Raw genomic sequence first — 59,369 nt, 5'->3', positions numbered from 1 at the left:
ATAAGTATTAGTAGGGAAAGTGTTAGGGAAATTGATGGGATTGAAGGCCAATAAATCCCCAGGGCCTAATAATCTACATCCCAGAGTACTTAAGGAAATGGCCCTAGAAATAATGGATGCATTGGTGGTCATCCTGAGATTCTATAGACTCAAACAGTTCCTACAGATTGGAGGGTAGCTAATGTAACCCCACTATTTAAAAAAAGGAGGGGGAGGGAAAACAGGGACTTAGTCAGTAGTGAGGAAAATTCTAGAGTCCATTATAAAAGATTCAGTAGCTGAGCATGTGGAAAACAGAGGCAGAATCAGCATGGATTTATGAAAGGGAACTCATGCTTGGCAAATCTACTGGAATTTTGAGGCTGTAACTAGTAGAGTTGTTGAGGGGCAATCAGTGGGTGTGGTTTATTTGTACTTTCAGAAGGTTTTTTGACAAAGTCCCACATAAGAGATTGGCATGTAAAATTAAGCCACATGGGATTGGGGATAGTGTATTGAGATGGATAGAAAACTGATTGACAGACAGGAAACAGAATAGGAACAAAAGTCTTTTTTCTGAATGGCAGGAAGTGACTATTGGGGTACTGCAGGGGTCAGTGCTGGGACCCCAGCTATTCACAATATATATTAATGATTTAGATGAGGGAACTAAATGTAATATCTCCAAATTTGCAGATGACAAAGCTGGGTGGGAGGATGAGCTGTGAGGAGGATGCAGAGATGATTGTGTGATTTGGACAAGCTGAGTGGGCAAATGCAGTATAATGTGGATAAATGTGAGGTTATTCACTGGTAGCAAAAACAGGAAGGCAGATCATCTGAATGGCTATAAATTCAGACAGCAGAATGTGCACAAGACCTGGGTGTCCTTGTACACCAGTCACTGAAGGTAAGCATGTAGGTGCATCAGGCAGTAAAGGTGGCAAATGGTATGTTGGCCTTCATAGCCAAAGTATAGGAACAGGGATGTCTTGCTGCAATTGTACAGTGCCTTGGTGAGACCACACCTGGAATATTGTGCACAGTTTTGGCCTCCTTATCTGAGGAAGGATGTACTTGCTATAGAGGGAGTGCAGTGAAGGTTTACCTGACTGATTCCTGGGATGGCAGGACTGACATAAGGAGAGAGATTGAGTCGATTAGGATTATATCTGCTGGAGTTCAAAAGAATGAGGGGGGGGGTGGATCTCAAACCTATAAAATTCTAACAGGACTAGACAGGGTCAATGCAGGAAGGATGTTCCCAATGGTGGGAGAGTCCAGAACCAGGGGTCACAGTCTGAGGAAATGGGGCAGACCATTTAGGGCTGGGATGAGAAGAAATTTCTTCACTGAGGTGAGCCTGTGGAATTTGTTACCACAGAAAGTAGTGAGACCAAAACATTGCATGCTTTTAAGGAGTTAGATATAGCTCTTGGGGTGAAAGGGATCAAATGTATGGGGAGAAAGCAGGAGCAGGATAGAGTTGGATGATCAGCCATGATCATAATAAATGGTGGATCAGGCTTGAAGTGCCAAATGGCCTGCTCTTAGTTTCTAGGTTTCTAACTAGGTGCAAATAGGTTCTGACAACAAATGATCAGGTTTGCAAGGCACTGGTGGGTTAGGAACAAAGAAAACTTGGGAGCAGGGGTAAGCCAGGAAGATTTAGCCAGAGTACTCAGGACACTAAGCCCATTTAAGTACAGGACCCACCTGACTAAACTGTCAGGTCAGCATGAATTAAGTAAAATCCTGCTCAAGCCAGGCACATTTTAAGGAAAGCTTTGGCCACCCACCTTTCAGTTTGTTGGTCAAAAGAACATGCTTTGTGCAACTGATGCACATCCCAATTAGGGTCCCATACTACAACTTTACAGTGTAAATAAATCTGTAAAAAAGTGAAGATTAAATACATCATTGTATTAACACAGGTTGCATCATGTACAGCATGGCTCCAGATAGAACTCAATTACAATGAAATTATGATTTAGCTTACAGGATCAGACTTCAAATAAGTACCATTAATGAATAATGGATATAGATCACCAAAAATTGGTCACAATAGAAGTCAAACCTAGTTTAATCAAGGCAGATAGCAATTAATATTGTACCAAAATAGTACAATCTAACAAGTCAGTCTATTTCACCAAATAAGCAGTGATGAGACAATAGGATCAAGGGATTTTTTTTTTTTTTAAAAAGGTGAGGGGCCAAATAGTTTAAGCCTATTGTTCCTAAACCATTTAGTAATGAAGCAAATATCAGGTTTACATTTTATCCTATAATACAGTCAATCATTTAAGTGAATGAAATGATTGACTCTGCTCCAAGTATTTGCTTGTACTGGAATCTAATTTGATGCATCATTTCATCAAGACATTAACTCATTGTAATTTCCATAGACTTACATCAGCATCCTCCAGACTGATGAATTTAAATGCCTGCACAAAAAATTGAAGGTGTGACTCATCACTTCTGGGCAAGTACTTTGAATTTCCAGTTTTCCCATCAACAAGACATCTATAGGAACAGGGAAAGGAGTTTAACCCACTATCAAGTACAGTTTCTTAATATTCTCCTTTCAGTCTCATACCCATAGTTGGTTATGATGGAATAATTCTCTGGAGAATTGGCCAATGAGCTGGTTGGGGTGGCGATACATTCTTCCATGTATAGGTGGAGGTCTTGATGATATGTAGCAATGACAGATGCTTCCAAGTTAATGGAAGATCCCAGGAAAAACATAAAATCTGGCCTCTCAGCAGTCCAATCATCTGCAGCAGAAAGTTACATACATTAACTTCCAACAGCATTTGTGTTTAACTTTGTTTTGACAAGTAACAGAAATATGATGCTGCTTGTGGTTTACATTTATGTGACTTCCAAAATGCATTTGAGGAATTGTCACGACTTGAGCAAAGTTGGAACTCATGGAATAAAAAGGATAGTAGCAACAACATCAATCAAAAGTTGGCCATGTGGTTATTTTTCCAGTTTGGAAAAGATTTGTGGTAGGGTCCCTAAAGGCTGGGGTCATAACCCATTCTCTTTCAGATACATTAATGACCTAAATTTGTGTATTTCAAAATTTGCCAATGACAAAACACTGCCCTGACTTAACTTCAGAAAGGAAGTACAGGTTGTTTGAAAACTAGACATGTGGAAATTTACAGAAGTATTAAGTGACTAATTTTAGTAGCAAGAATACACAGAATTATACACTATTACATTTTTTAAGTGGGGAGGGGGATAAGAGCAGAGGGACCTGGGGTTCCACACAGATCATTGAAGGTGGCAGGAAAAGTTGAGCAGTTAGAGCAGAGGGAGTACAAAAAGCAAGAAAAGGAACAATTAACTTTTATAAAATACTAATTGCCTCAGTTGGAGGATTGCATCAAGTTCTAGGTACTTGGCAAATTAACCAAACAGTATGGAAAAAAGTGACCCCACCAGGACCAAAGTGGGCATCCACAAGGCCCAGATCTTCAGCACATTGCTACTTAGCACTACCAAGAGACAAGTTAGAGCCTTTTATCTGTCTTCACATGGAAATACATCATAGCAAGGTCAAAAATGCTAGTGCTAATCAAGCAAGTGGCTTCAGTCTGGATGATAGCCATATCCAAGGACATGCTACACAGGGAGGTAGCCTGTGACAAGAGACTAACAGGGCACCCAAAGCTCTGATTCAAGGATGCTATCTGGACATAAATGGGAAACTAGCTGACAATGAAATGGTGACACCAGCAATGGCTAGGAATTTGCCACCATGACAATGCATGGTTTCAGAAGCTCCAAGTTTAAGTGGAGATGATCTCCACACTGATCTTCCTGCACTGCCAGGAAGTGCAAACTGTGGCAGAACTTGCTTTTCCAGAATTGGCTTGTTCAGCAATCAAGAGTGCAGATGATCTCATCTGACATCAAGTGAGGCTGCATTCCCATAATCTTTTGGGAATTGAAGGATGCCAATCATCTCAGCACCACACTAAGTGAAGGCATTAGGGTGCAGGAAGATTCACAAGAATGAAGTTCCAGGGATTAGGAACTTCAATGTGGATAGGGGAGAAGCTGGGGCACTTAAAAAAAAAAAAATCATGAGGGGTCTGGACACCTTGGTGGGAAATTCAAGAACCAGAGAACACCAACTTGGTAGGTTTTCCAAAGCCACATGGTGGTAGAAGGGTCTTTTTTAATGCAGCAAGTGATTAAGATTTGGAATGTACTACATGTTCCATGTGCTCAAGCAATCATGGCTTTGGGGGTACAAAGGTAGTGGGAGTGGCAGACATGACAAGCCAAATGGCTTCCTGTGCAATAACCATGTTGATGTTTAGTCAGTAGTGAGCTTATCCTTATATTTTAGGATAACATTCTGACACCTAGTCAGAATTGGTCTGACTATCAGTAGGCCAACTAGTTACATGGTGTACTTAGAACACATCTTTTGAAATCAAGTTAGTCTATGCTACAGATATGACTAGACTTGGTAGTCATGAATGAAGCCAATGAATTTAAGTCAACACATCTATTCTTAGACAAGTTATCAAAGGCTGAGTATTAATGTCATGAACTGAAGGTCAGTGTGGAAAGTTTCAGGCACATCCAAATCCTAGTATATTAAGGTAAGGTGTGATCTTTACTGCGAAGCAATAAAGACCATTAAGATGAATTGTCAGAAAGGAATTTTACACTGCATGGCTTACAATGAATTTAAGTACTGTGGCAGTGTGCTGAGAGATTCATAGAAAAAGGGATAAGAACATATTGCTACATACAGCTTTCTCGTCAAAAGTAGTTGATGGTGCAAGTGGTGCTGCCAGTTACAAACAACTCAAATCAGCTATTGAAACAGCAATATAACTATTGCCAAGAGACAATTCTGATTGGATATATTCCCGTTTGTATCATCACATGAACTCCAATCACACCAGCGCTCTATGCTCACTGATTAAGAAAGCAAATAGATTTCTGATTGGATTATTTTGGGCAAGGCAAATAGTCAACCAAAAATAAGAGACAAAAGTTGATTTAAATACATTTAACATGCCATTTCTCCTGGGCTTGGTAACGTATCCCTGAGAGGAGGTACCCCTATAAAGGGGGAAATTCAAATGGATTGGACATGAGTTTATATCACGTCATCTGCCATTCAGTATTAAAATGGAGATCAAGCCATTTTTAAAAATTAAAAACATTAACTTGCAGTGACTTGTGTAGAGGTGGGGTTTGAATAGAAAATTGGTCTCATTATCCAATACACATGGAACAGGTAAACTGCATTCTGATGTTACTGCACAAGTGTTCTTCCCTCAACTCATTAGTGAGGGAATATCTTACCAGTCATTATTTTCATGGAAAAGACCAAGCTACCATCTCCATCCAGAAAACCAATTAGAGGAAATGTTGTGGAAGATACCGGTACTCCATCCCTAGAGAAGGAACAGGAGAATTAGGCTTACTGTAGAGTTTGTATCCTGTGTTCAAGCCGCATTTGGACACGGAAAGAGGTAATTATTTTAATTTGGGATTTTTTTTAGCTAATCTGGGGTCAGGTGGTGACAGTAGCCATGGAGCAAGTGGCCAAATACAGCGATTAAGATTGTTACTCTTGCTGGGATTTTTCGGGCCCAGTCCCATCAATTTAACTTCAGCTCAGGGATGAGTTAAGTGACCATTATTTCTATATCCACAAAATTCTGTAACCGAGGCGAGGGCCACCACTTGGCCAGCAGAGCGAATGATATGGATTTAAAACTGCATCCAGTGAGAATGTTAAGGCTTGGGTCAGATTCTTACACTGGATAGCGACATTCCAGGCGGGTATTGAGCTGTGGGTCTTCCATTCCTGGGACGGGACTAGCTTCATATTTCAGGTAATTCCAGTAAACTCTCTCTCTATCGGTCACCTGAGAGAGAGAGAGAGAGAGAGAGAGAGAAAGAACAGCAAATTAGGGTTAGAGTTAGGGCAGCCTAGAGAGTGAGCGGCTGATAGAGTGGCACCCACCAGTCTTCCAGCCCCACAGTTCAGTAATCCATACTGGAAAGTAAGGAGCCGCGACGAACTGAAGCTTGGAGAACAGTTTCCAAGTTGGAAAGCTGAAGCATCAAAACGACTGAAGAAATCCAACGATACATGTACAGTCAGGGTAGAATTACCGCAGGAGTGAACAATTCCATGTTGAAGAGCTGAAATATAGAGAAAATTAAAACTAGGGAAGGAGGGGAAGCACATCAATTCAGGGCTACAAACTATTTTTTTTAAAAAAAAAAACACAAAGGACCTGTTTCGTGTTCTACCAGCGCAGTGACCGCCACAAGTATCGCTAAACTCCAGAGCGAAATCATCTTTGAAGAAAGCTGATCCATTAACGCCGTGTAGGTAGCCGAGAGCAGTTTTATAACAAGCCCAGTAAGTCTTTGACTACAGCTCATTCAGGGTCATTTAAACTCTCGAGCTAAACCATCACTCCAACACTTGATCCAATTTACCGGCCCATTAAAAATCTCGTGAATTTGTGGTTAAGTAACAAGGGGCCGGGGTGAGTACTCAGGGATAGCGAGGGAAGGAGAAATACATGCCGATCCACCTTCAATTTTATTATATTGTGAGAAAAACTAAATTTAGAAAACAGCCCCTAACTATTCAACCTGAGATTTACAGAAATTTGCAAAGCCATAATTGTCACAATTCTGGGTGGTCAGGTAACCTTGAAATGAGACCATCTAGTGTCCACTGGTTTGTTCAAAGGGCACTCACTGATGGGCACTGACATAATAATGAGAACAATATTAACATTTAATTCATGCATGCAATATTGATGTCTGGTCCTTCTGTGCCCAGTGGGCACCGTGGGGACTGGGGTGTTTTGTTGACCCCTTTAATCTCATTTTGGTTTGAAGTTTGTAAGGTTCCTTTAAACTTTGTTCTTGGTTTTACAGCTGACCTGAATTAGGGGCTGTGCCTGATTTATCCCAATTTTGTTGATTTGGTTTAACTGGTTTAACCTGAAAGATTATTGATGTCTGGGCTGGGGCAGCACCAATCCTGATGACATAGAGCACACCCAATGTATGTGCTCAGGTAAAAATAGTACATAGGAGCATAGGAAATAGGAGCAGGAGTAGGCCATTCAGCCCATCAAACAGATCACAACTGATCATCTACATTTATGCCATTTCCCCCTACTATCCTCATACCCCTTGATGTCATTAGTATCCAGCAATCTATTGCTGCCTACTCAATGATTGAGCTTCCACAGCCCTCTGGGTTCTCTAACCTCTGAGTGAAGAAATTCCTCCTTATCTCAGTCTTAAATGATCTACCCCTTATTCTGAGACTTTATCCCCTGGTTCTAGATTCACCAGCCAGGGGGAACATCCTATCCACATCTACCCTGTCACACCCTGTAAGAATTTTGTATGTTTCAATGAGATCACGTCTCATTTTTCCAAACTAAAGAGAATATGGGCCGAGTTTCCTCAATCTCTCCTCATAAAATAATCCTGCCATCCCAGGGATTAGTCTGGTGAAACTCCATTGCACTCCCTCAATGGCAAGTATATCCTTCTTTAGGTAAGAAGACCAAAACTGTATGCAATACTCCAGGTGCAGTGTTACCAAGGATCTATACAATTGCAGCAAGGCATCTTTACTCCTGTACTCAACTCCTCTTGCAATGAAGACAAACATATCATTTGCCTTCCTAATTGCTTGCTGCACCTGCCTGCTAGTTTTTATTGACTCATGAACAAGGACACCCAGGTCCCTTTGGACATCAACACAACCTCCAACCATTTAAGAAGTACTCTGCCTTTCTAGTTTTTCTACCAAAGTGGTCAACTTTATACTTATACTCATTATATTACATCTGCCATGCCCTTGCCCATTCAGTTAGTCTGTCCAAATTCCCTGGAAACCTCCTTGCATCCTCCTCACAACTCACATTCCCACCTACTTTTGTGTCATTAGCAAATTTGGAAATATTACAATTGGTCCCCACACCCAAACCATTTTTATAGATTGTGAGCAGCTCTGGTCCCAGCACTGATCCTTATTGTATGCAAATAGTAACAGCCTGCCATCCTGAGAATTACCCATTTATTCCAACTCTCTGTTTTCTGTCTGTTAACCAATTCTAAATCCATGCCTGTATATTACCCCCAAACCCATAAGCTGTAATTTTGTTTGATACCTTACAAAAGCCTTCTGAAAATATAATTACCCCATAACCACTGGTTCTCCTTTATCAACCTCCTCAAAAAACTCTCAACAGGTTTGTAAAACATGATTTCCCTTTCATAAATCCATGTTGATTCCGCCCAATCATAGCATTATTTTCCAAGTGTCTAGTTATCACATCCTTTATAATAGATTCTAACATTTTCCCTACTGCTGACATCAAACTCTCATTTTCTCTCACCCTCCCTTCTTCAATAGTAAGGTTACATTTGTTACTTTCCAGTCTGCAGGAACCTTTCCAGAATCTGTAGAACTTTGAAAGATAACCACAATGCACCCATTATCTCTACCGCCACCTCCTTCAACACGCTGGGATGTAGATCATTAAGTCCAGGGGATTTATCAACCTTCAACCCAATTAATTTTATGAGCACTACCTCTTTATTAATACTAATTTCTTTCAGTTCCTCATTTTCACAAGTCCCTTGATTCCCTAGTAATTCTAGGAGATTTTCTGTATCTTCTTCTGTGAAAACAGATACAAAGTAATTGTTTAGTTTCCCTGCCATTTCCCTATTCTCTATTATAATTTCTCCCATCTCTGCCTGTAATGGACCCACATTTGTCCTTGCTAATCTTTTCCTTTTCACTTACCTTAGGAAGCTTTTGCAGTCTGCCTTTATGTTTTTCACTAGCTTGCATTCATATTTTCTTTTAACTTTATTATTTCTTGGATTCTGAATTGCTCCCAATCCTTAGGTTTACCACTTTTTCTGGCAACCTTATAAGCCTCTTCCTTTGATCTAATGCAATCTTTAGCTTCTTTTGTTAGTCACAGTTGATTCGGCTTTCCTGTTGGTTTTTTGTGTCTTAGAGGAATATATATTTGTTGTAGGCCATGTAATACTTTTTAAAATACTAGACATTGCCTGTCTATCATCAAATCTTTTAATGTATTGTCCAAAACCACCATAGCCAATTTGCCTTTCATAGCTTCATAATTTCCTTTGTTCAGATTAACCCTAGTTTCAGAATGAGCTGCATCACTTTCAAACTTTGTGTAAAACTCTAACATATTATGCTCACTATTTCCTAATGGCTCCTTTACAGCATGGTTATTAATTAGCCCTTTCTCATTAGATAATATAAATCTGAATTAGCCTGATCCCTCATTGGTTTCTTAACATACTGCTCCAAAAACCCATCTCGTACACACTCCAGGAATTCATCCTCCACACCATTAGTGCTAAAAAGGTTTATCCTGTCTATATGTAATTTGAAGTCACCCATTATTACTGCATTACCCATGTTACATACAGCTGTAATTTCCTGATTTATACCGTGCCCACTATTACATTGTAACGTGGGGGATCATCAAGTGTGCTAAATCCTGTGATGTGAAATTCTTTGCAGAAGGTCTTCCTCATTGGGTTGTTTTCACCCCTGCCTCAAGCTGCTTTTATATTGAATTTAGTCAGGTGCTGGGGGAAACTGGCTCCAGCACATGGAACACACACAGCTGATGGCAACCCCAAAATAAACTTGCTGCATTAGCTGAGATCAGAGGCTGGGATGAACTGGTAAATTCCAAAGTCAATGTAAAAGAAACCTTAACCTCTAATTATCAGGTTATTTATCACGGCCTGAGTACTTTGTTTGTTGATAAAAACAAAAAAACTGCGGATGCTGGAAATCCAAAACAAAAACAGAATTACCTGGAAAAACTCAGCAGGTCTGGCAGCATCGGCGGAGAAGAAAAGAGTTGACGTTTCGAGTCCTCATGACCCTTCGACAGAACTTCTGTCGAAGGGTCATGAGGACTCGAAACGTCACCACTTTGTTTGTTGGTTGCACACAATTAGCATGCTATAAGATCTTTAGAGCCATTGGCGTATCTATTTACTTCTCAGTGCCATCTGTACCTTGTACAGTGAGGTGGCAACTATTATGTAACCAACGGGACACAGCTACCTGTTCTAACAATTAATAAATGCAGAGTAATTAACATCCCACCTTTTTTCTGAAAGGATTTGTATATCATAATTAAATTGGGGTAATTTTATTAAACCTTATCCCTTTTGAGACTGCTGATTTTTTTTTTGCCTTGTGTTTTAGTTTATTTTTGTGGTGTTCATTCCTTTTTAAATCTGTCTGTAACATACGGCATTCATAGGTTAATGATTCAGTAAACATCCTGCTCACGAACATTCCCTTTGGCATGGGATGTCAGAACACTATCATGCACTGCCATGCACCAGGTCATTGTCTAGTTTACAATAATCAATTATTTTATCTTATCAATTCCACTTCCTCCCACCATTACTGGGCTGATACAATGATAAGGTTAATGCTAGAGAGCCAATTGTGTCTGCTCATGTACCGTGTAGTACCTGGAGCTCATGGAGTTAGAGTGCAGATGGGAAGTGGTGTCTGCTACAGGTTTTGAATGAATAACAATGCCAATGCATAGTTTGTTATTTACAATTGTAATAGATTGCAATATGAGTGATTTTAGTCCATCAGTTCTATGTTAAAGAATAACACTCCTTTGGCATTAGGAGTAAGAAAAAAACAGGAAACATATTGTCATGACAATGTAAAAGGCATTTCCTCAGAATGGTCCATAAGCTAAGAATTTGTGTGTGCGTGTATGTATGTAGCCCCCTTTTAGTTGTGAATGGTTCAATTTAAAAATGACCCAGTAGTAAAGCTTTAGTCTTAAACCAGAAAAGGTTAGTTTTTTTTTACAAAACACTGCATTAAGTTACTTAAGTAAAAGTAATAAATTTATTAAATACATACAAAGATTAATGGAGATAAGGATAAAAGATACTTATAAAGGTGAAATTTCATCTGTCCTTTAAGATATCATTGCAGGCCCGTAGCTTGCAGTTGGTTGTCTGGATTGAAGGGGTGAAGTTGATGAGTTGTGTTCAGCTGCTGCAATGGCTTCTATAGTTGAATAATGGGAGTTTTCCGTTGTAGGTGGACTCAGTAGGTAGAACAGCTTTGGGGAGCAAGTGAATGTCCTCTTCCTTTACTGGCTCTGCTGGCATGATGCTTGACAACTACCTGGATTCCTTTTTCAGCAGAACACTGCTGATTTTATGGACACCTCCTTTGTGAATACCAGTGGCAGAGACAAATCCAACTCTCACATGCTGTTCATAGTTAGCAGAGAGCTATGGGCCGGAACTGTCTTCTGGACGTCCACTGGGTTCTCTGTGCACAAATGGCTGTTCTCAGCCAAACTTTATACAGTTCAAAACTCAAAATGGCTGCTATCTCAAACTGTAGAATCATGCTTCTCTATTAGGCATTGGGTTAGCCTAGGTGTGAAGGCATAGTCCCATCAGTTTTCTTTTAGACGAGGTAATTAACCTTTTAAATGTCTCAGCCATTAACTTGAATGGCTCTCATTCTTCCAGGTTTGGTGAGATAGGAAAGAGCTATTCACACCTCCAGGGAAGCCATTGTTAGTGAGTTCCTGTTTACCCTTGTGGAAATGTGCATGGAATTTCAAATATCTTCACATGTCTAGAAAAACTCAGCAGGTCTGGCAGCATCGGCGGAGAAGAAAAGAGTTGACGTTTCGAGTCCTCATGACCCTTCGAAGGGTCATGAGGACTCGAAACGTCAACTCTTTTCTTCTCCGCCGATGCTGCCAGACCTGCTGAGTTTTTCCAGGTAATTCTGTTTTTGTTTTGGATTTCCAGCATCCGCAGTTTTTTTGTTTTTATCTTCACATGTCTGCCTTTGCAATCCACTTGGAGCCTTCCAGAAGCTCGACAAACATTGCAGTTGTAAAAGGTCAGGTGATCTTTGGCAGCCATTTTCAAGGCTCCTTATGTTCAATTAAAAGAAAAAGTAGCTTTTTACAAAGCTTTTTATAATATTACAACTACACATTTGTGACACATATTCTTCCAGCATTCATCCCAAGGAACTGGGCTTCAATTGATCAGTTCACACTGAAAAGAAAGTATTTGCATTTATTTACTACCTTTCATATTGTCATAGTTCTCCACAGGCAACAAAGTAGTTTCAAATTGCAGTCTTGACTGTAACGTAGGTAAGCAGGAAGACAGTCTCCTTGGGCTGTGGAGAGTCCTCAGTAAAATGAGATTGCACAATCTCTACTCATTCATTCAGGGACATGAATCCACCGCATATAACTGCCAATAATTGGTCACAGAATCACACTGAATTAGCAATGCCGTTGAAGGCAGAAAGGAAGATGGTGCATAGATGTAGAAGGGGGAATTTATCTTACAATTGAACCGGGTATATCCTTTAGAGGAAATCTTTCGCTGTTGTCTACTGTCTGGAAATGCTTGATTCTAATACTGGGTGAAGAACCTTTCCATTCCCCAGTAGCATCATCACTTGATCAGTAGAGTCTGAATAAAGAAAAATCTTTTTTAAAAATTGCATGGACCAGAAATTATGATTCTTCCCTTTTTGTTATCAGCAATACTCCTTTAGATGAAGCTATGTGATATGAAAACTGTTGCACCTATGACTTAAGTTAGTGATGTTAGAATCAAATCATCGTGCCTACCTGACCTGAATGTGACGACTTCCTATTCTCTCATTGTTTTTATGATCTTTTTTCTCACTATTCTGCATGTGTTGTGTGCATGTTTCCAGATCCTGATTTGTGATTCCTTCCATACTGCATATTTTGTTTCCTGCATTTTTCTTCATGTATATCAGGGTGAACTCATTGTGCAAATTATTGAAACAATGATACTTTTGAGATCATTTTATCTAAGTCACAAAGATTTGATAAATAATGAGGAAGTATTTCCTTTGGTGGGATGATCTGTAACCAAAGGAAAGAGGTTTAAGATAATTGATAAATGTACCAGAGAGGGTGTGCAAAGAACTTTTTTTCACACATCATGTTAGGATCTGGAATGAACTACCTGAAAGGGTGGTGGAAACAGATTCAATAGTAATGTCCAAAAAGGAACTGGATATATACTTGAAAAGGAAAAAGAGGAAGGTGGTCAGATTAATTGGATATCTTTCAAAGAGCTGGCATATGCACAGTGGGCCAGGTGATTGCGGAGAGGAGTGGGACGAACTGAATAACTCAAATAGCCAGCACAAACACAGCAGGCTGTATACTTTCATATTCTAAGTTTACTGCATTTGTATTTTATTACATCTTTAAGATTGTTTACAGTTTGCAAGTACCAAGCCTAGCTATTCAAGCATGACCATCCGGTTCAGTCCTTTTGGGGGACTGTCGAGTGTTGTTCTGGAACTTGTGATCAGCCACAGGAGGCTGATTCTGTCAGCTTTTCCTCTCCTTTGGCTATTAAGATTTAATAGACACAAGCTTATGAAAACAGAAATGAACTCTTGTGTCTTTACCAGGTACACAACCCTCAGCTCAAGCAGTCTGAATTTAAAACACAAGCAGCCTCAGTGACACAGGTGGCGGAGCTGGGGGCATGAATGCTCCCAAAGGAATCTCTAAAGATCCTGACAACCTGTAGGTGGATTATTTTTTGAACGATTGAAGTCCTCATGTTGAGAGATTGCTACGCTGGGAGATGGAACATTTTTCCAGTATTTTCACCCATTGTTTTCATCAAGCACTGTGTTCTAATACTGTGCCATCACTCCCAGTTCAAAGCGCGTTGCTGGTCCCACTAGAAAGGCTTCCTCATTTCCCACATTAGCCACACGGTTTGAATGGGGTTGTTAGATTAGCTCCAATCAGTGCTAGTTTAGAGACAGCTTTTCCTTTGGAACTTGCGTCCACTAAATCATTGATTAATTGAGGAGGTTTTAGAGAAGACTGAAAATGTTAGATGCAGCAATTAAAATGTTAATATGTCAATGAGATGCACATAGAACTAAATATGTTCTCATTGCAGTAGGAAAACTGCAAGAGGCTGTATCTTTAAAAATTACAGACAGTACTTCTTTCATGTTTTTGATCTCATTATTAAAATGGTTGTGTTTGCTCTCTATTAATAGGTGAATAAGTTGGCAGCGGAGGGCTTGTTCCAGTGCCCCCCAACATAAAATGCATTCTCCGAATGCACCCCCACCCAGGAAAGAAAGGCATTGCTTATAAAATGCTGAAAGAAAAGCTAAAGGGGCAGAATCATCGCAGGAATCGGCAAAGTCCGATATCGGGCGGGGAACGTGACTTTTGATCTGTTGACAGCAATGGCAGCATTTTCCACCGTATCGTGCGGCACTTTGTTTAAAAAAATTGAGAGGCACGGGTTTCAGGTTGGATCGCTGATGGGGCGGACTCTGATTCGCCTGCCCCGACATCGCCTCAGGCCTTCAGTGACTAGGGCGCCCTGCACAGCGCTAGCGCTCTCCAAGGATCAAAAGCCGCTGGAAAGTCATGGCTGCTAAAGGGAGGAAATATGCTGCCCTCAAATTTAGGAACACCTTCAGCAGTGGAGGCCTGCCACAAAGTTCTCTACCCCCCCCCCCCCTCCCCCCCGCTCTGAGTGAAGACCGGCAAGCAAGGTCACCAATCCAGCATGGGAGGCAGTGGTCAGCGCCAACATCTTGCAAAAGAGGACAGTGCCCAAAGAGGATGAGTGATCTCCTTCGTTCCATCAGGGTAAGTCACCCTTCTCTTCACCCTCAACTCACACACTCAAACCCATCACACATCGCACTCACTGCCAGTTCAAGGGACATCACCATTCACTCTCCCATGCACACCTTCATCTGCCCGCGGATCATGTCCTTATCCCACCCATGGCACCAGTCAGTACCTACACATGCCAGGCATCCTTATCATCTGGCCTGGCAGGTGTCCTGCTTACACTCTCTCCATCTGCGTTCATGCAGGACAAGCTGGCACACGAGGGAGAGGTCGCAGTGGTGGTGGAGGAATTCCTGACATGAAAGTCCTCAGAGACTTTGAAAATAGTCATCCAGCTGGCTGGCAAGAATCTGGACCATTCCTGTGCTGATGGGGAGGTCATGGTCTGCGGGGCAGATGAAGGTGTGCATGGGAGAGTGAATGGTGATGTCCCTTGAACAGGCAGTGAGTGCGATGTGTGATGGGTTTGAGTGTGTGAGTTGAGGGTGAAGAGAAGGGTGACTTACCCTGATGGAATGGAGGAGATCATTCATCCTCTTTCGGCACTGGGTGGCGGCTGTCCTCTTTTGCAGGTCGTTGGCGCTGAGCACTGCTGTCACCGCCTCCCATGCTGGATTGGTGACCCTGCTAGTGAGGACCTAGCAGTGCATCATCCATCAGACAATCATGCTGTGAGTGAGTTCCCCTGTTCTGCAGTCACCTGCCATGTACTAACTGTCTCTTCTTGCTTTCACAGGCATGTCTGGGAAGCAGCTGAGGGGGCCTATGAGCCAGGTCCTTGACTTCAGCCCCGAGGATGGCACAAGAGAGGAATCTGCAGACGCTGACATTGAAGACCTGTCACAGTGCTCACCCACACTCTCCACCAGCACAGAGACACACCTTGGTGGGGACTAGTTCTAGAGTAGCCTCGGGGTCACAATCTGGTGAGCACATCGCACTGCCTGACCCACAGCAGGTAGAAGCAGGGAATTCCCAGGTTTCTGGCACTCGGAGGACTGCTGGAGGCCAGAAATCTGCTGAACCCAAGTCAGATGAGGTGATACCTCAGTTGCTGGAGCTGCAAAGGCAAGGCTCGGGAACATCAGGAAGGGATATCCGCTGCACTCCTCAGATTGCAAGACACGATGGAGGAGCCTGTCTGCCTTCAGGCTGAAATGATAGTGTCAGCATGCCAACGCACTGAGGCCAACACTGGCATGATGGTGGCTGCCATGAGACCTTGGTTCAAGACATCAGTCCTACACTGCTGCGCAGGCTGAACTCCATTGCTAAGGCACTTGCAGGCAGCTAACAGTGTTAATGTGAGAGGGGATGGGGCATCTCGAGCTCACTCCAGCTGCCCCTACCTCTGAAGGGGTCAGCCAGGGGCCCTTGGGCACCCAAAAGGAGGAGGATCAGTTAGTGCATGCCCCAGTCCATCCGCCCAGATGACCCTGAGAGTGTCCAGCCCATTTGAATCCCCTTTTCCTGTCTTCCCAGCAGCTCCAGCTCCACAGGCCGAGGAGGGTGGCACTGCCATGCAATAGCACCACAAAAGCAAGCTGGACTCTCCAGGTCTCAGCCCTCCAGAGGATGTCTGTCAAGTTCATCACAGACAGGGCATAGCAGTCAGCAGGCTGCCTCCATCTCTGCTGTGAATACTGGGGGGGGCACCAAGATGTAGTGGCAGGGTTAAAAAGGTCAGGAATATTTAGTTGCATAACGTGGGCATGGGTGTTAATCACTTGTACTTAATGTTGACCATTGTAAATACACTTCCAAGAATGTCTCCTTGTCTATGGCTCCTTGTTATTTTGAGCAGCGCTCGTGTCAGTCAGATGTGAAACCTCGCTCCTTGCATAAAACGAAGTTTACTGTCGCAGTCCAGGGTCTGTCCACTGCGCAGAGCGTAACCATTTGAGCACGGTCATTGTCCGGCTTCAAAGCCACTGTCCAGATTAGTGATGTCTGCACCACCATGTGGCTTGCTGCAAGAATCTTGTAATCAAGCATCACTTGGTTCCGTGATGTTCTCTGTGCTCTCAGCACCTTAGAGGTGGGGCTGTCCCCCCACCATCTCGACACCGTTCCTCACAAGTGAAGGTGTGGTGCTGAAGGGGACAGGTGCTGAAGCCTGCTAAAGGATCAAGTTGTCTTAAAGTCCATGTGGCTATAGTTTGTCAGCACTGTCTTGATGATATGAACCTCTTCACAGAGCATTTGTGCTCTGCCCTCAGCCAGACAGGTGTCAGACATTCCCAGATGCAATGTGAAGATCTCAGGAGTGTCCTCACTGCATCTCACCATCATCCTCCTGGAATCTTGCAGCAAAGAGTGCCTCACAACTACGCCTGCCTCGTCTGGCCTGTGCAACGGTCTCATCACCTGCACCCTCACTTTCCAGGATCTCATCTCCCTCATCCCCTTCGACTTCCTCCTCATTGGAGGAGATGTGCAGCTCTTGCATCTCCTCATCATCCAGATCCTCCCTCCGTTGCATTGCCAGATTGTGTAGCATGCAGCAAGCCACTATGATGTGTGACATCCTGTGGGGAGTGTACTGCAGTGCTCCATCAGACGTGTCCAGGCATTGGAACCTCATTTTCAGGTTGCCAATAGTGTGCTCAACCAAACCCTGAGTTGTGGCATGAGCCTTATACCTTCTCTCACCAGAAGTCTGAAGCCGCTGTGCGGGCATCATCAGTCACGTCCTTTCTGGGTAGCCCTTGTCCCCGAGGAGCTAACCTTGCATTCTTTGTAGGCCCCGGAAGATGTCAGGGATCTGAGATTTGCTGAGAATGTATGGATTATGGATGCCTCCAGGATATCAACACAAACATGCATGATCCATTTGTTATGGTCACACAGCAGCTGAACATTGAAAGAGTGGAAGCTTTTGTGGTTCACATACTGGGCTGCTTGTTGCCAGGGAGATTTAAGAACCACGTGGGTTGATGGCACCCTGCACCTGTGGGAATCTGGAATGTGAGCAAATCCCAGCAGTCTTGCTTCCTGGCTCACCTGGTCCCAGTTGAAATTGACAAAATGTGTGCCTTGGCAAAAAGAGTGTCCATGACCACCTGGATACATTTGTGGGTGGAGTTGATCGAGATCCCACAAAGGTCCCTGGAAGGCGCCGCTGCTGAAGAAATTGAGCGCAGCGGTGACTTTAACTGCCAATGGCAGTGGATGCCTTCCGAGTCCCCGTGGTGCCAAATCCTGCAGAAAGTGGCATATGTGTGTGACAGTTCCTTTAACATGCGCAGGCGTCAGTGACACACTTGTTCATCTTCAGGTAGCACATGCGCCTATGAACAACAGTTCTGTGGGGTTCATCCTCTGCGTACAGAGGAGGCCGTGCCATCTCTCAGTCTTCAGGGTTTTGCTCCTCCCTTTGGTGAGCCAGGTGCCTCTGTCGCATTCTTCTCCTTCTTCTCTCCAGCCTATAAGCATTCAGGCCGACAGCAAGATCTCCAGGCTCCATGCTTCTCATGGTCTCCTCACTGCAGTATCAGAGGGAGAGATGCGAAGGTCAGCGATTATCTCCTAAGGACCACTCTTGGTGGCCACAATAATTAGATGAAAATTGATTACAGTTAAGTTCCCGACATTCGATGGCAGCAAACGCAGCCCACTATTGATGGGAGAGGAGAGAATCACGTCTCCTGGATTTACACAGTCGGGAAATGTGACTAGGGCCTTTTTGCGAGATTTTCTGATCTTGCTACCGAACACACTTGCCACCAACCAGGACTGAAAATCCCAGCCAAAATCTATTAAATTACAACATTGTGTGCACCTAATAGAATGCCCATATCCATGGTGCCCACCAATGGACAGCTTCAAGTGTACCTGTGGACTCATTGTGATTGCTGCTCAAAGGCCTTTTGTGCAAAAGTCTTTAAAATGCCGCCTGATAGCAATAATATTGATGTAAGCTGTTTATTTATCTGTCAAACCAATTTAATGCAGATATAGATAGCTTATCTTTCTCAAACTGTGGTCATAGAGCAAAAGGACTCCAGCAGCTATTTGGTAAAACGTAAAAGGAGGCTAGGACTTGTGGGTCAATGTTACTAATTCATGGGCAGAATTTTTCACCCTGCGGGCGGGCATGAGCGTGTCTGACCCAAACGGGAGTGAAATAGTGCGTGATGATGCTGAGCGAGCGTCCTGATGTCGTCAGGCATTCGCGTGATGATTCGCTTGGGAGGTGTGCGTGGTACCGGAGCAGCACCCGCCATTAATTAAGCGGCCATTTAAGGCCCTTAACAGGACAATTGACTGTGATCTTCCTGGCCCATATGACTTTCTGCTTGTCACACGGGCAAAACAGGCAGGCGGCCAGCCAACATTTTCACAAACCTCATCCAAGGGTGGGATAAAAAGGGTCAGCAGCATTGCTAGTGTGAGTAGTGAGGAGTTTTGGAGATGGTTTGCAGCTGTTGCTGATCGGTACTTGGCAGCTTCATCTCTGTTCGAGGCATCATTCTTAGCATTTCTAGGCTTAATTTCCGGACTCGCTGTCTGCCAGGCCCCAGGAGGATTCAGACTGTGTGGACCCTTCCAGGTATCAGACAGCCTTCCCTTACCCTGGAGACACGTCCTCTGAGGAGGAAGAGAGGGGCAGAAGGGAGAGGAGGCCAGCTGTCCCAATGCAGCTTCTACGGGAGGGACCTATGGGAGGAGAGGCACAGGCACAAGGGGCGGAGGGCCAGAAGGGAGTCCAAGGTGGAAGGGGCTGCAGGAGATGCTACCGCCCTGCTACCAGGGTTTACAGGCAGCGATGCAGCTAACTCAATATGTTTGGGGTGCAATGCCAAAGGAAGACCTGCCCCTCAAGGGAGACGGTGACCTCCATTTGCCAGATGATTGGGCCTGAGATCAGCTCCGGCTGTGTGGGTGGACACCCCATGCCAGTGGCTCTGAAGGTCACAGTGGCCCTCAATGTCTATGCCTCCGGCTCTTTTCAGGTGTCAGTGGGGGATCTATGTGGAGTGTCCCAATCCACTGTCCACAGTTGCGTCAAGTTGGTGACAGAAGCTCTGTTCAGACGGGTACTGACCATTATTCATTTCCGAATGGATGAGGCCAGCCAGGCTGAGTGAGCCAGAAGGTTTGCAGCGATTTCTGACTTCCCACATGTCCAAAGTGTAATAGACTTGCACACATGTGGCCATCAAGGCGCCAGAGGGTCAGCCGGGAGCCTTCATCAACAGGAAGGGCTTCCACTCCATGAACGTGCAGATTGTGTGTGACCAGATTCTACAAGTCTGTGCAAAGTACCCTGGCAACAGCCATGACACTTATATCCTCAGACTCTCCCAGGTGCTGAGGCTCTTCAGTGCTCCAGCCTGGTTGGATGGATGGCTGCTGGGTGACAAGGGCTATCTGTCTGCCAGGGTGGGTGTCACTGATAGTGGTTGCATGCTGCACTCTCCACAATCTGGCACTGGCAAGGAAGGACCCACTGGAGGAAGAGGATCTTGACACAGCTCCACAGGCCATAGATGATGAGTCCAGTAGTGCGTCCAAAGAGGAGCACGATGAGGAGTATGCTGAGGGCATGGAGCCAGACCTCGGTAACCTGCAGGGAGGCAGGGACACTCAGGACATCTTGATCCAACATCAACTAGGCTGCTGCCTCCTTCCCAGATATCTAATAGGACCCTTTCATTTGAACCCAAAGAGCACTGTGCATGTGCAATAAAGTTCAGAGCCACCTGCGCCCAGAATTACATTACTGGCGTACCCTGCACCAATAATATAAAAAGGTGAAGCATACTCATGCCACGATGACTAAAACAAAATTTATGTCATTCTGACCGTTCAATAATCTTAACAGAAACGTTTCTGATATTCAACATCAGACCAGTATATGTAATTAAACAAAAATGAACATATAATCACCCATCACCTGTCCCTCTTGTGTTCATGGTGCCTTTAACTTATGTTTGCGAGTGCTACGTCTAGGTGCTAGCCCCCTCACTGGCAGCAGCTTTGGAGACAGCTACTGACTCTGCTGTCTTGTTGGCCTTGATGGCCTTGGCGGTCGTCCTCTGGCCAGTTGAGAGCCTGTGCTGGCCTCACCTGGGAGGGAACGGCCAGTGCCACTGCTGGCATCTCCCCAGTTGTCACAGCCTCATTAGATGCCACAGTCACTGGTGGAGGGGCAGAGGAGCTGCTGCCATCATCCAGGGTGCCCCGAGAGGAGCCCGCAGACAATAAGCAGCTTGTGCACCAATGTGAGGTTGCTCTGGACCTCCCTGCACACTATTAATGGATGGGCACCAAGCTGGGATACTGGGTGCTGCATCCATCTCCCACGCTGTCACTGACCACCTGAGGTCATTGTCTGTGTCAGGGCTTTCAGGTCTGAGTGCAACCCCAGGAACCCTTCAATCTATCCCTGGAGTTGCCTCTCTTGGAAGCAAGCATTGTGCTCGTCCATGAAGGTCAACGCAGTGTTCACGCTCCGCATGGACTTCTCCATCACAGAGACTATGGCATACATACCCTCATGGATCTCCGCCCGATCCTCCCGCACATTTCCCTGGACATCCAGCATCTGCCGTCTAATGGGCGACTCCAGAGTCTCATCATCTGCCTCCAACTGAGCATCGTCCTGGTCCCCAGCAGTCCTCTGATTGCTGTCGCCCTGGGCATTCTCTGCCTCCGCCTGCACCTCAAGCGATTGTGAAGTGCTCTCACCTGTGTGCACTGAGATACTAGCTGCCACACTAAGGCCCACCGAGGTGTGGTATATGCGCTGGTGCCTGCTTCAGAGAGCGGGTGTGACGCAGGTGCAAATGGCGCCCAATGGTCCTCTGGTGTTGGGGGTGGCTCTTCAGGGTCCGGAGATTGAACGCCTGCTGGCGAACTTAAAAGGGAGAAGAAGGACCTGTCATTAGTTAAAGTCATCACGCTGTCACTGTGCGTGCCAGGCACCCTAGTGAGACAATGGAGATCTGCATCATGGTGCTATCGTTTTTCAATGATCAATGGAGGCACCAGGTTCGAGGCTCCCATCAATGAAAAGACTGCACTAGAATGGTCACACAAGCCAAAATTCTCATCTCAGTGTACTCTTACTTTCATCTGGCACCCCACCTCTCCACGCCCAGTTGCATGTGGGGCGTGTCAGCTCCCGAGCCCTAGGGCGTCTTGCTCATACCTTGAGAGGATTAGGAAGTTAGCGGGGCCTCCGACATTCTGTGATCTTTCAATATTGTTGTGGACCGTCTTCTGAAACAACAGAGGAACGTTGATTAGTCCGCTCTGTACCTGCAGCACCATTGCAGCCTGGCCAACCCCAGCTGAGGAGCACCTGGCAGGGCACATCCAAGTTTTGGCCCTCGAGCCGCAAGTCACTCAGTCCAAGCAGACAGGGTTCACCCCCTAGGCCAGCTCCGGTGTCATTGACAGTTGGCACTCAGACTCAAGCACCCCTGAGCTCCATGGGGGATGGCCAGCTCTTAACACATCTGCACACTGACCCATGCCAACATGGTACTCACCCTGAGCATTGCTGGTTATTGAAGCGCTTCCGATACTTCACCCATGTGTGCCGCACCATGTCACGGCTGCTGACCAGCGTTGCCACCCCCTCCCATGCCCTCCTGCTGAGGTGTCGTGGCCTCCTCCTCCCATCCCTGGGGACAAGGGTGTCCCTCCTGGCAGCCACCTCCTCCAGGAGGACGGCGAGGCACCATCAGAGAAGCAGAGGGCTGAGTGCCCACCTGACTTGCTCTCTTGTCTGCCAGGTCCAGCTGCACTCGGGTCCATAGTGCCAGCTCAGAGAACGTCCTCTGTTGCAGCCTTCCAGGGGTTGCCTGGGCTGCTTTTAAACTGGCGCGTGCTCAACCCTTCCCAGCCAGTGCAGGGCCGCGTTTCATGCTGTGCGGCCTTAATTGGCCCGCCAGCATAAATTTGCAGTCGGGGCCTGATCATGGGTGACAGTCCGTTTTGTGGCCTCTCCCGGGCCCATCTGCCATGTCCGCCTGAGAAAGGGAAAATCCTGTCCCATGTTCTCAGTACAGAGATACCTGGACCGACTGGAGTACTGGTACAAATGGGAAATTCTGGAAAACCCTCCATACTTAAATTCCAGATTGGAAACTGGCATCACTTAATGGGTTTTTGAAGTTCATGGTCTCTCGTAGAAATGGGGACAGGTGGATTGGGCAGCTAACTCAGTTGGCTAGACAGCTAGTGTATGGTTCAGAATGGTACTGACAGCTTAGGGTTCAATCCTTGTTCCGGCTAAGACAAACCAGGAGCCTCCTTGCCCTGCTCCTTAGTAAAACCGCAGCATAAGCTGTGGTTCGATGAGACTCATGGTTGAGAATGCTACCTAGAGAGGGGGTCACTCTGGTTTTTAGCTATCTGTTATTCCCATAAATGGAATGTGCATCCCCCTGTGAACAAGAGTGCATCGTTTACTATCCAGTATCTGGATACACTATACCATGATATGGGAATTGTAACAACTAACCTGTACTTAGGGGTTATTTTGTATAAAACATGTGAATAAACAGTTCAGTCCTTCTACAGTAATTTTTCCAGCACTTTTCACTTATGGTAAATAATAAGGATACAATTTTTTATCTTTCTAAACGTGGATTCACTTTTTTTATCTAAGCTATCCAAAGTGGGTTGGCTTAGACCTTTAAAATGTAGATAACATTGTGTTGTTGCCTTGGAGAGCATAGCTGACTTTCCATGAGTGATGCCCTCCAGCAATGACCAAACACGAGGGAGCAATCACACGAACAACAAAGCCCATCAGTTTCCAAGACAGTTGTATCAACAATCTTTCTTCCTAAGGCCAATCCCACAATGGAACAAGCTGCCAAAGGAAATAGTCACTGCCCTCTTCACTTGAAATCTTCAAGACCCATCTCTAGATTATTTCCATTTATAACTTTTCATTATCAAAGCTTATACTAATGAGTGTCAGCCTTCATTTCAGCAGGTCAAGCCTGGTTTAGCTAGCAGTACACAGATAAATGTTAGATCATGCCAACACAACCAATGCAAAAGCATTTGCCTTATGTCTGTGAGATGGGGTTCTTGCAGGGTGGTGCGGTGTGGGGTGGGGGGTGGGGGCTGGGCTGAGTGGTGTGGTCATCCCACCAACCATACAATAGCACTGCAATGTTTGAGATTGTGCTTAATAACCCCTGTTGTAGTAACCGGCCTGGTTTCAGGCTGCTGGTTTACTGTGTTAAAGGTGCTACTTTAATGTTACAGATATATAGGGGGAGAATTAGCTATTAAGTTGGAACAATGAACAAATAGTCATTTAGTATTACAGAACTTGAGTATTGCTGAACAAAGACATACGCTATCTAGGCTTTTCATCTTACACTCATAAGGATAACTCGTGAGAAATTACCAATAAACAACGGGGGAACAACAATTTATACTGCATGAGAAGAGTGTGCTTATTGGTTGGCAAGTTGACGCTTGATTGGTGAAGGTGTTGCCATGGGGAATGCAGCATGGAAAAGTTAGCTGCCAGGCTTTGTCCAAATTCAAACCGAGCAGGTTGACTCTCATTGGTCTGGGCATTGCCCTGGGGAATGAACCAGGGAATGACTGTTCCCCAAGCTTTTGTTTAGATGAAAAAGGTGCAAAATGTGGATATGTTCCTTCTGTCTGCAAAGGAGTTAAAAATGAACAAGTTAAAACAGAAGGCTGCTGTATTATGTTTACTCAATAAAAACCCCTCAGCAGACAGTAATCAGAAGTTAGCATGTCAGTCGATGAACCCATGACTGAATGAATCATGTACCTCTCCCAAAGGAATTTCTAAATATTTGACCTAACGTTTACATTTCTTTCTGCAGTTAAATTACTTTAGCTGCATTACTCTATACCTGCATGTTACCTGTCCCAGGAATCTCAGAGCATTTTAGAAGTCCAAATGGGTTGTGACTTATTCAGCTAATGGTTGTAGTTCTGTAGCTGCAGTGTTGGCTCCAACTCAGTACCCCCTGGAGCATTTTGGAGTGGCCTCTGTTCAATCATTCACTGCCTGATGCAATTTAGACAGTGTGCATGCAATTTTTAATTGGCTGTCCATTTTTCAGGTGCAAAACAGCTGTAGTGTTTTTAATTTCTCCCCCCACCACCTCCTCCAGAAATCATTTTGGATCCTATCTCTAGCTTTGTATGTGAGCTATGTTGCTGGTGTGCAGCAGAAACGTTTGTCGCATGTTGAATCATTGCTTTCTGGTTTACCTTATCTTCTCTTTTTAATCCTTGATGTTTGACTGTTTGAGATTTTTATTAAGTTGACTCAGCTAGCTTCCGTGAACTCAGTGCAGACTGCTTGGGGTTTTCATCCTGAGACCATCTAATCACTTTGCTGTGTTATGCATTATCTAATACATTTAACAGATGACCAATCGAGTGAGCACCACTGTGATTCTTTAAGTAGTAATTACATTGTGGTCAGAAAAATGAAGAGAGCTGTTTTACCAGGACTTAAAACGGCTATGGAGTATTACTTAATAAAAATGGGCACTCTAAATCGCTATAAAAAATAATCCTCTAACAAAGTTCTTGTTATTGGAAAATATCACTTTTATTGAATAAATTACATTGCCTATATACATGCAAACAAAAAGTGCTTAAACAGCAGCTGCTCACAAACATTAATACTGTTTACATGTTCTGTAATGAACTCTTGGATTATTATCATATAGCAGTTCATGGAAGTGCTGGGCACTGACCAGGCACAATCAAAAATCTTTGTTTTCTTTGTTCATTAGCAAACAGGACTTCAGAATTTAAATGGAGTGAACTTAAAGCAAAGAAAATGTGACACAATCAATTGTTTACATCAACAAAAGCAGTGTGATTATGATTGGTTGAAAATAATTATCCTTTATGTGAAACTATACTGTTAGATTGCTGCCTGGTGTTAGAACTGATGTCACAATAACATTCATTAAAAAGTTGGTTGTACTGTCACATTATGAAGTGATATTTACATTCATGAAAATGGTAAGGCAAATGGAATTGATACAATGTGATAATGAGTGCTGAGGTGAATGACAGTCTGTAGTTCCATGCTGGTATGAAACCAATCTGTGCAAGAATAACGTAACCTGTGAGTGCAAGTGAAACTCTCAAATAAATCACCCCTCCTCTGTACTGTAATGTAATATAATCATAAATATCATTTCAGTACGGGAAAATAAATAATACAGTATATTCATGCCCATAATGTCAGAAACTAAACATGAAATGTAGAATGAAATTGAAATTCATGATTATAAATTTACTCACCGTTACAAATTCTACGTTGCAACTTTACATGCCCATTTAGCATTCCATCAACATATGAACATATCAAAACTGAACACAGGACCTTCCTTACTTTTGTGAAATGTGTTGTATCAGTCACACCATTGTCATATTTTGTGTCCGCTAAAAATAAGGGAAATGCTTCTATACTGACACAACTTGTTGGGTTTAAGTGAAATGGCAAACACCAAATAGAACAATGACTTATCCATAGCTATGGCTTATACTTCTAGCACAGTTGCTATTTCTGGTCTTATATGTTATTTATCTTTTTAAAAGCATTACAACAATAATTGGTCACTACCCTAGTTACAGTTTGGGTGATCTGAAGCAAACTTCAGGCAAAGCTTCTCATTGCAAATCAAATATTACATATAGTGCAATTATACTATAGTACTGTTTTGTAGCAGATGCACAATACTTCTCATTTCGACCATAGCTGCACTTACAGGAAATTAGATCCTCTTAATATTTACATTAAAGTTAAGTAATAGATACATTCAGTGCAGAACATAAAATTACAAAATGCGCTAATTTTTTGAAATGTCTAGTGTGCATTTTGATAAATTATTGTTGTCTTGAAATGTCCTTTTTTGGTGCATTGCATTGTTTATTATCACATCATTTTGAAATATTCAATTTGGGCTGTAGATATCGCTAAACTGACTGTGTGTTGCTAGAAAAGCCAATTGCTCCAATATTTTTGCAGGGTTGTAAAGCTTTGTCAAGTTTTATATTTGCCAGTGTTGGAAACTAGTGCCAGGAAAGCTAACTTTGGCCTTGGCAAGTACCCCTCGCCTTGCCTTCCTTTCTGTTTATGTCACCAGTAGGGTTCTGCAGATTAGGTATATTTCAGGGTTGGTTGGCAGAATGAGTGATCCACCAACTCAAATTCTTCTTCCCCTTGTAAACTAACTGCAAATGGAGGCAAACCTAGAAAGAAAGTGGACTTGTCTTTGCTTCAAATTTGTTATCATTGCAATCTAAAGTTAAATGTTTTAAATAAACGCAAAAGAATAGAATGTCAAATTTGATGTGAAAATACTCAATATCACATTAATAGAGTACATTTAAAGAGAAACCAGTGGATAAGTTTTCTGAATCAAGGAACTAGCGATCTACTGAGGGAGTGGTGGGATTAAGGGATGAGTGGAACTTGAATCACTGACAAATACAAGCCACCCAACACAATACAATTGTCAACTATTACTGGTACTCAACCACATGCAACCCTAATCATTTCACAAGTTATTTGTGACTGCAAATTTTGTAAACTCCTTAAATGATCCTGTCAATATAGATTCTCAACAGCAATATTTATTATTCAATCAATTTTTAACTATCCTCTGGCAAAACCTCATGCAGATTTTCAGATGAACAGATTTCAAATGAGGTGGGACAGAGCATAATCTTTAACGTTAGTCCTTAATGGAAATTATTTCTTGTATCAAAAGCTGCAACATAATTGTACATGAGCAGCACATTGAACTCCTTAATGTCAATAAATGTTTTGCGATTCAGCAGTAACCATATATAACATGTACATATATATTATGTATGTGTAATATATTTGTAGAAAGACATTTTACTGCCTTTTTGTTCCACTGTGATCATATTAAGGGATCATTTTCCCTTGTCACACATTTTTAAGTAATTGATCACCATCCATACAGTACAGCCATTACATTTTAAGACTGTTTTGGCATATCTACAACAGTATATCATCTTCTCAGAGTATTAATTAAACAAAATTCCAGTGTACTATATATTTACATAATCTAACTGTTGAACAGTGTGTAAGTTTCATTGATTAGCACCATATGTTTATATTTTTACAAAGACATTGTACTATTTTATTTATCAAAATGATAAATGTAACTTATTTAATTTTTAATTATCAAAATAAAAAAAATAAAGTCCATATGATTGACTCCCTGATCATATGGAAATGTTGAAGGTTTGCATCACAATCTATATCAAACTGCCTCGTTCTGTTACGTTATGTTCCACTTGTCTTAATGTTTAAATGTTGCGCTATTTCAAAGGGAGATGACTCAAATTAAATTAGTGAAATTTACTATGTTCTGACCAAAGGCCCACAAGTGGCAGCACAAACCACAAACAAGTGAATGGAATGTTTTCTCCGTTATCCACCTATGGCAGACAATAGTAAAACCCACAGCCCAGGAACAACATCTGAACCGGAGACTTTTTATATGCTGTCCGCATTTATAAAGAAGAATAATTAGGTCAGGGTGGAGTTCAAGCTTTCATCAGGTCCACTGATTGTGTAAAAGCCTTTTAACAGACTTCAAATCAACTGTCACATCACCAATGATATATTCATTTCACAATGGTGTTCTCGTTTCCACCACAATTATTATATACAATTAGTGCCTCTGCCTTTGAAGACAAAGTACTAAGGCTGGATACAGAAATGGTTAGCAGAGTGCTACTGTTGCAACAACTGGTTGTGTATTTTAACAGTATTCACTTTGCTTAATTAGTTATATAAACACATTTGATAAGTGCACAGGAAAATGAATGCTTTTAAAATGATCTTTCTTCCCTTGGTTATGCATCCTGGTCTCCAGCTGATAAGAGTATAGAGGTAACTATGTCTCTCTCTATTTGACGCCACAAGAATGTGCTTAAATTATCTCTAAGGTGAATGCCCTACTGATTTCTTTCCTACTGACTAGAAAATTCACCTCTATGCAGAGCTGACCTCTGATAACAATGTCTACATTTTTGTCTGATTATTCTCCTATGATATCTCCTTGGGATATTTTACAACGTTGAAGACATGATATAGAACTGGAAGTTGTTGTTGTTGCAGGCTGATAGCTTATCACAAGGAGAAAGCATGAATGAAAATACATCCTGTCTTCTTGCTAAATGCTTGTGAACGACTAGGCTGGAAGTATTTTATGAGAAGGGTCTACTCTATCTCGTATTATATTAACCAGTGTCACTACCTTCAGGATCAAAAGGTGATTTACCCCTGATATTAAGCCAATTCATCACTCACCAGACACTTAGATAATCAAATAACTCTGAAAGGTTTGACAACATAGATAATAAGTATGTTTTGCTCTCAGTGTGACATGGCAGTTAAGAAGCAACCATTTTATATTTTAATGAGATGCAGACAATCCTGAACGTTCCCATCAAGTCAATTTGCATATATAAAAACAGAGTGTTATAACTGAGAGCTTTACAATTGAATGGAATATATATATAAAAAAACAATTTTATTCAGAGGCCTATACAATCATCAGCTTGTTTTGCTCAGCCAAATTGTGAGAACTTCATGGTGACTATAAATGATGTTACTGTTGCAATGTTGCACAGGTTTGTTACCCTGCAATGACATAAAGCATTGCCATTGATATGGTCATGCACAGTAACAATATCAAGTCTCCAAAAGCATGGTTGTGCTTTTAAGAGCATAAGAAAACGCAGATGTGAATTCCTTAAAGTAATTTAAGACTATTGGATTTTTAAAGTACATTCTGGATTCTAGGATGAGTAGGAGGGTTCTTATAAATATATATTAACTCATTATGTAGGTCATATGTTATTTGAGATGCATCAAGTGGGCGATTAATTGCTGCCTTTCAGGAATAGTCCACATGGGCACATGGTAGCACTGGTCAGAGTTCTCTCAGCTCTTGGTCAATGTCCTGACTTCTGTGATCATGCTTCTAATTCACAGTAATTTCATTTGCAATCGTTCACGAATCATAATTGCAACCGAAAGTAGGGATTAGATATTTTACGGAATATTGTATGGTAGAACCTATAGCTTCAACTTAACGACAATTTTGCTAACAGAAATTTAAAGATAAAAGCAAAATCTCAAACTAGGTGAGCTATATATTACATATTTGAACGATTGCCTGTGGTTGCATGGCAATCTGGAATGGCAGCAACGCAGTGCCCAAGATCTACTGGCCTGTGGCATTAATCAAATTCTGCTATTCCCTGTGACTGTCATGACAGCATTGTGGATAGGAAGCCCATCGCATTTCAACATTGGCCAGCTACCATTTTAACAAATCCCTGATATAGGACCATAGTTTTGTTATCCATAGATTGACTCCTAATTCACTTAGATATTGGAGCTCAGGGGTGAGCATTTTCCTGCAGAGCTTCCTGTGCTTTCTGCTAATGTTCTTCTTGAGGTTGTAGCCCATGATGGAGCGTTCACCGAGTGGTTGCCATGGCTTCAAGGATGCCTCCTGAATGGCATTTGCATCCACTGGGCGCCCACCATCAATGCAAATTGACTGCATGTTATCATTGCGCCTGCGCAATTCTTCCACATCACGCTCCATGCGTTCAAACCCATATCTCTCCACTTTTCTCCAGAAGGTAGCATTGACGTATTGGTACAACATGGAGTCAATTTTGTTCCAGTTTGTTGCCTTTTCATATAATTCTCCAGTCATTCTTGATACAGTGGAATCTTTTCGTACATTTAATTTAAAATACAAAATATCGTCCATGTCCCAGCACATGACGTCCTTCAGAAGAATAAGGGACTCATCAAAATGTTCTAGGAGCATGACCAGCTGGAATCTTTCATCTATAGTTTTAATGTGCTTCTTTACTTTGGGGTCATTGACATCCAAGTTATTATCATAGCCAAAGTCAAAAAATAGCAAATTTTTCAAGTAATGGGAGTTAAAACCACTCGGATCATAATATCTGTTGGGTTCCCTGAGGAATTCAGCCAGTTTGTCCTCTCCGCTTATTTTCCAGGTGAATGGGATCACTCGACCAAAATAATGGAAGGATGACTCAAATAAATAAGCAGGGTTCCTGAGGATGGTGAAATAAACAGTGTCTTCAGGGAGTAGCTTGTGAACTTCTTCATAGTTAAATCTCATATGATTACAGATGATATTGAAACACATGCCTGGCCTGTAATCCTTCACCTGGCTCCTGTCGAAGTAGGACGGGTAGTAAAAGTCATTCCTGCCATTGGGAAAGGCAAACTTCAGGCGGTGCTTCTGCCCAAAGCGGAAGAGGATGTTGAGGATAGTGCTACTGGCAGTCTTGTGTGTCTTCATGAACATGATATCTTCCTTAGGGGTGCAGATTTTGCTTAGCTCGGAGGTAAAATGGGAGCCATTTGTCCGGGGGACATTCCTGGCATGTGTAGGTTTGTAGGAGCAGGAATAAGGAACAGGAATTCTAATAAGAGAGGCAAAATACATTAGAAACACAGTGCTGATATTAACAATTTTAGTATACAAGATTTTTTTTAACATTTTGCTTATCTGCTAAGTGCTGTAAAACCCCCATTCATTTGTGTGAAAGGATTTACCAATGTCTATAAACTATAGAATATCATGGGTTCCTTGGGTCACTACCAGTAAACTTAATGCACACTGACGTCACTATTCTTTGTGACCTCTCCCTGGGCTTCTAAGTATTTATTTATTGAAAATGAAACATTTCATAAACTGATTTTTCTTTCCTCTCCTGACCTGAGAGTATGAGTAATGAAACTAATTAAATAAAGATGCTCAGAGATAAGGTCTTAATGAGCATTTCTCAAAATGGTGAGAGGGATATGCTGCGTAAACATGCATCTGCATGGGAAACAATGCAACGCTAGGAAAAACTGCACAATAATACAAAGGATTATTCTTTCAGCAATAAGAACTGAATTGGAGATTGCAGAGCTAGCATTAATGCAACATTATTTTATCAAAATAACTTTAGTGTCCTAGGCCAGAAACTTATCGATGTCGGGTGGGCTGGGCAGGAGTGGGTGCCGAGCTGATCACTGCTTACGATCGGCTGCGTGCCGCCATTTTATGTGGGCGGGCCAATTAAGGCTCGCCCAGCATAATACACGTTCCGTAGTGCTCGGTGCTACCTGTGCAGACGGGGGGAAGAGGGAGCCTGCGCTCTTCCACGCATGCATGAGAAAGAGCGCAGCAATCTCCCCGAGGCATGGAGCTGCCTCAGGGAGATTAAGCACATATTGAAATTTTTTAATAAGGAAAGAGAAAAATTATTTAGACATGTCTCCTCATGTGACAGTGTCACATGAGCTGGGACATGTTTGTCAATTTAGCAAAATTTATTTATTGATTTTATTAAATCTTCAGGAAACCTCATTCCTGCCTGTGGATGAGGTTTCCTGAAAAACGCTAAGGCCACTTGGGCTCTTTGCCTGCCCGCCAACCTTAAGGTTGGATGGGCCCTGCTGTTATTTAGCTGAATTACTTTCCTAATAGTCTTAGTAGGCCTTTGGCAGTTCAGCGGGTGAGCAGGCTCCTCCGGCACGCACCCGCCGAATTAAATATCTAAATGATGCGCGATGGCATCAGGATGCACGCCTGACATCATCGCGCATCATTTTGTGCGTCAGCGTGTCAGGCCTGCCCCCGCACGCCAACAGCAACATTCTGGCCCTTGCGATGGTGTTAAAACCATGCGAGACAGCATCAAGTGAATTAGTGGTGAAGCGGCTGGACCTGTGCTTGTTAACTGGAAACTGCAGCAATGTAATTTTACATTTAACACATAACATCGCAGATGCAATTTAGCACAGAATTGTGAAGTGATTCATTTTTGGTAGGAAGAATGAGAAGAGGCAATATAAACTATAAATGGGCAGAATTTTACGCCTGCCGGATTTTACGGTCCTAACGAAGTCAATGGACTTTTGAACGGCTGGCCGCATTTTACAGCCCCACCCTCATCATGAAGGGGCTGTAAAATCCCATCCAATGGTACCATTTTAATAGGGGTACAGGAACAAGGAGACCTGGAGTGTACGTACAGCGGACTCGCCAATCCCACCATCTCAAATCAAATAAGAAACTCTTTAAATCAAGAGGGGTAAGAGGTTTTAAACATGATTAAAATTCTGGCTTTGATTATATTCATAGAGTCACAGGCTGGAATTTTATGGAGCCCACACGAGTGGGGAATGTTTCGTGTCGGGTGAGTTAATTAGGCAGGATGCGAAATTTCAATTTCCCGGCAGCAGGTTGAAATACAAAGGTAAAGTCAGCAGTGCATTTGAGGCATGTCGAGCATTGTGTAATACATATTCGTAATATATTGGCATGCCATTTAGCATAAAGCTTTTAAAATTACATCCTACCTTCAAGATAAAGTCAGTGGTGAACGAGAATCTCATTTGTTTAAAGGTGACATTCACCTGTTGACTTTATTCAGTTGTGTGTAAGGTCAGTGGTTTTCCTTGTTTAACTCTATGGCACAAGGAAGGGGAGCAGGAGAATGGCAAATTGCATGGAGGCTCGGGGGTGGCAAGGGTGAGTCAGTGGTGACGGGGGTTGTGGAGTGGTGCTGCTGGCATGGAGGAGTGGAACAGGGATCTGGGGATGACGGGTGAGGGTGTTGGGGTGAGGGGTTCAGTCACATGGAGGAGTGAAGTAGGAAGGGCCTGGTGTCCAGGGTGTGGGCAGGAGTAACAGTCAGTCAAGGTAAGAAAATAAGAGGCCTAAAGAGCAGTGTCAGTACTGTTCAAAGGTGTGCCCATCTCAGGGTGCGGCTGACAGAGTCCTTACAGGACATTAAGTTCACCTACAACATTTAAATTATCCCCACTGAGATTGCACTTGGACAAGGTGCTCCATAATGCATGGAAGGGAACGCCAGCCATGTCCCACAGAGTGGTGAGTACAACAATGGACACAAACATGAACACTCAAAAACAGAAAAAAAACACAACATTGTTTCTTCCACAATAAAGGATATGTCCCTGATTCTCCTGTAACCATCAATGCATGCCAACCACGAGTCATGCCACTGCATTTAGCTCTCTGAAGAGGCTAGTCTCGACAAATAATGATGATGGACATATGAATAAAGTGAAACCAATGTAGTGTGAAATACTTACAGGTGAATTCAATTTTGAAAAACACCCATGTCGCCTTTGTGCTCTCTTTATGTTAATGACAATGGCAAGAAAGTTATGCCCATGATGCAGAGCCTCCCTGTTTGATCAGGGATGCTTCTTTATAGCCCATCCATACCTGGCTTCATTCCTTCATGGGATGCGGGTGTCATCAGCAAGGCCAGCATCCCAAATTGACCTTGAACTGAGTGGCTTCCTAGGCCATTTCAGAGGGCAGTTAAGAGACAACCACATTGCTGTGGGTCTGGAGTCACAAATAGACCAGACGAGATAAGGATGGCAGATTTCAGTGACAGCTATCATGGTCACAATTACTGAGAACAGCTTTTAATTCCAAAGTTATTCATTGAATTTAAATTGCTATGGTGGGAATTGAACCCACAACCCCAGAGTATTAACCTGGGCCTCTGGATCGCTAGTTCAGTGACATTACCACTACATTACCCTCTGCCCAGGGTTTTACCAATGAAAAGCTTTCCCCTGCCGTTGAATCCCACGTGTTTTGCACACATGCTGCTGACACTTAGCATTTTCATTGTAATCACATGGGAAAGGGGAAAGGAGGGAAAGTGTAGGTGCTGCACAGTGCTGGTTACTTCTGGACAGCGCGCTGTTGACAAAATCCTGGCCAAAGAGTCAGAGGGCATTTCCAGCACAGAGCCATTCAGCCCCTTTTCCGCTCATAAAAAAAAACAGTGGACTGTGTAAAACATTTCCTCTTGGCTTAACCTGGGGTGGACAACAGCGACAACTTAAATTTCTATAGCACCTTGAAGGTGGTAAAATAGCCCGAGGATGTTTTACAGATGGCAATTGGAAAATGAGCAGCAAGCAAAGGGATGGGGGATGGAAAACTCGGCCAAAAAGTAAGGTTTTCAGGAAATTTTCAGCATGCAACAAGGTCTAGAGAGAGGGAATTCCCACGTGTCAAGTTGATGCACTGCAGCCGCAGGCTTTCCCACTCTCTCCACCACCAGCCTTTCAACACGATGATGTGCAGCCACTGCTCAGGCATGCAGCAGAGAACAGAAACATCATGTTCGCACCAATCTTACCCCAGGATAAACGCACTTTGAGAAATCCTGAGATTTTGAAGCCTTCTCGCGAGAGCATGAGAAGGGCTTAATTTTGAAATGAAATCATACCTCTTGCGATAAAATCATAAGAATTGGCGCCTGTGCCTACACAAATCTTTGAAGGTGCCTGGAGAGGCTGAGAAGGCAGTTAAAAAACATATGGGACTCTAGGCTTTAAAACACAAAGAGGCACAGAGCACAAAAGCAAGGAAGTTGTGCTTAACCTTGAAAAATCCAGCTGGCATTGTGTGTCCAAAACTGAGCACCACATCTTAGTCGAGGCCTTAGAAAGGGTGCAGAGGAGGTTTTTTGTTATAGTCCTAAGGATGTGAGACTAGAGAAGCTGGAGTTGCTCTCTTAGACAGACACCATTATGGGATGATTTAATAGAGGTGTTCAAAAATTATTAAGGGTTTTGAGTAAATAAGGAGAAACTGTGTCCCATAATGGAAGGGTTGGTGACCAGAGGACACCGGTTTTTCAAAAGGAGCAGAGACGAGATGAGGGGAATTTTTTAACACAGTGAGTTGTTATGATCTGGGATGCACTGCTTGAAAGGGTGGCAGAAGCAGGTTCAATAACAATTTTCCAAAGGGAGTTGGATAAATTCTTGGAGTGGAAAATTTGCAGAAAGTGGGGAAAGAAAAAGGCGAGGGGAATGGGGTTAATTGGCTTGCTTTCCACAGAGCCAGTATAGGCCCAATGGACCAAACAGCCTCCTTCTCTATCATTTTCTGATTCTACGTGCTGACAGCATTATCATAGAGGCTCATATGTACATTAAAAGAAAACTGTGGTCCACTCCAAAGACCCTAAAGACTGATACAACATTATTCATTTTGTTGCCCGCAACTCCATCTTATTGATCTTTGCAAACAGCATCAAACCAGTGCTGGAACAGAGAAGCTGAGCAATTGGAAATGGAAATGACAAGCTCACTCTCAGTTCTGTAAGGCTGCACTCACACTAAGGCTTTAGTACAGTAGGGACAGAATTTTCTGCCTGTTGGGCGGGCGCAGTGGGAATGGGCGCAGACCCCGATCAACAGCCCTGATCGCGTCCACCTGCCATTTTAACGCTGTGCACTCCCTGTGCGGTTGGGGGGAGGGGGGCGTTGCCTGAGTCTGGTGCGCACTCTTTTGTGAATGAGTGCAGAAATCTCCCTGAGGCACCTCTCCCTGAGTGCCTCAGGGAGATTAGTTTTAAGTCTAAAAAGTTTAATAAAGTGGCGAGAAAATTTTAATGACCTGTCCCCTCATGTGAAACTGGGACATGTACATTAAGTTCAATAAAAATTTTTGTCAAAATTTAAAATCATTCATGAAACCACATCCCTCCCGTGGATGAGGTTCCAAGAAAAATGCAAAAGCCGCTTGGGCTCTTTGCCTGCCTGCCAACCTTAAGGTAGGACAGGCAGCTCCATTAATTATTTTAATTGAAAGTTAATAGGCCTTTGACAGTTCGGCGGGTGCACAGCTGACTCAGGTTCGCACCCGCCAAACTGAAAGTCTGAATGACGCATCGGGACGCACGCCCAATGTCACCATGCGTAATTTTACGCCTCGGTGTGCGGGCCCTGCCCCCACTCGCCGAGCCGAAGATTCAGCCCTAGGAAATGATTCATGCTTTGTACAAATATTAAAGCAGTGGTATAAATCCAAAGTTGGTGTAAGACTGACTTTCATACATTCCCAACTTCCTTTACCCTACCACTGGTGATCATTCCTCCAGCTATCAAGGCTTTGGAATTCCCTACCTAAATCTCTCAGTCTCCTTCCTACCTCTTTGACCAAACTTTTGGTTACCTGTCCCACTGTTTCCTTCTTTGACTTAAGATAAATTTTTGTCTGATTACACTCCTGTGAAGCACCTTGGGACCTATAAACATCCTGGGGCTTACTATTGACCAGAAACTGAACTGGACTAGCCATATAAATACTGTGGCTACAGGAACAGGTCAGAGGCTGGGAATCCCGCGGTGAGCAAATCACCTCCTGACTCCCCAAAGCCTATCCACTATCTACAAGGCACATGTCAGGAGTGTGATGGAATATTCTCCAATTGCCTGGATAAGTGCAGCTCCCACAACTCTCAAGAAGCTGGACACTACCCAGGACAAAGCAGCCCTCTTGACTGGCACCCCTTCCACAAACATTCACTCCCTCCACCACCAATGCACAGTGGCAGCAGTGTGTACCATCTACAAGATGCACTGCAGAAATTCACTAAGTCTCCTTACACAGCACCTTCCAAACCCATGACCGCTACCATCTAGAAGGACAAAGGAAGCAGATAGATGGGAACACTACCACCTGGATGTTCCCCTCCAAGCCACTCACCATCCTGACTTGGAAATATATAACCACTCCTTCACTGTCACTAGGTCAAAATCCTGGAACTCCCTCCCTAACAGCATTGTGGGTGTATCTACACCACATGGACTGCAGAAGTTCAAGAAGGCAACTCACCACCGCCTTCTCAAGGGCAATTAGGGATGGGCCATAAATGCTGGCCCAGCCAGTGAAACCCACATCCCGTAAATAAATATTTAAAAAGTTCCATTGCATGCCTGGGACACCCAGCTCTACCTCACCACTCCTACTGTCAACCCCTCCACTATCTCTAATTTATCATTCTGTTTGTCAAACATCAAGTACAGGATGAGCAGAATGTTGAGAAGACTGAAGTCACCGTCCTCAGTCCATTCCACAAACTCCATTTCCTAGCCGATGATTCCTTTCCTCTCCCTGGCTGTCACCTGAGTGGGGACTAGACTAGGCTGCTCGCAGCCGAGTTATCCTATTTGACCCAGAGATAAGCTTCCAACCACATACCTGGTCCATCACCAAAACCACCTACTTTTACATCTGTAACATTGCCCATCTCCAACCCTGCCTCTGCTTATTTGCTGCTGCACTCGGATCAATACTTTATTACTTCTAGACTTATCTATTCCAATGCTCATTTGGCCAAACTCCCATTTTCCACCCTCCATCAACTTGAGCTCATCCAAAACTCTGCTGTCCCTACCCTAACTTGCAGTGTGCCTTTTACTTGTCACCCCACCCTGCTCACTGACCTACATCAGCTGCTGGCCTGGCAACGCCTTGATTTTAAAATTCTCACCCTTGTTTTCAAATCCTTCCATGGCCTTGCCCCTCCCCAACTCCATAACCTGCTTCAGCCGTACAATCATCTTAGATCTCCACGTTTTCCAACTCTGGTCCCTTGCACATCCCCGATTTTAATTGCTCCGCCACTGGCAGACGTGCCTTCAACCGCCTAGGCTTTCAGCTTTAGAAATCCTTCTTCTCCATCCCTCCAGCTCTCTTTTCTTTATTTAAGATGCTTCTTGAAACCTATCTCTTCAGCCAGGTTTTTGGTGACCAATCTGAATAGCTCCTTTCTGATAGATGACCACAGACCTGAAACATTAAGTCTCTTTCTCTCTTCACAGATGCTGCCAGACCAGCTGAATATTTCCAGCATTTTCTGTTTTTATGTCCTTATTAGACTCCACATTAAATGTTGTTTGCTAACACTCCTATGAAGAGTTTTGGGACTTTTTTTTAACTACCCTACAGGCACTAAGTTGGTGTTTGTTGAGTGACTCAGGACCACACCAGAGGGCTCTTTCGCCCACTGAATTTTCACAATGGTGGCACCAGGAATTGTGTACACTGGTAACTCTTTCAAGTATAAACACATTTCCATCTGTTTTCAGATGAAGTTACATTGTTTCATAGTTTGCCATTGTGAGATTTGAACTCTTAATCTTGGGGTTACAAACCCAGTACTATAACCACTTGGCCATTTAGGCCAAGCGTGTACACTGGTAAGTAGCATGGCAGATGTTAATTTAATGATTGGAGTAGCACTATGCTGGAATTTTTATCTGAAGTGAACAATTTAAAATGCAAATTTACTTGTAAATTTAACAATTTCCTCAGAACATTCTCAAATATGTCAGAAGAGGGCGCTCTCTGAGCATGTTCTTCAAAGTCGATAGACAATGAACAGCATCTCCTGCAGTGACAGAGGGAGAGCTTGGGATACATATTGGAGGCACATTCTCATTAATCTCATTGAAAGAAAAATTATTAGTGAGATACATATTGTGCAAATAAAGTAATTGTGACACACTGCTTTGGCGACTCCTGTTTATGAGTAAATGTCGCCTTGCTGCATCACTCGAAACTTTATTCTCATGAATTTGCGTATTACATCGCACTTAAAACTGTAATGACATTACAAGCAAAGCCTGCAGGCAGAGAAGACTAAATGCTAACAGGAAGACTTACTCTTGCAAGCTGAATTGGTGAGGAGGCGCTGCATACGAGTAGAGCAGGATCATGCACGTTGTCAACAGAGTCCCCAGGACGAGCCCCTTGCACATTGACTTCCATTGCTTCGCCTGCTTCAACATGACCTGCAGTAGTCCTTTGCCTGACTGGTGAAAAGAGGACAGCCCAAAGGTCAGTACCTTGGAAGCGACGCAACTGAAACCCAGCAGCGAGCTGGACTGATCTGCAGGTCTCTTCTTTAGCTGCCCACGTCCCATCTCCAACCCTTTAGAATAAAACAAAAGCCCCCAGCTCAGGAAGGAGAATCTCCGGGTCCCTGGCTCACCAAAGCTGGGTACGGTTATCTGTGAGATCACAAAGCTCGCCCTCCCTGCTTCCACCCAGAGTCTCTGCGCTCAGGTGGCCGCTTCTAATTGTTTGCGCTGCCAGTGAGTTGGGAGCTAGCCCGGTTACACAGCGAGATCGAACCGCTAGAGACCCACGGGTCACATCTCGGCGCCTTCGCGTTTCTGCTCCAGTGATCCCAAATCGCAACTTTTCACCATTAACACATCAGAAGTTAAACAGGGCGTGTGCCTCCCCCACCCCGGGGGGTGAGTGAGCAACGATGCGGCACTTTAATATGTGTCCAACCGAGGATAAGTTCCTTTGGAAGTTATATATTTTTTAACCCCTTAAACAATTGACTCTAACCCAGGGCCACCCAGCTTCCCGACTCTCACACACTAACTAAATACTGCGGGATGCCAGAAAAAGCTGGAAATACCGGCCAGGGCTGCAAAAAGATCATCGCCCGGAAACGGTAACTCTTGTTTTTTCTCTCTCCATAAACGCTACCTGATCTGCTGAACATTTCCAGTTTTATTTAATTTTCTCCCTGAACAATTTGGCCCGGGAGCCCTGTAGAAGAGGCAATTGCTCTGTTTTTGAACCGGATTGTATTTATTGTTATCTGACCATGTTCTGGCTCCCGTTGAAGTGGAGTCTCAAACTTAAACACCTGGAAATTAGAAATCCCAAAAACATATCCCGATATTCAGTCTTTAAAGCGTCCCCTCTCCTGATGTGTCCGTTATATAACACAACGGGATAGAGTGTAAATTAGATAATAATATGCTTTTTAATGTACGAAATATTCACAGAATTGAAACCAGCAATAATAGATATTCTGCAGTTTGTTTTAAACCGCCACAGTATAAATTTGCCACAGATTGCCCCTTTTTAATTTACTTTCCTCTATTTTCTAAGTACTGGGGTTTTCTGCCTTTAACAAATGGGGATGAATCGGGTTAGTTTTGCCTCGGAGGCGGTTTGATCATTAGTGCCCGAATGTAGCAACAACTGGAATGGTCCATTGTAGCTACATTGAGGACTCGATCGATTAAGCCAATGGTTAGATACATCAAATGTTCCATCCCCGGTTTATGCTGATTTGACTGATCTCAGCCTGGGGAGCAGTTAGGAATATACAGCTTGCCTCAGCACCTTTCTTCTCTTCAATCCCCTCCTCTCCCCTCTCACCCAAGCATTAGGAAGGGGGGAAGGAGGGGCAGTGGTGGATGTGCGTGTCATCTTAATAACTGTTTGGCGATCCCTTCTGGGCGTATCTGAGTGTGTGTGGGTACCCCACGTGTGTATGTGTGGAAGTATATGTGTGTGTGTGTGAGGGTACCCCACGTATGAGTGTGTGGAAGTATATGTGTGTGTGGGTACCCCACGTGTGTGTGTGTGGAAGTATATGTGTGTGTGGGTACCCCACGTGTGTGTGTGTGGAAGTATATGTGTGTGTGGGTACCCCATGTGTGTGTGTGTGGAAGTATGTGTTTGTGTGTGTGTGTGTGTGTGTGAGTACCCCATGTGTGGGTGTGTGGAAGTATATGTGTGTGGGTACCCCACATGTGTGTGTGGAAGTATATGTGTGTGTGTGTGAGTACCCCATGTGTGGGTGTGTGGAAGTATATGTGTGTGTGGGTACCCCATGTGTGTGTATGTGGAAGTATGTGTGTGTGCGTGTGTGTGTGTGAGTACCCCATGTGTGGGTGTGTGGAAGTATATGTGTGTGTGGGTACCCCATGTGTGTGTATGTGGAAGTATGTGTGTGTGCGTGTGTGTGTGTGTGTGAGTACCCCATGTGTGTGTATGTGGAAGTATATGTGTGTGTGTGTGTGTGTGAGTACCCCATGTGTGGGTGTGTGGAAGTATATGTGTGTGTGTGAGTACCCCACATGCCTGTTATTTCCCCTCACATATTGAAGAAATTGCTAACATTCATTGACCTCACCGTGTAAATGGGCAATTGGTATCTGATACAAACAGCGATGGAAGCCTTTCACTGCGGGGTGGAAAAATGTGTAAAACGAGAAAAGTGTTACTTACACAAAGAAAAGACTAGTATGATAAAGTAATGGCAGCTATGATTACAAAACATTGCAGTCAGTGTCGGAAATTCGGGGCGACCCTTTTAATTCACAAAGACACTGACAAAGAAAGGGATATTTGTGGATCATCCTGAGGATGCAGGTATAGACAATCAGTTTCATGGTTACAACGGGAAGTCCCTAATGTATTCTATCAGCAGGTTTTAGTGCCCAGGGCAACATCTTCTCCAGGATGCCAGACGTAACAACCATCTGTAATCCAGTTAAAAATGATCTTGAGTCAATCTTGTTTTACTCCTTTCAGCTCACATGTCTCTGTACACGCCGAGCTGCTTCAGACATCGACAAATCAATGATTTGTGGCCATTCCATGAACCCCACCACCCTCCAATCTTCAGCATAACACGTGCTGCCAATAATCGTTTGTCGAAATGATCTTGTATGGTAAAGGCCGGTTAGAGGAATCGGAATTCGAAGATTCACGAGAAATAAAAACGACTAGTGAAAAATGGAACATTTGGGCCATGGAGTGTAATCATGCGGCTGTGTGGAGTGAGGTGCATTCTTACCATGAATGGTGATCACAGCGTGAACATCCGAGAACCTGGAGGCATATCCTCAGGCCGACTCCCGGGGCTGCTGGCGTCCTTTGGTCACGGAGAAGAGACTGAAGAACAGGAGAGTGAACTGTGACCTAGACAGATCTTTGCAACGGGAGAAGCAACATTGCCCTTTCTGGAGAGCCATGGCTCTATAAATTATACATGCGACCGTGTAAATGGAAACCTTTTGGATTACACACGACCCCAAAGTGTGACATAGAAGCTGAAGTCATGACTACACGTAACACGTCAGAAAGGCCTGAGTCCTAATTTCAATGACCAGAAACTACTGCAAACATCACAGCAGCCCTTTTATCCATCTCCTGCAACTGTCACTGATACAAACATCTGCCCTGGACCAAACTACACAAGTGCGCAGCGCATAACAAACGCATAATGATTAGCGAGGAAACATCTATTAAATATTATGAAACAAGATAAAATATGCTTGAATTTAATTTCAATTCTTACTTGTCTTTTACCCATTCTAATAATTGGCGGCGGTCTTTCGGCCCAGAATGAAAATAAAACATTTCAGAATGGAGATAGAATATCTGGGATAAAAGCAAAATACTGCGGATGCTGGAAGTCTGAAACAAAAACAAAAATACCTGGAAAAACTCAGCAGGTCTGACAGCATCTGCGGAGAGGAGCACAGTTAACGTTTCGAGTCGGTATGACTCTTCATTAGAACTAAATAAACATAAAAATGAGGTGACATATAAGCTGTTTAAGGGCGGGGGGGGGGGGGGGGCGGGGGGGAGGCGGGGGTGGGTGGTGGGACAGGTGGGGCTGGATAGAGGGCCAGGGATAGGTGGAGGCAAAGGAGAGTTTGCCAAAAATGTCATAAACAGAAGGACAAAGGGGTGTTGACGGTGGTGATACTGGCTAAAGGATGTGCTAATGGTGACATTTAGGGCAGAAAGCAGGACGAGCAAGTGGCAGATGGCCCTAGTGGGGGAGGATTGGGGGGAAGGGATCAAAATAGGCTAAAAGGTAGAGATAGAACAATGGATGGAAATATATTTTAAAATAATAACAGAACTAGGTGGGGAAAGAAAAATATATTTAAAAAAATATATAAATTATGAGAGAAAAGGGGGATCGGAAAGGGGGTGGGGATGGAAGAAAGAGTTCATGATCTGAAGTTGTTGAACTGAATGTTAAGTCCGGAAAGCTGTAAAGTGCTTAATCGGAAGATGAAGTGCTGTTCCTTCAGTTTGCATTGGGCTGGAAAATCTGAGAGCTCAGCACTGACCACTGGGACGAGCCCTGAATTTCTGCAGCTTTGTGGAGATTGTATGGCTTCCAGCCCTTTGCCTCTGACTGAATGCTTTATATAATCAGCAGTGAAGTCAGTGTGCTTTCCAGCCAAGGCACAATATAAAATATATCATCTATAACTATTCCACATTGCTGCCTGTGACGGAAGCCATTTCGATATGAGACCCCAGGTATCAGAGGGAGTAAAGCTCCCCAGCAAATCTAGCTGAAAACCCACCTGTTTCCAACCCACTCACCCTCCCGTACCCCACCAGCCCCGCAGAGCTCAATGTTGAACTTAGTTTTCCAAGGTGCTTCACTCATTGCCTTCCAAATAGAACCTCAATGATTTACAGCTTAGGCTTAAGTGGGATGGGGTGAGAGAGAGAAGTGGGAGAATGTTCCCACAGCTTCGAAGAAAGGCTGCTAGCTGGAGAGATATGTAAGGTTATGAGTATGTATTTAGAATATTTTCTTAAAAGAACAGAGAGTACTGGAATTCCTCAAGGGGTCTGGGGTATCTGTGGAGAGAAAGGGGAAGTTTATGTTATTGTGTGGTTGAAACCCATTTCAAACCCCATTCTCACCAGAGGCCGACACCTGGAAGGTTAATAAAAACAGAAAATGCTGGGAATACTCAGCAGGTCTGGCAGCATCTGTGGAAAGAGAAACAGGGTTAACATTTCGAGTCCAATATGACTCTAGTTGGGAACCTGAAACGTTAATCTAGCCTTCCTCTTCACGGATACTGACTGGCCCACTGAGCATGTTTCAGGTTGCCGCATCCACGGGATCTTTGCTGTGTTCATGTTGATGGCGTATTTGCACCCAACTCAGTTCAGGAATCACTCGCCACTAATGTGTGAAATAAACATCAAATGAACATAATTATGAAATTTAAATCTATGGATCCCAGATTCCCTTATTGACAGAGGGCATGTTGCACAGTGATTAGTTAATTAGGGCAGGCGGTGGTGTAGTCACTGGACTGGACCCAGAGTAATGCTCCAGAGCTTGGGTTCGAATCCCACCAGGGCAGACGGTGGAATTTAATGGATGACCATTGTCGATTGTGGAAAAACCCATCTGGTTCACTAATGCCCTTTAGGGGAGGAAATCTGCCGTCCAGACTTGACTCCAGACCCACAGCAATGTGGTTGACTCTGAAATGGCCAAGCATGCCACTCAGTTCAAGGGCAATTAGGGAAGGGCAATAAATGCTGACCTAGCCAACGACGCCCACATCCCATGAACGAATTAAAAAATATTAAAAAGCCAAATGCTGAGTTTCGTTCACTGCACCAGTGCTTCAGTGTCGGAGCGGTAGCTCCGCCCAGCAAACCCGGGCAGCTTCAGCGGTTAATCCTGAGCCGAAAATGATCCATTTGATCCCAGGTTGCAAACTTCAGAAAATGGCAGGGTTACATTTAAAATCTCAAAGTGGGATTTGCTCCCTGTGACAAGCGGGAGATATCTTCTACAAGTTTTCAAATGGCACGCCCGGCTCTTTCTGCATTAAAGATTTCAGACAAACTTAGGAGGAGAAAACAAAAACCAAAAATACCTGGAAAAACTCAGCAGGTCTGGCAGCATCTGCTGAGAGGAACACAGTTAACGTTTCGAGTCCGAATGACCCTTCAACAGAACTTTCCAGCATCCGCAGTTTTTAGCTTTTATCTTAGGAGGCGAAAACATCCTTCAGACTATCGGACAGAGACCTCAACCCTGTTAGAGCGCAGCCGCATTCTCAACACCACTTATTGTCTTTATCAGATCATTCCCAATGTTTCTCATTCTGATTTAACTGTTCTTTGCTAACATTCAAAGGTAATCTTCGCTCATTTAAAATTATTCACTTGCCCGCCCCACCCCCCTCCTATCTTAATGTCAAGTCATATTCGGTTCTGATTATTCCGCTTATGATTTTTACGGCTCTATGAAGACTCCTCTCTGTCTTCTCTTCCGACTATGCAGCGTCATTTAGTCCTACCCGGTTTCCCCCTTTGTCCTTGCGATATTCTTCAGTGCTGCCCTTTCCAATCATTCCTGTAAGGCGCAGTGACCAGAAGTGAACAGTTTACTGACTCTGGCCTGAACTGTGCATTGCAAAGCCCCACGCCCGGGACCACTGGCGAGGAGGGATAGTGCACAGTTCTGGTCATATATCCCAGTATCTCATGTACTATCCAAAAAATGTCTCCCCACAATGTGTCCGGACATTCATAACTGCGATCCACTTGATTTATAGTCAATTTATTCGATGATTTGAAATGTACATTTTAATATCAATGACCAGGTGTCAAGGCATCATGACTTGAGAAGTACACCGATACCTGCAATGGCACGGAAGTGTGGACATTTGTATTAACGTCCTGAATTAACTGTTAACGTATCTCCCAGCAGCGGTCAAGACGGGGAGGCCAGCGAGTGCCTTTTTGGAACTAACATTTACCTTGTGCTATCAGTGGGTTTGCTGTAGGTCAGGCTGGTGGCTGGTGAAGTTTTGCAGCCCCCTCGATGTTCTGTGTTCTCCCAGGCACAGCTGAATCCTGGCACCTAGGGAAGCGTTCTCCGCACAGCTCGGTGGCACCTTTATTGGCGAGCTGCCCCTTGTCCAGTCGCCAGCAACAGCATGGTCGCCTTTAACAGTCAGTGAAGCCGCGCTCCCGAAGCTGGAGCGGACTGAGCCCGACACAAGCAATTCCCTTGCAGAATTCGATCCAAAGTTCAATGAAAACTGGTACAACATGTCACCAGATCTGTTTGCCGGTCCGTGAACTGAGAGACCTCCTCCCCCCTTCCACCAACGACCCCCCCGCCCCCGGCCCCGTACTGACTCATTGACAGGCACAACGACTGGCAAATCAATGAAGCTTTCTTTCCTCGCCCGGAGTAAGGTGACGCTGACTCCATTTGCATCGAGTCCCAATTGTTTCCATCAACCCCCGCCCCCCCCCCCACCCCACCCCCCAAGCGCTCACTCACATCTCAGCTCCCGACCTGAATTCACAGTTCCTCCGCGCTTTAAAATTCAGCGTGGTTTCCGCCCGTTCCCGGCTCGAAACAATGCTAAAATTCAGATATGTACTGCGGCTCCTAGCTTGCAGTGTACCCATTGAGACTGACAAAGGTAAAATAAACTCCAGTAGAACACAATTTCATTTCTCAAAGCATTAAGGAAGATGGAAGAGGAAACCAACATTGGGCATCCCCTTTACAGGTTGTGGACAGAGCCCCGATCACCTCCCCAGTCCAAAAAAATCCCTTTAAAAGGGTGCCCACAATGCGCCGGCAATCTGCTCCAGCTCCGACCCGCTGAGGGCTTTCAGGAAACACAGCAAACCAAACTCATACCACAAATCCAGCTGGTACCACCTCTAGGTCCAGTTGGTGCGGACTCTCAGGTTTCCTGTTGTCCTAACGCATCAACTTAGCTTGAAGCAACTTTAGGCTGTAGAGGCAAAGGGAACTGCGGAGACAGAAAAACCTTCAAAATCGGAACACTTACGACTTGCTAATTTACATAAGAAATGGGAGTAAATGTGGGCTATCGGGCTCCTTGAGTCATCTCTGCCATTTAATAAGATCATGGCTGACACTTGACCTCAACTCCACTTTCCTGCTAGATCTTCATGTCTCCTCCATTCCCTTAAGAGTCCAATAATCTCAGTCTCAGTTTTGAATATAGAACTGAGCCCCTCCTGGTCTTGAATTTCAAAGATTCACAGTCCTTGCAATTTCTCCTCCTCTCAGTCCAAAATGGCCACCCCCTTATCCTGAGAGGGTGCCTCCCATTTTTAGATTCTCCAAGCCAGGGGAATGGACCTCTCAGCATCTACCCTGTCAAGCCCCTCAGAATCTCATACATGTCGATGAGATCACCTCTCATTCTTCAAAACTCGGGCGTGTGTAGGCCCATTCTACTCACCCTCTCCTCACAAAATAACCCTCATCACAGAAATCTATCACATAAACCTTTGTTGCATCCTTTCTAAGGCAAGTATATCCTTCACTAGGTACAGTCCTCAAACCGTACACAATGCTCAAATTGTACACAGTGCTCCGGGTGTGGTCAGACCAAAGCCCTGCGCAATTGCAGTAAGACTTCCTCACTTTTGTCATTTGCCTTCCAAATTGCTTGCTGTAGCTGGACATTAACTTTCTGTGCTTCTTGCACATGGACACTAAAATCAGCCTGAACAGCAACGTTTAACGGTGTCTCAACCATTGTGTAAAAAGAAAATCCGTTTTCCTATTCTACCAAACCATTGATTATAGAATGAAGGAAGTGCAATTCCTCTGCCACTAACTCTTCGGACGGGGTTTTGAGGTCGTCAGGTGGGCATGGTCACCGGGCCCAGGAGCAGCCAGGAAATGGTCCACCGCCCGCAATCAGCCTCCGACCAAGATTTCACACCGGCAGGCCACCAGCGTGAAACGCGGCTCATCACTGGTCGGGGACGGCCGTGCAGAGGTGGGTGCCTGTTGGACCCCAGGTCCAATGGCGACCCGGTGGCTGGTTTAGAAACAGCCCAGGCAGATCCTGGAAGGCTGCCATGGAAGAACGTCTGTTGTGCGTTACCAACTCAAGTGATGGAGTCGAGTGCGGCTGGAGATGCCAGGCCAGACGGCAAATCGGGTGGGCACTCAACCCCCCACTTTTCGGATGAGCGCCTTGCCGTCCTGCTGGAGGAGGTGGCAGCCAGGAGGGACACCCTTGTCCCCAGAGATGGGAGGAGGAGGCCACCGCACTTCACCAAGACGGCATGGGAGGAGTTGACAGCGCTGGTGAGCAGCTATGATGTGGTGCGGCGCAGATGGGTGCAGTGCCGGAAGCAGTTTAATCACCTGCTGCACTCAGGAAGGGTGAGTACCATCTTGGTATGGATCAGTGTGCAGAAGTGTTAAGGTCTGGCCATCTGCCCTTGGAGTTCAGGGGTGCTAGAGTCTGAGTGCCAACTGTCACTGACACCAGCGCTGGCCAAGGGTTGAGCCCTGGCTGTTTGGATTGAGTGCCTTGTGGTTTGAGGGCCACCACTCAGATGTGCCCTGTGAAGGGTTCCTCAGCTGGTGTTGGCCAGGCTGCAATAGTGCTGCAGGTAGAGAGTGGACTAATCAATGTTCCTCTGTCCTTTCAGGAGAATACGAGCCATAACCAAGCCTGGAGGGCACATAAGACAGCGGCCTGCCCAACCTGCTGCTGCTCAGCATGTTCGAGAAGGACACCTTTGAACTGGAGAGCCGGCATGGTCCCCATGCAATTAGGTGTGGAGAGGTGGGGGCATCAGATGAAGGTAAGACCGCAGTGCACAGAGGTGAGAGTTTTGGATTGTGCAACCATTCTAGTGTAGTCCCTTCATTGATGTGAGTCTTGAACCTGGAGTCCTCAATGATCACTGAAAGATGATGGCACCATGATGCAGATCTCCATTGTCTCACCAGGGTGCCTGGCATGCACAGTGACAGTGTGGTGACTTAAACTAATGACATGTACTTGTTCTCCCTTTTAGGTTCACCAGCACACACTCACTCTCTGGATCCCAAAGAGCCACCCCTGACACCGGAGAACCACCTAGCTTCACTTGCACCAGCATCACACCCGCTCGCTGAAGCAGGTACCAATGCAGATACCAGCACCTAGGTGGGCATTAGATTGGCAGCTAGAATGTCAGTGCACAGTGGTGAGGGCACTTTGCACTTACTTGAGATGCAGGCAGAGGCAGAGAGTGCCCAGTGTGCTGGCAGTTGGAGGACTGCTCGGGACCAGGATGATGCTCAGTCAAAGGCAGATGTTGAGCTTCTGGAGTCATCCATTAGGCGACAGATGCTGGATGTCCAGCTGGGTTTAGAGGAGGATCTGGCGGAGATCCATATAAGGGTCTGCGTGCCATGGTCTCCATTGTGGAGGAGTTCATGACCTGCACTGCGACCTCCATTGAGAGAGTGGCAACTCTCATGGAGAGTCAACTCCAGGGACAGAATGAGGGGTTCCTGGGGTTGTGCTCAGACCTGCAAGCCATCACACAGGCACTGACCTCAGGCCGTCAGTGTCAGTATGGGAGATTGATGAGGCACCCAGTATCTCAGCTAGGTCTCCATCCATCAGTAGTGAGCAGGGAGGTACAGAGAAATCTCACGTTGGCGTACGTGCTGCTTGTCATCTCTGTGGGCTCCTGTCTGTGTGTTCCGGATGACAGCAGCAGCTCCTGCGCCCATCTGCCCAACTATCTTCAGCTGCTGCATCAAAGACCTTCCTTCCATCATAAGGTCAGAATTGGAGAGGTTCGTTGATGATTACACAATATTCAGCACTATTCGGGACTCCTCAGATACTGAAGCAGCCCATGCTCATATATAGCAAGACCTGTATGGTGTAACTCATCTTCTGATTCTCTAAAGCCTGTCCACCATCTATGAGGCACAAGGCAGAGGTGTGATGGAATACTCTCCACCTGCCTGAATGAGTACAGCTCCAACAACACTCAAGAAGCTTGACACCAAACCACTAAAAACAAGTCAATAAGGAATGAAACTGGATGGACCACCTGGCATTGACCTAGGCACTGGAAACGACAGTGGCAAACTCAAACCTGTTGACCCTGCAAGGCCCTCCTTGCTAAAATCTGGGGGCTTGTGCCAAAAGTGTGAGAGCTGATTCACAGACTAGTCAAGCATCAGCCTGACATAGTCATTCTCACGGAATCATATCTTACAGGTAATGTCCCAGACAGCATCATCACCATCCCTGGGAATGTCCTGTCCAAATGACAGGACAGGCCCAGCAGAGGTGGTGTCACAGTGGTATGCAGTTGGGAGGGAGTTGTCCTGCGAGTCCTCAATATTTACTCTGGACTCCATGAACTTTCATGGCATCAGATCAAAAATGGGCAAAAAAACCTTCTGCTGATTACCAAAAACTGTATTCCCTCAGCTGATGAATCAGTGCTCCTCCATGTTGAGCACCATTTGGAGGAAGCATGGAGTGGGACAAGGGCTCAGAATGTACTCGGGGTGGGGGACTTAAATGTCCATCACCAAAAATGGCTCAGTAGCGCCACCACAAACCAAACTGGCTGAGTCCTAAATGGCATAACTGCTAGACTGAGGCATGTGGTGAGGGAACCAACAAGAGGGAAAAACATACTTGATCTCATCCTCACCGACTTGCCTGCCGCAGATGCATCTGTCCAAGACAGTATCGATAGGAGTGGCAACACTCAACTCCTTGTGGAGACCAAGACCCCTCTTCACATTGAGGATACCCTCCATTGTGTTGTGTGGCACTACCACTGTGCTAAATGGGATAGATTTCAAACAGACCTAGCAACCCAAGACTGAGCAAACATGAGGCACTGTGGGCCATCAGCAGCAGCAGAATTGTACTCAGCCAAAATCTGTAACCCCGTGGCCCATCGTATCCCACACTCTACCATTACCACCTAGCCAGGGGATCAACCCTGGTTCAATGAAGAATGCAGGAGCGCATGCCATGAGCAGCACCAGGCATACCAAAAAATGAGGTGTCAGCCTGGTGAAGCTACAATACAGGACTGCTTGTGTGCCAAACAGCATAAGCAGCAAGTGAGTGGTAGACAGAGCTAAGCGATTTCACAACTAATGGATCAGATCTAAGCTCTGCAGTCCTGCCACATCCAGTCATGAATGATGCTGGCCAAATAAACAACTCACTGGAGGAAGAGGGTCCACAAATTTCCCTATTCTCAACAATCTTCAGCCAGAAGTGCTGAGTGGATGATACATCTTGTCCTCCTCCGGAGGTCCTCAGCATCACAGATGCCAGTCTTCAGCCAATTCAATTCACTCCACGAGATATCAAGAAATGGCTGAAGGCACTGGATACTGCAAAGGCTATGGGCCTTGACAATATTCCAGCAATAGTACTGAAGACTTGTGCCTCCAGAACTTGCTGAGCCCCTAGCCAAGCTGTTCCAGTACAGCTATGTCTACCAGGCTATGTGGAAAATTGCCCAGGTATGTCCTGTACACAAAAAAAGCAGGACAAATCCAACCCAGCCAATTACTGCCCCATCAGTCTACCCTTGATCATCAGTACAGTGGTGGAAGAGGTCATCGACTGTGCTATCAAGCGGCACTTGTTTAGCAATAACCTGCTCGCTGATGTTCAGTTTGCATTCCGCCAGCGCCACTCAGCTCCTGACTTCATTACAGCCTTGGTTCAAACATGGACAAAACAGCTGAACTCCCGAGGTGGGGTGAGGTGATATCAAGACAGCATTTGATCGAATGTGGCATCAAGAAACTAGAGCAAAACTGGAGTCAATGGGAATCAGGGGGATAACTCTCCAATTGCTGTAGTCATACCTAGCACAAAGAAGATGGTTGTGGTTGTTGGAAGTCAATCAGCTTAGTGCCAAGACATCACTGCAGGAGTTCCTCAGGGTAGTGTCCTAGGCCCAACCATCTTCAGCTGCTTCATCAATGATCTTCCTTCCATCATAAGGTCAGAAGTGGGAATGTGCGCTGATGATTGCACAATGTTCAGCACCATTTGCAACTCCTCAGATACTGAAGCAGTCCATTTGCAAATGCAGCAAGACCTGGACAATATCCAGGCTTGAGCTGACAAGTGGAAAGTAACATTTGCACCACACAAGTAGCAGGCAATGACCATCTCCAACAAGAGAGAATCTAACCATCACCCTTTGACCTTCATTGGCATTACCATTGCTGAGTTCTGCACTATCAACATCCTGGGGGGTTGCCATTGACCAGAAAGTGAACTGGACTAGTCTTATAAATACTATGGCCTCAAGAGCAGATCAGAGGCTAGGAATTCTGTGGCAAGTAACCTGCCTCCTGACTCTTCAAAGTCTGTCCACCATCTACAAGGCACCAGTCAGGAGTGTGATGGAATACTCCCCACTTGTCTGGATGAGTGCAGCTCCCACAACACTCAAGAAGCTTGACAACATCCAGGACAAAGCAGCCTGCTTGTTTGACACCCCATCCACAAACATTCACTCCCTCTATCATCGACGCAAAGTGGCAGCAGTGTGTACCATCTACAAGATGCCCTGCAGGAACTCAACAAGATTCCTTAGACAGAACCTTCTAAACCCACAACTGCTACCATCTAGAAGGACAAGGGCAGCAGCCACATGGGAACACAGCAACCTGGAAGCTCACCTCCAAGTCATTCACCATCCTGACTTGGAACTATATCACTGTTCCTTCACTGTCGCTGGGTCAGAATCCTGGAACTCCCTCCCTAACAGCATTGTGGGTGTACCTACAGCACATGAAATGCAGCAGTTCAAGAAGGCAGGTCACCACCACCTTCTCGAGGGCAATTAGGGAAGGGCAATAAATGCTGGCCTAGCCAGCGATGTCCATATCTCATGAATGAATAAAAAATAACCATCCAGGAAAAAGCAGCCTGCTTGATTGGCACCCCATTCACCACTTTAAATATGTGCTTCTTCCACTGCTGACACAGAGTGGCAGCAGTGTGTACCATGTACAAGTTGCATTGTATCAACTCATCAAGGCTCCTTTGGCAGCACCTTCCAAACCTGCAACCTCTACCATCAATAAGGACAAGGACAGCAGATGCATGGGAACACCACCACCTGCACGTTCTTCTCCAAGTCACGCACCATCCTGACTTGGAAATATATCGCCGTTCCTTCACTGTCACTGGGTCAAAATCCTGGAATTCCCTCCCTAATAGCACTCTACACCACATGGATTGCAGCAGTTCAAGAAGGTGGCTCACCACCACCATCTCAAGGGCAGTTAGGGATGGGCAATAAATGCTGGCCTAGCCAGTGAAGCCCACATCCCGTGAAAGAATTAAAAAAGAAAAGGAGGGGACTTGAATAGGAGTGGAACAGAGCCCATGAGAAAGCAAGCATAGCTAGAACCCAAAAACAAAAATAGCTGGAAAAACTCAGCAGGTCTGACAGCATCTGCGGAGAGGAACACAGTTAACGTTTCATGTCCGTATGACTCTTCAACAGAACATAGCTAGAACCCATACGGGTTCTCATGGGAAGAACTTTAATTTGGATACTTGATCTTCCCCTCAACTACCTTTTGTTTCTTTATTTGTCTCATTTCCATCTTCTTTGCCTTGCACCATCACCCTTTTTGTCATTTAATCTCTTCTGCCTTCCACCTTATCCAGCGATTCCCTTTGATTCTTTCCTCCTCTGCCCCCTTTCCCTGAACCAGTATTTACATAAAACCTGTTTCATCTTTAACTTCTTCCAGCTCTGAAGAAATGTCACCTAAAATATTAACTCTGTTTCACTCGTCAAAGATGCTGCCTGACCTGCTAGATATTTCCAGCATTTTGCTTCTATCTACTTGCATGTTATCTATTCCTTTGATTATTTGAAACAGTTGAATCAAAATCCCTCTAGGTCTGCATAAGCCTGAGGCATCAAGCCCTCCTTCATAGTTCAGTGATCTCAGGCTGAAAAATCATTCATTTTTCCCCTTTTTGCCTCTCTTCTAAAACAACAATACCCTTTCTGAGCTGGGGATCAAAATTGTACACAGTGCTCCAAATGATTTTTTTAATCAAGAGTCCTATATAACCTTGCTATTGTGTTCTTGCTTTCCTACTGAACACACAGAGCAGTACAATCCAGAATCCTGTTTATTTTGGCTAGTTTGCTTGAACTTTAAGGGAATGGTCAATGATCATTCCTTATGTTTCTCCCTCTATTTACTTTAACCTCCATCCCTCATGCTAAGTTCTATGGGTGGAATTTTCCCATCCAGCCAGTGGTGAGTTTTGTGGTGGGTGGGCCTGGAAAATTTGGAGTGAGGCCAAAAATCTGAACCCTGCCTCCCAGCCCTGCTGGGAAAGCAGTTTTGAATGATCCCCTCACCACTCTCATGGCAGATGGAAGGCAGGTCAGGTTTCCCGCTGATTCATGGCAGGGACCCCATTTGCAAGCGTTACCGTGTCACGAATGCTTATTAAAAATGCTACATGCCGGAATCATGAAGCCTCTCCCAATTACATGCCACAATTAGACCGGTCCCAAACACGTTTGGGAATAAGTGGCGTGCAGCTGTTGGCCCTCATTTCGCTCCTGAATTGGAGGTGAGTGCAACACTCAAAGTCTAGCTGCAGCACTGCTCCTGGTTGTCACCAAAGTCAGTGAGATGCTACACTGGTGGGAGTGTAGGCTTGCTCCCCTCACTGGCTTCTTCCATTCTCTGGGAGGGCATTATCTGGGGGCTCAGGCGGGGCAGCCACACAGCATTGTGACCAGGGGGGAGGTGGGGGAGTTAGTGGGTGGTGGGGGGGAGGAGGGAAGGAGACATGGGGGACAATGGCCAAAAGTGGGGTAGGGGGAAAAAGGGAAGGAGACACGGAGGACAATGGCCAAAGATGGGGTAAGGGGGAAGGAGGGAAGGGAACATGGTGGGGGGGGCAATTGCCAAAGATGGGGGGGTGGGGGGGTTAGGGGGAAGAAGGGAAGGACACATGGGGGCAATTGCCAAAGGTGGGGTGGGGTGGGGGGGTGGGGGGGGGGCGGTGTGGGGGCTGGGGGTAGTGCTGGCAGGCAGAGGGGAGATCAAGGGTGAGGAAGCTGGAACCCAACATGAAAGACAGGAATGCAGACACAGTAGGAGGTGGAATGGGAACAGAACTACACAAATTGGAGGGGGAGCACACAGACTCAGGAATACAAGGGGGGTAGTATTAGTTTGGCACAAGAGGGTAAGGTTTGCACAAAGACTCATGAAGGTGGAGGAGGGGAAAGAATTGCACATGAGGGAGGGCTTGCACAGAGACTCATGGGAAGGGGTAGGATGAGGGACACTGTTGTCAGCAGTCAGAACAAAAGAAAGACAGCCACAGTCCCTGGTCTGGGCCAAATCGTCAGGGTGCCAGAGTGAAGTCAGTCCTGGGGCTTTGTGGAACAGGTACAGGGCTATGCATGGCACATGTTGTAGTCCAGCTCCAGGGAAGGGCAATTGCTGTGGGCTCAACTGGGAAAAGGCACAGCTTGGTGTGCAGGGCGTGGTAATAGTCTCACTGTCGCTGGCCATGCTCTTGTCTGTCTTGGTACTGGGCTGCAGCTGAGATGGTCAGGGATAGGGGGGCATCTGCAGCATCCTTGGCAAGAGAAACAAAGTTAATACAAAGGGTGGTATGTGAAACTTTCCTGGGTTGGGGGGGGGGGTCTCCCCTGTATGTGACTGTGCAGACAGCTTCGAGATGTGAGGGTGAAGTCCACATGGGCATTGGGACATCTATAGTTGTGGGTTCAGTTGGGAGGGTTGGAATATTGACCACAATGACTATGAGATCCAGGATTATTGGGGGAGGCTGGAGAATAACAGGAGGGAGCTCTACCTGCACACTGTGGGATTCCAGGAAAATTGGAGGGACAGTAGCAGTCATGGAGGGAGGGTCAAAGCTGGTCTCAAAGTAAAATCTGCGCACCACCATCTTGTAAAGTTGAAATCAATGCACAGTCAGAAATCGAAACTGGGGAAGAATCTGGATGGGAGGGTTCAGAGTTGGGGGAGGAGCCCAGGGCTGCACTAAGGGTCCTAGTTCATGGGGCTGCCTCAACTGCTAGTGCTCAAAACATTGAAATGAAGCCAGAGATGGGAGAAAAGTGGAAGATCTTCTTGAGAAGGTTCTATTGGAGCCATTTCCATTCATGGCTCTTTAAAAAGAGACTGCAGGAATCATGGGCTTCACAGTCATTCCATTTCAACATTAACACACAGGAATGTGAAAATTGAGACAACATTAAGGAGGCACAGCTGCTGCATATGTACCAGATCATCAATGAAAGCCTCTAATGTGCTTTCTCCAATCGGCATGGATAATGAGCCAAAGGGCATCCAGTCATAACTCATATGCAAGTTAACTTTAATCAGTTTGCCACATCTGAGATTGGAGGAGTGAGTTTGGTAAGGTGGTGCATGTCATTAATGCATCCAAAATTTTTCCAATTTCTGTGGAATTAAGATGTTATGTATCAGGGTTGGCATCTTGGTCACCTCTCTCTGTGAGTTTGTGCCTCAGCTACAAGACTGTATCAGCAACAAAGTTAGTAGTGAGGATGGAGCTCTAAGCCATGACAGTAGCTTTTTGTTTGCGAGTGGGAGCTTTACTATTTTTCCCCATTAATCATTCATCCGTTGTTATCTATCAGTCCACAGGGAGAAGGATTGAATAATGGAGCCTGGGCTCAATGCTGCCTTTTTGATGGTACTGACAGAATAGAGGAAAAGAAGAAGGGACTGGCGCTGCCAAGCGCAGCTTCGGGAGGTGGCCCTGCCTGAGGTCCAGGGTCCAGGGGAGCCCCAGCAAGAACCAGAAGATCAAGAGGTTAGACTCATACCACAGAGGTGACTCGCTCAACCAGGGGCTTATTGAAGAAGACTCTCCTATTTGCAGATGAGTGAGAGACAATGCCCATACATGTCTGTGCTTGTCCACAGATCTGATGGATCACATCTGCCACATTCTGCAGGAGGATCTAACACGCCATGGAGTGGGTGGATATCCCCTGCCTGTGACCTTGAAGTTCACCACCGCACTCAATTTCTTTGCCTGCAGATCGTTCCAGGGATCCACAGGGGACCAGTGTGACATTTCGCAGCCTGCCACACATAAATGCAGCAAGGATGTGACTGATGCCCTCTACAGTAAGGCTCATCATTATGTGAGGTTCATACTTGATTAAGATGGCCAGGCTGCTAGATTTAAGGGGTTTGCAGCTATCTCAGACTTCCCTAGAGTGCAGGGTGCAATCAACTACACACATGTGGCTTTGAGGGCTCCATGGCATCAGCCCCTAATGTTCATCAACAGGAAATGTTTCCACTCCATCAACGTTCAACTGATGTGCGATCATTAGAAGTACATAATGCAGGTTTGTGCCAGGTACACTGGGAATTAAAATGACTCACACATCCTGACTCAGGACTCCCAGGTGCCTCACATATTCAAAGGGCCTCAGCGAGTACAAGGCCGGCTGCTTGGGGAGAAGGGGTACCTGCTCAAACAATGGCTCTTGACACCTGTGCGTCACTCAGTGTGCCTTGGGGGAGAGGCACAACGAAGTGCATAGCTTGGCACAATCCACAATCAAGCAGACCATTGGCATCCTGAAGGTGCGCTTCTGATGTCTGTGGCGCTCAGGTGGGGCTCTGCAGTACTCTCTTGAGAGGGTCTCTCGCATAGTAGTGGGCGACTGTGCCTTTCACAACCTGGCGCTTCAAAGAGGGAGGGTTCCCTTGCCAGAGAGAGAAATAGAGGAGGCTGAGAGCTCCTCGGATGATGAAGAGCAGGAGGGCCAGGAACCTGGTGAGGGTCAGCTTCCATGTGATGATGCCATCAAAGAAGCATAATGTGGAAGATGTGTAAGAGACACACCGATAGACACTTCCTCCTACCTCCCCCTGGACCATGACACCACCACTGAACATCAAGCCATTGTTTCCAGGACTGTTACTGACCTCATCTCCTCTGGAGGTCTTCCTTCCACAGCTTCCAACCTGATAGTCTCCAAACCTCGGACGGCCCGCTTCTACCTCCTACCCAAAATCCACAAACAGGACTGTCTCGGCAGACTGATCGTGTCAGCCTGTTCCTGCCCCACGGAACTCATTTCTTGCTATCTTGACTCCATTCTCTCACCCCTTGTCCAGTCTCTTCCCACCTACATCCGTGATTCCTCTGACACCCTACATGATATCAACAATTTCCAGTTCCCTGGCCCCAACCGCCTCCTCTTCACCATGGACGTCCAATCCCTCTACACCTCCATCCCCCACTGGGATGGTCTGAGGGCTTGCTGCTTCTTCCTCGAACAGAGGGCCGAACAATCCCCATCCACCACTACTCTTCTCCGTCTGGCTGAACTTGTTCTCACACTGAACAATTTCTCCTTTAACTTCTCTCACTTCCTCCAAATAAAAGGTGTGGCTATGGGTACCCACATGGGCCCCAGCTATGCCTGTCTCTTTATGGGGTATGTGGAACATTCCTTGTTCCAGTCCTACTCCGGCCCCCTTCCACAACTCTTTCTCCGGTACATTGATGATTGCTTCGGTGCTGCTTCATGCTCTCGTCTGGACCTGGAAAGATTTATTAATTTTGCTTCCAATTTCCACCCCTCCATCATTTTCACATGGTCCATCTCTGACACTTCCCTTCCCTTCCTTGACCTCTCTGTCTCAATTTCTGGTGATAGATTGTCCACCAATATCCATTACAAGCCTACCGACTCCCACAGCTACCTCGACTACAGCTCCTCACACCCCACTTCCTGTAAGGACCCCATCCCATTCTCTCAGTTCCTTCACCTCCGTCGCATCTGTTCTGATGATGCCACTTTCAAAAACAGTTCCTCTGACATGTCCTCCTTCTTCCTTAACCGAGGTTTTCCACCCACGGTGGTTGACAGGGCCCTCAACCGTGTCCGACCCATCTCCCACGCATCTGCCCTCACACCTTCTTCTCCCTCCCAGAAACATGATAGGGTCCCCCTTGTCCTCACTTATCACCCCACCAGCCTTCGCATTCAAAGGATCATCCTCTGCCATTTCCGCCAACTCCAGCATGATGCCACCACCAAACACATCTGCCCTTCACCACCCCCCCTCCCCACCGGCGGCATTCCGTAGGGATCGTTCCCTCCGTGCCACTCTGGTCCACTCCTCCATCACCCCCTACACCTCAACCCCCTCCCATGGCACCTTCCCATGCAACCACAGGAGATGCAACACATGCCCCTTCACTTCCCCTCTCCTCACTGT

At 45.1% G+C, this 59,369-nt stretch overlaps 1 protein-coding gene across 1 annotated transcript; it reads right to left on the bottom strand.

The window, feature by feature from the left end:
- Positions 1-30,097: 30,097 nt before the first annotated feature.
- On the bottom strand, positions 30,098-39,494 carry gal3st1a (galactose-3-O-sulfotransferase 1a). Its single transcript, XM_041203585.1, has 2 exons — positions 39,338-39,494; positions 30,098-31,253 (listed from the first exon to the last, which is right to left on the bottom strand). The coding sequence occupies exons 1-2, from the start codon at positions 39,460-39,462 to the stop codon at positions 30,098-30,100; spliced, it is 1,281 nt and encodes a 426-aa protein (XP_041059519.1). The 5' UTR covers positions 39,463-39,494.
- Positions 39,495-59,369: the final 19,875 nt, after the last annotated feature.

Source organism: Carcharodon carcharias, chromosome 13 (assembly GCF_017639515.1).
Source record: "Carcharodon carcharias isolate sCarCar2 chromosome 13, sCarCar2.pri, whole genome shotgun sequence".
Lineage (NCBI taxonomy): Eukaryota > Metazoa > Chordata > Chondrichthyes > Lamniformes > Lamnidae > Carcharodon > Carcharodon carcharias.
Note: the sequence above shows the minus strand (reverse complement) of the source record. Positions and strands in the feature narration are given on the sequence as shown.

Excerpts from the sequence above, each read along its gene's own strand:
- gal3st1a (XM_041203585.1), bottom strand. The coding sequence starts at position 39,462 with ATGTTGAAGCAGGCGAAGCAATGGAAGTCAATGTGCAAGGGGCTCGTC. Across the intron at positions 31,254-39,337 it reads CACCAATTCAGCTTGCAAGA|AATTCCTGTTCCTTATTCCT; the intron begins GTAAGTCTTCCT and ends CTCTCTTATTAG.